Raw genomic sequence first — 69,014 nt, forward strand, 5'->3', positions numbered from 1 at the left:
AAGGATGGGGCTGATAAAGGAGATGTTAAAAGGGCCCTGCACTACTCCTTGTCCAATGTCCATGGGCCCCCGAGACTCTTGCCGCGCCACTGGCTGTGCGAGATGAAGCTAGAGTGCAACCGGCTTCGACTGGGCGCGACCTGGACGGACCTAATAGTATGTTCCTTTATTATATTGTTCTTATTCAAGAATCATCACAATAATAAATTTAAAACTTAAACGTCCACTTGGCCAGTTTTCCACAGAAGAACTGACTTACAACTGTTACTTTGATGGCAGACAGAACAGAATTTATATGACTTAATTCCCAAAGAAACTTAAAACCAAAAGTGGGACTTCCACTTTAACTGCAACAACTACATTTAGGATTACTAGGATGCGGACAACTGGTAAGTCCGAGTGTCTGAAACAGTTGACTACACGTGCTCGTACACCTCAACTCGCACTCCAGATCTTCAGACCACAGCCTCACGAATGTGCCTTCCGTAACGATTGGCTCCTTTTTATACGCACGGGAGAGTCCATCTTCCAGCTTGCTAATGATTAAATAGTCTGTGTCCAATGGAAGGAATCGCGGGCACGGGCAAGTTACTCCACGGTACAGCACGGTGCTCCAAAGGGCGTAATCCTCCTGGGGTCCAGGGGTGGTTTCAGCCGCGTTGGTTTTTAGGACATTCTTGATCTTGATGTGAAATGTTGTCGGGTATTTTCGTTGTGCGGTCTTTTCAAAACGACTCAACCTTAAGATTGTGGCTCGAGTAGCTGTAAAAGTCAAGATTGTAGACAGTCAAAAGAGAAGTATATTACGGATGTGCTAACGTTAGATTTCTTACTGTTTACAGAAAGACAGTCAATCTCCAAGCTAGTAAGGATATCAACCTGTCATCAAAACTGACGTCTTAATTGATTGAAATCTTACTTTATTATAAACTTCAAAGATTGAAAAACAAAGAATGGTGATACCTACCATACTGGCCGTAATCGCAGGCGTTAAACAGGTTCATGGTATCAGGACATAATACACAACGATCTGGAACGAAAATAGTAAGGCATCAATTTTAGTTTGGTCCTATAGACCTATCGGTGTCCTGATAAGTACAGATTACTCTTTCTATCATAACGATCGATAATTAATCAATTGTATTGAGCGTAATAAATGAACATTTCATAGTGGTTTAATTTATTAGAAAACGATATATATAGCTCCCATCACAAGTTGTATAAAATACTACCTCGTGCTTGCTGGTCTACTGCAGCGATTTACCTATTTCATGCCCTGCGGGGCTCTTCTAAATCGGAACTATATTAGGCCTAGTTGCAAGTCTTTACTATGGATATCTCTGGCCTCAACCCTGCAGTGTTTACGGCCTTAGTGTTTTATAAACCATGACGGGCTGCATGGGTGACCCCCATATTGCCTATTATGGGTACCGATAACGTTATATAGGACCAAATTGGACTTTGTGCATTAAGTACATAATTATCATAGATAAGTGGAACTTCTCTTAGAACATGAAACCCCTTTATGGTAGTCTCAAGTTTTATACAAACAAATGATCTTTGACTGATGTGGCGTTAAGACCTCTTCAGCATAAATACAATGTCAGTGGCTTACAGACACTATCATTGTGTAATATAAACTGGCCTCAAAAAGAAACTTATAATTTTTCACAAGGTCATATCTTAAAATCCTCTCCATAAAAATGAACAAAAATTTCACAGGATTACTTCAATACTCTACTCTAAACACTGGTCAGTAACCAAACAGTTGTCCAACTGACACAACAGCAAAATGCACTGACATGCAACACCTTCCTGGACCACATTCACAGCGCAACAGATTTCTTTAGCTGGGTTCCAATTATTCGTCTGTACATGAGCAAAAATTACACACAGGATTACTTCAATACTCTACTCTAAACACATGTCAGTAACCAAGCAGTTGTCCAACTGACACAACAGTAAAATGCACTGACACGGAACACCTTCCTGGATCAAATTCACAGGCGAATAATTGGAACCCAGCCAGCGAAATCTGTTGCGCTGTGAATGTGGTCCATGAAGGCGTTGCCTGTCAGTGCATTTTGCTGTTGTGTCAGTTGGACAACTGTTTGGTTACTGACCAGTGTTTAGAGAAGAGTATTGAAGTAATCCTGTGTGAAATATTTGTTCATTTTTATGGAGAGGATTTTAAGATATGACCTTGTAAAAAGTATAAGTTTCTTTTTGAGGCCAGTTTACTTACAGGTGCAAATTCAGGAACTTATAATGCTTATAAATAACAACATTCTTGATATATCACGTGAATAGGTAATATAAGGTAAACCCTGAACAGAGAACGCTAACTTCTTGTTCTAAGCTTTCACTGACAATTATATTTAGCACAGAACCGAAAAACATTAGGAACCAGCGGAAACCGTCAAAAATTTGATTGTTGTTCGAATAATTGTCATAACAAGGTTCACTACGCTCAGACACGTTTGTTTGGGCTATGCACTGAATTTTAATTTTAAAGAACTTAGGTTCAGGCATAAACAAAATTAATCCAGTAGCTTATTCTTCCAATTATAAATCGCTCACTGCCAGCGACTCGAGTATAGATCCATCCATTAAGAAGACCCTACCTGGACACGTCATCAAGCACTCATCCCGAGTTTTGAAGTTGTTCTCGTTTCCCGCGCATCCTCCATAGGTAAATTCCACGCATGTGTGACTGGCGCTGTTTGACGAGGAGGAATCCCAGTACCATCTATTCTCATTCTGGTCACATGGTCCAGAGTCACGTGCAATATTGCAATAATTCACTGAAAAATTACATCAAATGATAATAATTTATAGGCCTAATCTAGTTTAACATTACCGGTACAACATAGCTTCGGTCTATTCCATCCATTGACTCTAATAGAAAAAGGGTTTCAGGCACATTTTGATCTATAGTACAAATTTGATTATGCTTTATCAAATTTTTCCGCCCTTTGTATTTACTAATTCTTTTTGCCGCCCCTTCGTTTTTGCCGCCCCTATTTTTGCCGCCCCTTCATTTTGCCCCAAAGCCCCCCCCCCCCCAAATACGCGCATGAATAGTCCCATTTGTCTTCCTCGAAACAGTAGCGTACACACGTGTGATACACGAGCGATCAAAGGCGGTGCATCTGTAGCGCGCGACGAGGCGAGAAGTGATTGCACCCAATAGATACACCATTGCATTTGATCGTGCGTGTGTCACACGCGGACGCTACTGTCTTGAAGAATGCTTTTAGCTCCAAAAATTTACGTTGCCTTTGCCTGAAAAACAGTTTATATTTTCACTTCACAAGGCGAGTTCCTCCTGTGGATTTATATCGATCACTTGAGGTACCCACATGTTAAATAGATTGTTATAGCCAGATGCAACTGAGGTACATAAGATAACTTTGTGTAGTGTCATGTAAACGAATGCAGAAATGTTATTCTTCCGAAGAGAATAAGATTCCTTTCCCAAGTAAATCTCATTGCCGGGTACGCCATTTCCATGCTCCCAGCTCCCTCATCTTTGAATCTCTGGTCATGTATAGTTCTTTTAAGATGTGACTTTCGTTTGAGACATTGAGCTATTCCAGTTGAAATACATACAAACCCTATGGGAGACATGACATCTTTCACAGAGGGGGTAATCTCATTTGAAATTCACACACCCTGTGTAGAGATTAAGGTCATGTCTTCCGTAGAGGGTGTACGGATTCCAAATGGAATAGCCCATTTGGTTGTCAAATGTGGACAGTCTCACCTCATTGGGTAGAGCCTTTGCTGCAGGACCTGTCATCCACTTGGATACTGTAGTTCTATTTTTATTCAAACCACAGAAATTCGCTTTAATGCAAAAAGTGGACCCAAGTCCTATAAAATTGGACGTATGTCGTGTTTATTTGAACGGATTATCTGGAAAAAGTATGTCCCTTTGTTAATTGTTTATAACTAATTGGGACCTTCTTTGGTACTAATTAAATGAACTGTCTTGTTAATGGGAGGAGGAGCGTCGCACCATCTATACATGCTATACGAAACTATGCGTACCTTCAGTACAATACGAATCGCAGGTTTCCCGTGTTGAGAACCCGGTGTCTTCTTCCATGCAATAGTCTGTGGGTGTGTCCGTACACTTCATTAAGGTAGGATTGTAATAATAAACGTTACGAAGATCGCATCTCTGGGCTTCAGCTGATAGTACGGGTTTTGAAGAACAGAGTCCACCTATAATTTGAAAGAATTATCATGACTGAAGAGGTTCAACAGGTCTGTTGATTAAACAGCTAATAAAGTTTCTTTGTCAAGACCAAAGGAAAAACTTACATTTTTCTGCTGACAGTTTCGCCAGAAACCTCCTGGCTTTCTCAAGGCGATTGATGTTGTTATTGATCCATCTGCTTGGAGCAGGAATCCCGGCCGGATGTAGGCCTACTCCTGTCTCCAACGTTGGTCTTGACAATAACATCCGGTCGGGATTCCCCCTCCAAGTTTTTTCCTTTGGTCTTGACAAAGAAACTATATTAGCTGAGATAATATCATGCATGAATACAATGCTGCAACATGGAGCCGGAGTGGATATGTTAGGAGAAACACTTTAGACTTAGGGATTAAATCAAAACTCGACCGGTGGTTGACCGGCGGTTCCCATTTTTTAGAACAATAGCAACCGGACGGAACCGGCGGTCAACCGCCGGTCGAGTTTTGATTTCATCCCTTAGCGAAGTGTTCCGGCTTTGTCGTGAAATTATTACTAATTTTTACAAGTCCGATTTGATCAAATGAAGAAGTTTCCATCACAGACAGATCTGACATATCTGATGCGGAGTCAGAACGAGACTTTGATTATATTTAGTCAATATTGAATGGAGACGATGGAACTTATCGTCAGCGCTGAGTGAAATAGTAAAAATCGTTACAAAGTCGATCACTAATGAATAATATTAAACGGTTTTAAGCCATAGCCTATCCTCTTGGAAATATGGCGGACACAGTATGATATTATTTTGTATTGAAATGATAAATTGTTTGAAACTTACGTTTAACACACGTCCCATCTGCCACCTTACTGGGATATATACCACCATTCTCATTACATGCATAAACTTCCATCGCACACTGACTATCATAGGTTTGTGCGTCGCTGCCACATACTTTGGTTTGTCCATTGCTGGCACAGTCTTCATTGATGTCCTTACATATGCATTTGGGGTCTTTGTTGGAAGGGTTGATTACACATTTTGCACCCGGTCCACATACAGTATTTTGACATTTATCTGGTATAAAACAAGAAAAACTATGTGATTGGTATTAATAAAGATAAAAATAAAACATTTTCAAGGTCAAAGTTTTAAGGATATAACTATGTATCAAGTTTTCAATAGCATCGGTGAATGGAATCCAATATAAAATGATATCAGTTATAATCCAAGTGTCTCAATGTTTGGTTTGGCAGACTCCTGGAGCATTGAGTTAATATATAAAGGACCTTGGTACAAAACACGATCCAACTCCAGGGTTCCAGTCCAATCGAGGTGCCACCGTCTCATATAAGAATATATATACATTAGACTATCAACTTACGAACACATGAAGGCACTGTCCCATTCCAGGTTCCATTGCTTTGACAACGTAAGACATTTTTGGCGCCAAATTCAAACTCGCTGTCGTCTGCACAAATTACAGTCACTTCTGCGTTGAGATCAAATGCAGGACTAGCGGAAAACCCGCCGTTTGCTGGTGGAAGTAAATCTGGACATTTGGCGACTGGAAAAACATAAAAGTAGCAATATCCTGGCAATAGCATTAATTTGGTAAATCGGCAGGTAGAGGTCATGTTCCAAAATGTGTCTTTTTCATCTTTGGAGAATTACAGGAACATTTCATAACTGCCTTTTTAAAGGAATAAGTCTGTTTATCATAGAAAAGAGGACTACATTCATTAGAAATGGCACCCTTTCATACTTCTGTCACACCGCGTAACAATAAGTGGTGCCAAAGTGCACAAACCAAGCAATGGCTCTAAATGCGCGTTAAGCCGTGTTTTTTGTCCCTCCATTAAAAAAAAAATTCATGCAGTTATAACTTTTGAAGAAAAAACGTCTAGGAAGTTCAGATGTTTCTATACCCTTTCTAATATACAAGAAACATTTCTGGAAGGTTCTGTGATCATTAGAGGGGACGTACCTACCAGAACAGTCAAATTAAAAAAGGCCAAATATGGGTATTTACACATATTTTTCGATTTCAAAAAATAAAAAAGCCCCTCCTCTTTTTTGAAAACCCGGGTATGTTTTTATATTTACTCTACCTATAAATATTGTATATAATTATCTTAAATATTAAAACTGTAATTTCTTCAGAAAATTATGTTTTGGCGATATCAGATCATGGTCTTAGAAGATTGCAGTTTCCGAGGCTACAAATTACTCATTTCTATAACCCTACCAGCTCTCAAAATCATCAATACATACGGCTGCACACTGGTTCGATTCCCGTCCATTCTCCAGAAAGCTGACAGGTTCGATTCAAGTCCCCTCGTGAGATTTGGTATCGCTGATCGCAGGTGTAAGTCACTACAGTACCCTTACGCCAACTCCAACCATTGACACTCCCATGGGATGGATGGCCGAGAGAAAGACACGGAACTGTCGTGGAGTGAAGAGTTAGGGTAATCTTGAGTAGATTTATTCTTGGTGTTAGGTATAGGGTAACATTTTATGATCAATGTTTTTAGGTGTTAGAATGCGGGTTAGAACAAGGGATATGTTAGTAGCTAGATTCTCCAGATCTCGAATACTTACGCACGGCCGCTCCACTGTGCTGTAGCAACGTGAAGGATTGTGGGTAAAAAAGGCGCCGCCATCGCCATTAGAGGCCAGAAGGACTCAGGCTAATATGTTAGTGTTAACATTAGGGTTATATATGGTAAGACTTCGGGCTAAATTGAGTAATAACACAACAAGTCTTACCAATAATTTCCAGATGAACTGTGGTAAAACCAACAAGGGTTCCGCAACCATACGTTCCTGCTTGTTCAGTTGCTGTTTGTCTTAGAAGCATTCTCAATTTGTTGCCATCGGCCATCAATATTTGATCAAAATGGTCGTCGTGTCTGTGTGGTTGGAAGTGTCAGAAACATGTACTTCAGTATATTAAATTGGAATCATAAACTAATCAACTGGACGTATTGTTTTTCTTTCTTGAGAGGCTACGATATCGCACCTTATCCCAGGTGTATCTGCAGGCCGTCTGTTGATCTGGCGGCAGTCATCGACCTGTGACAAGGTGGTGTTGCCAGTTTTTGTGTCTTGAGCGGCTACGGTATCGTACCTTACCCTAGGTCCATCTTCAGGCCGTCTGTTGATCTGGCACCAGTCATCGACCTGTGACAAGGTGGTGTTCCCAGTTTTTGTGTCTTGAGCGGCTACGGTATCGCACCTTATCCCAGGTGCATCTGCAGGCCGTCTGTTGGTCTGAGAACGCAGGGTAGTCAATGAAGCGATTTGGGTAAAGAAAGAGCAACCATCACTACACAGGGGAGGTGGTCTGTGCCATAAATTGGCAGGGGCCTACAATTCTGTAATCAAAAACATTCCTAAGAAGTTTGACTCAAAATCAACAACACCTGGCAACACCACCTTGTCACAGGTCGACTGATGCCAGATCAACAGACGGCCTGATGATGCACCTAGAATAAGGTGCGATACCATAGCCTCTCAAGAGAAAACAACAAAACGTGAATCCATTAGATTAGTTTTATGATTCCAATTTAATTTATAATACCTGGATGAATGAAACCACACGGTAGACTGTAAAATCGCACCAGCCAAATTTGCACGCTACAGAGCCTGAAAAATAGATCCCGCGAACCACAAATTGACACACGTATGGGCGCTGCCATGGGGTGCTAATGGGTGCTGGGGTGCTAATGAACGCGTCGCCAGCACAATCGTCCAACGCGATCAATAACGCGTATAGGGCGCATACAAGTGCGCCTACGCGACCGGTAGTTCCTGGTACGCGATTACAGGGTCAATGGCCGCTTCCACGCAGTAACATACTTCTGAACTGAGTGTCAGGGCCCTGATGAAACCTTTACCAACGTAAGTACTTCAGAAGTACACTTGAATACGGCCAAGATACTCCTGCAACATATAACCGGTCAGTGCTCCTACAAATTTAGGCTCATTTACATCTCGATGATCACGGCATCATATATAATATCATGCTATATGACATGATCAACGGGAATGAGTCTGATGTCGCTAATTATAACTCGGTAATCAGATGTCCGATTTTGATGGAGTTTGCATCAAAATGTAGCATTTGCAATCTGTCAGAAAATGATGCGACTCATTCCATTTGATCATGTCATATATATCATAAACTTTACCTCGTTCCATCGTTATCAATCCGAAACCATCCAATCAACTGTCCTGCAGGATCAAGTTCCCCAAAATTACCCCCAGTTTGGCAATCAAGGATGACGTCAGATCCAACAGTTAACTGCAAATTAGTCTTATTAATTAGCTGTCGATTGCCCCAGTGGATGGCAAAGTTTAAATCTGTGAAGAAAATGGCAGTTGATGGATTATTCGGCATGCCAACAAGGCAATCATAGGCATAACTATGTGAAGTGCATAACAGAAACCTTTAATACCCGGGAACCTTGGGATCTGTTCTGGTTCCCATTAGTGTGCTTATTATTCTAGCAGAAAGTGCATTATCATGCTCGTCGTCGGCGTCATCATCATCATCGTATTTGTTGTCTCTAGTGGCAGCAAGTCAGCATTGTAAAAATGTAACGTACTTTAAGAGCTGGGGTATGGACGTTTGCACAGTATTTATTGTGGGACATGAGAGGACATCAGACATATCGAATTACATTCTGAATACGAAGAAAGACCTTCTGATATCAAATAATATTCGATATCATACAAATTTTATTTTTGACATTTAACAGTCCTCGAAGTAAAATTTAGAAATCTAATGATATTTAAAGTGTATGTGGCTGGGAGGAAAAGCTGACGATCATTTGAAAATTTCCATTAAGGAATTGCCAAAATCAATCAATAAACGCATCTCTTTCCTATCAGATTCTAAAGGAACATTACAGCAAGTCATACCACTAGGCCAAGAATGCCCTCGTGCCCCTCAGAATCCACCGTCCGACAGGAAAAAACAGCAAAGTAGAATCCAAGTATATAATGGCAACGGAAAGAAAAGAAAATTGCATGCGAAATAAGCTCCATATAACCTATCAACCTAGAAATGCAACTTATGCCTCGCAGAGAAATATCACACCAAGAAACTCAACTGTTTGTATGCACAGAAATCGGCACAAACTGGACCAATTCAGCATTACCTAGCAACTTGTCACTTGGCAACACTTCCTGCACAGAACTGATTTGTTTCAATCAATAATTGATTTTATGTATTGTCTCGTTTAACAATAATGTTATTTTGTTGTAAAATGAACTTGTTTTATACCAGTCTGATGATTGTTGCCATCATAATGAATGTGTAGCATGAAACAATCACATTCTTATACAAACATTTGTAGTTCTTTGTAATATAGATTTTCGTTTCTTTATCGACTTATTCATCTTTTTCTGCTTTTGTGTGGTAATTTTTATCCTCGAAACTGTATATTTGTGTGAAAGTTGAGGGCGCTATTTATATATATTCTAAATTTAATTTAGCCAAAAAATATAAGTTATTCCTTACATTTCATAAACAGTTTTTTTTAAATTCCTTCATATTTGTGACTCTTTTTATGTTTTAATGGCATTATACCAGCGTCTACCCCTTGTAAAGATGAAAACACAATTTAAGATAAATAGCGCCATCAGTGTTCACTTTTACTTAAAAATGACGTTTTACATGCTAAACTTTCGACGTAGTTTACCAGAATGCTATATGCTGCATAAGCTGTATTATCGTGATTAATATGGGCTGCATTCCTCATTGTGGCAACTGCTGTTTGAACTATACCATGACGCCTCAAGTCAAGGGAAATGAGATGGTGCACTTTCAAGGGCCTTCAACCTCGCACAGGGTGTCAGACAAGGTAGCGTTGTATCCACCAACTGCTTCAAGAACTTCATCAACGGGCTTCTCAAGACGCTTGAAATCTCCAGAATAGGCACTAAGATTGGTGATATCTATGTTGAAGCACCGACATGTGCGGATGATGTACTTCTCGCAGCAGAGTCCATGACTAATCTTCAATTCATGCTTTAGGTTGCATTAAATTACGCCTCCGAGCACCGATACATTATCCATCCGGAAAAGAGTACTGTCATGATGAACAATTCGCAAACTCTCCTAAATGTTTGACAAGAGTCACAACCTTTCAAGGTGCGTAATGACCCTCTCAATGTCTCCACTGAATGCACACATGTTGCCCTGCTGAAGTACACCACCAAAGATCAGGCTCAGCTTATTGATGCCCGAATGTAGCTGGCAAGACGGATAACATACTCGCTGATGGGTGCAGATCTACACGGCAACAATGGGGTGAATCCTCTCCTCGCTGCTAAGATGCATTCTACCTTCGTCATCCCAAGGTACATTCATGAGCTGGCGACTACTATAATTACACAATCAGACTTAAACAAGCTTGACAAATACCATAAGGGTGTGCTTAAGAAGATTCCGCATCTTCCAGATCGTACTGCTGATGAAGCCGTGTTTCTTCTACTGGGACGGCGCCCCATTGAGGGTGTTATCAGCAAACGTCCATGTTTGGTGCAATTGCTAGAGGCTGCAGTATTGAGAAAGAAATTTCCCAAAGGCAAAAAAAAAAAAAAAAAAAAAAAAAAAGGAAGTACAGTCTTCCAGATGGACACTATCCTAGCCGACCCACCATCGAAAATGAAGTGGAAAGAAATTGTCGACAGTGGAGTCAGCTCCTTCTGGTTTATCAAGCTTCGTGATGGGGCTGCAAGCCGATCTTCCCTCAAGTATATTAACTGAGATGTCTGGTCAACTGCTAGTCCAGATGTCATGGACCTCCAGAGAGCAGCTGTCAAGGCACGTATCCTTATATCGGGACATACACTCTCCAAGAAATGAAGGCAAAATACACGGGAAAATATTATCCTGGCACAGAGGCTACATGTCAGATGTGCAAAACTGAACCTGAATCCATGGGACATTTTCTGCTCTCTTGCGAACGCTTGGAGCAAAGAAGAGATTATCATATGCAGCACCTGCGACAAGCCGTCATAGACGAAGACTCCGGCTCAACATGGAATGACATCAAGAGTGAGGCACCCTGGATGCAACCCATTCTTGACTGTACATGTACCTGTGTTGGAATTTTACCTTACCCTCCAGACAATAAAGAGTCTAGAAACCATAGAAAGTGTAACTAGGAGGCTATGCTTCGCTCTCCACCGTATGTGGAAGTGCATCATAGGTGATTAATTACCCCTTACGTCAGCCTGGAGCTGATCATCCATGTACTTTTCGTCATGAGTGATGGCAGTGGATTTGCTGTGTTGTAGCAGTTAGTTTTTAGCTAGTTGGGTGCTAGCCTCGGTTCGAGGTTCCGGTTCTGGGATGGTGTTTTTTTTTCTATTTTTTCCTTCTTCTTTTTTTTAAAATTTTTTTTTGCTTCTCGATTTATTTTTTATTCATGTGTCTTCACATCATGTCCACCCACCTCTGATCTATACATGATCTATACATGATAATATATGATAATATAAAAAAATAAATCGAGAAGCAAAAAAAAAAAAAAAAAAAAGAGGAAAAATAGAAAAAAAACAACAAAAAAACACCATCCCAGAGCCCAGAAGGCTAGTTGGGTGCATGGCGGTGGAAGAATTAGAGCTGTGTTTTATCTTCTGTGTTTTTATTTTGTTTCGACCCCCTTCTTTCTAATAGCCTGTCTTTCTAATAGGGGTTCACCTACATAAAGGCGGGAGCTACGATCTACTGCTACTACTGTTATATATCGAGTATGTATGAATGGACCATGAGAGCGTTCATTCCTTTGGAAAGGACATTATGTAATCGGTCCCATTAAAGGATAAGCACTCTGGGTACACGGTTGTTGAGCCTATTGTGCCATACATTCATACAAAAACTTAAGGTTGGCAACTATTTTTAACTGTTGCAATTTGGTAGTTCAGAGCATTCTTGCGAATGGTAGTGAGCTTTGGCGAAAATTGCATTGATCGTTTCATAGCGAGTGTGTAGAAGAATTTGAATATCACAGATATGCTTTAGTAGGTCATTTGGTTCTTGAGTTATGTTGTAAAGAAGGCTGAAAGAACAACACTTTTGTAAAACGTACACAATCATTCACAACAATAAAACAAGCAAGTTTCAAAGTATACGATTTGTAGAATAAACTTTTGCAGAACATCAAAGTGTTATTTTTCAATAACATATTACTTTTTAGTATATTTAGATAATAAAAATCGGAATTTTTGGCTGCTTCGACCAACAATACATCGTGTACCCTTAATAGCTTTGACACATTAATTGTATACCTTATTGAATGTTAAACAAAATATTATAAGGAAAAAGTATGCACCTACCAGGAATGCAAACAGGTGGGCCGAAATCTTCCCATGTGCCATTAGACAGACATATCCGCTTTGTTATGCCGTGAAACGTATAGCCTACGTCACAGGACAAAGTTACGACATCGTCTGGAAGGTTGTATTCACCATGCGATGAGGCTGTTATGACTCCGTTTGGAAATGGGGATGGGTCTGGGCAAACGGCTAATAAGGATAAAAGTAATAACAACGCAATGAGAACACTGCAAATACAAAATTACTCAATGTTGAGTAAAAGGGAACAGAGCATCAAAATGAGTGAATAAAACTCAATGTTGATTTTAATTGTACTCAAATTTAGTAAACATTTATTGAGTATTGAGTGTAATTTGACTCATTTGTTTTCTCAGTTCCCTTTGTTCTCAACATAATTTTTACTATTTTTTGCACATTTCGACAAAAATTGGATTTAATTCCTTTTGGAAAGATTAACACTTACTGTTAATTTCTAACCATACAGTCTCCTTGTACACTCTTGATACCCCAGTTGTGCTTTGATATACGCATGCGTATTCTCCACTGTTAACAAATTTACTGTCTTTAATAATGAGCCACGACCAAGTGCTATTTGTAATGGTATGAACACGAGATGATAGGTCTGTGGACACGTCTACCAACTGAAAAAATAAAAAGACGGTATTCATTTCGGTTTTAAAGATTACACCTGGTGAAATGTTCTTTGTAAGCTTGTTATGTTTTAAAGTGATCTAAATATATCAAATAGAATTGTCATATCATATCATAACTTGGGTAAAAATATAATAAATACGTCGGGCATATCTAGGCATTAACAGCTGAAATCTAGGAGATAACGCTGATGAAACTTCGGCCAGGCACAAGTGACCTGGTGAACGAAGGGGGTTGCCGTAGATAGCTGGTCGGGGTATTTTTACAGGACAGGCAAGTGTAGCCGACAATCGGGCGTTATCCTGATCGGAACCGCCTGTAAACGAGGTCTTTATCATGGATCATCTGCCCCGCCATTACCAGATGAACCACAGGGAGAGCGGAGATTTTTTGTTTTGTCCTGCGGGGAATTAAACCCGGGACCTCTCGCACCAAAGGCAAAGACCTTAACCAGTGTGCCACGCTGCTCCTACGCTGCTGTTTCACATTAGCTTCCATTTAGTTGCTGTTCCTTTTTATTCAAAATTGAGTAATTTTCACCATTTTTATTTACAGTAAACAAAAGAATAAACAATTGACCTTTTCGGTAAATCCCATTAGCCTTTGCGAGTACACCTGAGAACTCGTCATTTGACGTCACGCCGATCTGCGCCGATGCGCACATCGTTTGTCGAACATCGTTACTGCGCTTTACAAGTCGGCGTGATGTAAAATGACGAGTTCTCAGGTGTAGCCTACTCGCAAAGGCTTATGGAATTTACCGAAAAGAAAGGTGAATTGAGATCCATAAAACATGTATAAAGATATACGAGAAAAAATCTACATACCTCCGCCATTTTGTTTTTCACCTTCCATTTAATTTGGTACGATGGATCGATGCGTATCAAATGACAGGCAATCGCTAAATAGGTTTCTGTATAAAGGGTGTACTTCCGGTTCGCAGCTGGTGCTGGGTCTAGTTTAACTTTACGATCTTCTACAGAAGGAATGAAAATAAAAGTCGCTTCTTGTCTGATCAATAATATAGTATTTCACCGTACTCCCTCACGGTATCACCTCGATACTATATGCTCACAATTTATTTGGCGCCTGAGTTTTAAAAAAAAAGACTAGTTTGCGTCATCTGGTGACTTCCTTGGAGAAAATGAATCGCAGAAAATGGCGAAAAATTACAGTACTTGTTTACATCATAAACAAATCGTTTTATTAACATTTGACGTCATACATAAACTAGGAATTTTAATTCAGTCTTCTAGTCAGTGCATTAAACGTAACTTCTGGTCCATGGGGCCAAAGGTGAAATTTAGATCAAGATAAAATAATGGAGTAAAAAACACAATAGAATACATAAATCAGACATGACAAAACTTCAGGACTTTAGAAAAGAGTATGCTAGACCTTTGGTGTTTTCAGTATGTGATAACTGATAAGCCAATGGTTGTGTAATGTAATAATCATAGTAACGCAATGTTCATAAATGTCTCTTTATGCCCCCAAATGTGTTGATACATCACAGTCTTGACTTTAAGGGACCACACTCTACATCAGTAACTCTGTTAGCTTAGAAAGACGGATACGAAGCCAGTATAACTTAACCCTAGAACTACATAGGGGGGTTGTACCAGCCCACCTAAATGTTTTATCAGTCATAAAAAAACCGCACGCATTTACGCCCAAACGACCTAAGCTAATCGTAGATCCATCCTTTGCGCTCATTTTAGTAATACAATTTTTACCCAACACCTTACCCGAGGGTAGGACCGGCCATCAAAGATGACCATAGATGAGGGGTTGGTGAGGCCCCAATGATTTTCATTTAGCTCTTGTGAAATTATTCCAAGAGCTACTAATTTGTTACTCGTTTGTTAGGTGAAAATAGTAATTTCCTTTCATATTTAGGATTAAATTCGGTAAAAATCGCTTTTTTGTAGAATTCCCCAAATTTGCATGGGAGCTCTCACAATATGACGTCATACCGACATTAAATTTTGGTATCACTGGATAGAGGGGCCCCATAGCTATACATCTGTATCAAATATAACGGTATATGACGCTCAGTAGTTCTAAGAGTTAGCTGAAGTCCCACACAACCCATTCAGTGATCCCAGCGCAAGAGTAAAAAAAAATAAAAAGGTTTGTAAATTGAAGTGAAGGATAAGTCATTCAAATTGTCTTTTGGTATTTATGAAATGGAAAAACAAATTACAAAACACGAAGAAAACAGCAGTATTGACAAAGTTGAAGTCCTATTCAAATACAAGGTGTCCCAGAATGATTTATACCGTGTTTGAACAAAATATCAAAAATATATAGTCAACAGTGTATCAAATTTTAATAAGTGCAATACAATGCCACACATGTCTCCTACTTATTCTGTGACTTTCATGGAAATAGCTTGATTCGTTTTCGCGTGACATTGCTATTACTGAAAATGGATGAAAACGGCATGCGTGTCATTTACAGTGCAAAGGCATCGTAACACATGGATCCTTTATCACCATCGTCCAGCCACACAGTGCAATATATTGGAGAAATCCTACATTCTTTTATAGGAAATACACCAAATTTGTGTAGATGTAGAGCTTACAATGCTAAATAATAATTCTTGATATGGGATTAAATGAAACATTTCAATATAACATCAAATATTTAGGATGAAAAACATACTTTTTATGTGATTTTTAACCCAAATTTTTACCCAAAAATGTCATTATTACAGAGGATATAACTTCCTCAAGCATCCTCTGCAGTAAATTTTAATCGTCTTCGTCACGTAGCTGTGGGTTTGCCAATATACTGTGGACATAAAAGCATGCTGTGACACTAAGGATGAACCTTCTCTATACTTTTATGAAACATCCATCTCTGCCGGCATTTCAAATGATGGAACTCACACACCGCAATAATTGCCTTCAAATCTGCCGCCAAAGAAAGAATAGTTTAAGGTCACTCAAGCGTAGCAAATCCTTTATTCCATACAAGGATTGCTTCGTAACATCTTAAATAAACGATAGATATCGGCTATTTAGTAGAAGTAACAGGACAACAATATACTGCATAACATTTTCCATATAACTTTGTGCTGAACGGTTAGTGATTTTACAGATTATCAAAATAGGTTGCTTTGTCAAAACTTGGAATTCAACATTTTTACGCAATCCTCTCTAACTTCTACTAGAAACATCCAATTTTTAAAATCTAAAAAATCTGAGAAAGCTAAATACATGTAAAACTGAAAATGCAAAACAATATGACCAACAGAAATGCAGTTCATACCTAAAAAATTCCATCTTTCCCGGTATAAATCATTCTGGGACACCCTGTATATGTCGCTAATACTGTCAGTATATAAATGACAGATTCTTACATTTCCTTTTGGGAGCCGGATGATGGTATCGATCTATATCGATCTTTTAGCAATTTGGCGCGAAGCTCAAATTGGTCTAGCTGGGCGTTGGTCTAGTCAGTGATCGTTGCCAGCTCGGCCAGTGCGGACAGTAAATTTATGTTTTAACGTTTTAAGGTTTTATCTTTATATATGTAGATATAACAGTGTCAAGTCTGCAAAAAAGGGCTTGTGATGAAGAGGAAGGGTCATGTCAAGTTTCAAGAGTCAAGCATGACATCCTTTATTTGTTTCTAGCAGGCAGGACATATTGTAGTATTTTTTTAAAAGAAAGCTTAAGGGCTGGGGTATGAACGTTTGGACAGTATTTATTTTGGGACATTAGAGCACATCAGACATATCGAATTGCATTCTGAATATGAAGAATGTCATTCTGATATCAAATAATTTTGATTTTTGAAATTCGCAATTTAATACACATTTTATGGCAAATCATTAAAATTGATATTTTTGATATTTAACAGTACTTGAAGTAAACTTTATAAATCTGATGATTTATACTTAAAGTGTATGTAGGTGGGATGAAAAGCCGACGATCAATTAAAAATTTTGACCTTTCGTATTGAAGATATGGATTTTTTTCCCCAAAACACACAAAAAAAATTAGGTCTTTTTGGGAAAAAAATCCATATCTTCAATATGAAAGGTCAAAATTTTCAATTGACCGTCGGCTTTTCCTCCCTGCTACATACATTTTAAGAATATATCATTAGATTTATATAATTTACTTCGAGGACTGTTATATATCAAAAATTTGAAAAATATCAAATTTTTATAATTTGTCATAAAATTTGTATTATATTGTGATTTTTAAAAATGAAAATTATTTGATATCAGAAAGACATGCTTCGTATTCAGAATGCAATTCGATAGGTCTGAGGTGCTCTCATGTCCCACAAAAAATACTGTCGAAACTCAATAAACGCTCATTTTGGATCCCTTAAGGTAAGATAATATATTTTATTATTTCCACTGAAGTCAATAGACTTTCATTTGAGGTTTGCAATACTTTTGAGGTATGTGCCTACGTAAGTAGATATGTATGTTTGTGGTTCAATTTTTAAGAATTTATGGGCCTCTCGGGCCTACACGCTTCTTTTATCATTAGTTAGTCTATTTGCCCTTAGTAGGGCGGAGTGTCCGTCCGTACTCACAGCTGACGAGCGATATTCCCCTGTTTGAGAAACTGTTTGTCATGTTTGTCAAAAACCAGAAGCAGGCGCAATAGGAAATTGTTTATTTCCGATTGAGCTTGCGAATTAGGAAATAAATGTAAATGCCTATTATTGTCTTAAATACACGGCTTTTGGCTGAACCACTTTGACAATGACAAAATCTGAATTTTGACGATTTTAAACGATCGTCCAGATGAGCAAATCACTGAATGAGCTTTTAAATAGCATCGAGAGTTAGTTTACAATAAGCATGCGCGTATTGGGTGGAGGCTTTGGGGCGCGAGCAGGGGCCGGTAAAAAGGAAGGCGCAGTGGAAGATGAAGGGGAGACAAGAAGAATTATTAATGAAAAAGGGCGGAAAATTACAAAGTCTAATGTAACAAAACCTTTTTGGTCGCCAGCAGGGTTGGGGGTGTAACACATCTAATTCTTTGATATTAAATTTTTTTTTAAATTAGATTCTTACATAAAGATAAAAAAATGATTAGATTCTTGAGCGCCATCCTGGCTGGAATAAAACCTGGTCAACCTTTTCGCGCTGTTGCTGCACGGGGCGACCACGATACGCCACTGATAAGCCACTTACATCATTCTGCGCATTTGGATATACAGTTTTACTGCAAAGAAGAACATAATTATTTGTATTATAATTACCGGTATATATAAGTTTGATTGTATTTGCGCTACTGGTGGTGAACCGACACCTTAAGTACCACACCGAAGGACGGTACACTGCATTGCATACTACTTACTTTCAATACATGAGATGTGCGTGCCTTCAATGTCCCATTGTGGCTCACTCTCATTTCTACACCTCGCAGTATTAGAATCAGGAGGTTCCAAGGTATAGCCAATATTACAATAGAATGATTGGGTGGCTTCATCAAGCTCTGCATTTGTTACGTAACTTTTGTAACTAAATCCATTACCGCCGTTCCAACCGGGAAATGTTTTACCATAACAAGTTTCTGAAAATATGAATTATAATTATATAAATTACCTAACAAAGACAATATACAGAATTCATTTTCAAGATAACACCATATAGATATCAGTATACCTATGCCAAATACCGCCATACCGTAAAAACTCGATAGTTAGCATATGTGCTTACTAACCCAAAATTGCACAAATGAACAAATATCATGATACGTCACTATGTGATGAACCCGACGACATGTGCTCAGTTTTTGTTTTCATTGTTGCTGCATCAGAGTGTCATAATTATTTAGAACAAAGAAAGAACCCTTACTTTCAATTTTTTTGCAGACTGGCAAAGGTGTGGTCCACTCGTAATTGAATGACTTGGAGCATTTCGATTTGGTACTACCAATCAGCTTATATCCCTCGTTGCAACTGAAGGTGAAAAAATAAGGTGCCATAGAGGGCATGGCAGGTGGATCTCGGGCGCCGTTCACTGGTGTACCGGGGTCGGAACATTCCACATTACCTATTTGATTTAAAGACAGGGGAGAAAATAAATGTTCATGTTGGTGACTGATCTTGTATAGACCTTTCAATACAAGCGGCTAGGGGACGCAGGGGTAACCTTGTCAATCAATGGTTATTCTATTGTCCGCCAAAGTTTAAAGCCAGTGACATCACCGATACGTTTATCCATGAGCAATCCAATCCCTAGGCAATTATCCAAATCGACTGCATGGTGAGAGCTCCACTGTGCGAAATTGACCAAGTTTAACTCGTGCGCATAAACTTGCATGGAATATCGTCGTCGTCGTCGTCGTCGTCGTCGTCGTCGTCGTCGTCGTCGTCGTCGTCGTCGTCGTCGTCGTCGTCGTCGTCGTCGTCGTCGTCGTCGTCGTCGTCGTCGTCGTCGTCGTCGTCGTCGTCGTCGTCGTCGTCGTCGTCGTCGTCGTCGTCGTCGTCGTCGTCGTCGTCGTCGTCGTCGTCGTCGTCGTCGTCGTCGTCGTCGTCGTCGTCGTCGTCGTCGTCGTCGTCGTCGTCGTCGTCGTCGTCGTCGTCGTCGTCGTCGTCGTCGTCGTCGTCGTCGTCGTCGTGTCGTCGTCGTCGTCGTCGTCATCTTTGATATGATTTGATTTGTTCATCATCATCATCATCATCATCATCATCATCATCGATCATCATCATCATCATCATTACTAGCCGCTTGTCTTTCAATAATATCATGGTATTATAGTGAATACATTCATTCACGTAACCTTAGGTACGCATAAGTAAACTCAGCACTGTAAATGTTAGAACTATGCTTCTTCATAGACGATTGTAAACTTCGTACAAAGGCCAGCATAGCACTAATCAGGTTTGGCAGTAGCCACTATATATAACCTAGTGGACACTTCAAGAAAATGTAACAATTACACTATTCTGTGATGATCATCCTTTACAAAATTAACTTACGCATCGAAGATTCTTCAGATGATCAGTTTCATAAATTCCGAAACATCCTAAAATAACCAGGTAGGCCTAATTACAAGTAATCACAAGTTTTTAAAAGATAATACGTATTCATGTACAAGTACCATTCGGTCGATTTCAATCCTTCGCAGGTGAAGGAGCGTTACGATTTCAATGCGATTCATAATACGATGCGCCTCCAGCGTTTGCTGTGGAAGAGGTCAACGTACATGTATACGCATTGGAAAAAAAACCCGGAAAACCCGGAAAATATCGACATCCAAATCCCGCGCAATACGAATACAAAGCAGGAATATAATGTCATTGTGTGTTTAAATGTCAATATAACGATGGTACACGCGAATGTGCAGCAAAACAGAAATTTACAATCATAGTAGATCCATCTTCTATCTATTCGTCTCACGGAATCCTTCGTGGAGCTGTTTTCAACATCATTATTATCACGCTCGCGTGAAAATTCAATAGTGGTTAGAACAGTGATGTCGACCCTGAAGGTCAAAAATTGGGACTGGCAAGAACAACCGCTGGTGGCGCATCGTATTTTGAATCGCCAGAACTATTAGCATGGAGGTATATATATTTATATACCTCCATGCTATTAGCATGCAATTTTTGATTTCATTCGGCTTTTTTTTAAATACAGAGCCACAACAGATACCACAAAAGTGAAATCCAATTTCTGAATTTTATATCTTAAAACGTTAATTCGAAACGTTTTAATAACATTTAAAGTCGGGTTATGAAAGATCATGAATACGTTTTTAAAACGTTATTGTAAAATATTTTGGGCAAGCATTTTGTGCCAAATATTTTGTCTCGTATGAATGTTTTTGCATCGCGTTTTCAAAAACGTTTTATGAAGGTTATTAAAACGTTTTTATACCCTTTGTATAACCCAACATTTAAGCGTTTTCGGGTTTTTTTTTAAATTTTGCGAACATGGTGAAATTATTATCCCATCCTCGTCGCCAATATAATGTATGAAATGGCGACTTACCATGCATAGGCATAATGTCCAGTCCTGGATCAGTAGGTAGCAACGTCTTGGGCTATATGTGATACGTATTTTGTATCTTGTAGGGATGGGCAATATACTATTCCCGATATATCACACAATTGATTGTCCTTCAAATATCGATAAAACAAGCGATTTATAACCTACCTATTTTTATTTTCACCGAGCTCATTGTTTCTTCGCTGCCGATATTGATACATGAATATTTGCCATTGTCATTCTCAGTGACACCAGACAATATTAGCCGATACCAGCCGGGGTCATCTGCATGGATATGAACAGATGCATATCAATAATGTATGATTTTATAACACGAAAATGTGTTTGTTTGTTTTTCAAACCTGATTTGGGCAACGTTTACACTACTTGTCCTAACTTACACTTAATGGAATTATGTTGTGCTTGTAGAATCAACAGAGCCACTTTGACAAAGTGTCATAAAGAAATGACATTGCAAGTCCCCCATAGAACACCCACTTTACCTTGTTATTTTGGCTTAAAATCATATATTTAATATACAGAAGCCCTTCATATTATTTTAGCATTTGAGGTAAAGAAAAAACATAATTAAAATTTGACGGAAATCGTATTGACACCATAGAGGACTTTAAATTAACATTATTTTTTAATTTATATATCTTGAATCATCAGATACAACACAAGTTTATGCAAATGTATGCAAATTATATTTAAATTAACATAATTAATACTCACCGTTGTTACGCACTAAAAAGGTGTTGACCTTTGACATTCTAGAGTTGAGTATGACAGTCGGTGTATTGGGGTTATTAGAGAGGTATACCCAAACGGGATTCCAGTATGCAGCTGTTAAATGCCGCTTGCAGTCAATGTATACGTCACTGCCTATCTTAGCCTGGATACAATTTAGTGAGCAAAATACACTAAACCAAAAAAGAAACTTATAATTTTTCACAAGGTCATATCTTAAAATCCTGTCCATCAAAATTAACCAAAATTACACACAGGATTGCCTCAATACTCTACTCTAAACAAATATCAGTAACCAAGCAGTTGTCTAACTGACACAACAGCAAAATAGACTAATATGGAAAAGCTTCCTGGACCACATCCACAGCCCAATAATTGGCACCCAGCACAAGAAATCGGCGAGAATGGTTGAACAGATAAGATTTTACAAAACTGTGATGCTTTCTGCTTTTCATGCACTTTCTTAAAAGAAACAGTATTGTTTCACAATATTCCACTTACTCTTTGGGAATTATCATTTGTACAAGGACCTTGTTCACATTCTCACAGACTTCTTGTGCTGGGTGCCAATTAATGGACTGCGAGTGTGATCCAGGAAGCTGTTCCATGTCAGTGCATTTTGCTGTTGTGTCAGTTGGACAACTGCTTGGTTACTGACATGAGTATATTGAAGTAATCCTGTGTGTAATTATGGTTCATTTTGATGGGACTGAATTTTAAGATATGACCTTGTGTATAATAAAAAAAAATATTCGAACAACTTTTGACGCAAGTAAATGGTAAATTTTGAATGCACAAAGAAACTCTTTAAAAAAGCACAGGAGATATATATAACACGATAACAGATCAAGAGTGAAAAGGCGGAGATAGCTCATTCCACCAAGTAGTGCCCCCAGCATATCCGACTAGCAATAATTATGTGCAAGTTCCTCAATATGAAGAGAATGATAAAAGGTCCATTACATCTAACGGGACATCTAATGGCTTTGGAATTTATCGGTGCCCGATGATTGGACTTAAGACGAAGAACAATAACTTTTCTCACCGCCTTCTAGAGCGAAAGAGGCGGTGATAACGCATTTCACCAAGTAGTGCCTCTAGCATATACTATGAAAACTTGCTTGATTTGTTGTTGATAGCGAGTTATGTACGTTGTTGTTTCAGCCCCGGGTTTCAGCCGTCTTTGACATAACTCGAGAACCACAGGACCTATAAAAGTTTATCTGTGATATTTGAATTCTTCTACACACTCGCTATGAAAAGCTGGACTAAAAAAAGGCCAACAACTATTTTTTTCCATCTCTATCATTCTGTAATATTTTAACTTCAGTTTAAGACTATAGAAACTTACGGCGGCTCGAGATATACAAAGAAAAGCTAAAAACAAGCAGGAAACGCAGACCCCTTCAGTGTCAGAAGAATCTTACCATACACATTGATTGGACTGAGCTATGTAGTACTATACGTTGCTTTACTACTGTGGTCAAACTGGCGCTTAAATTTCCCAAACAAGACTAACTAGAAGAACGCGGTTCGTTATTAAGGTGGTCCCCAGACAAAGGTGTGTCAATAACAAAGGTTTGTTTACAAATACAAATAATATGCAATGTGCACATAAGCTCATTAATATTCATAAATATGCAAATAACATGACACAATTATACAGCACATCCAGTCACTATATCCAATCATCATACCAAGTTTGAAGTTGATCGGTAATTGCGTTGGAGCTGCCGAGTGCCGAGTGAACTAATTAATTTGTTTCCGCCCGGACAGATAACCAGGCAGCCAACCAAGCAAGCGGCCAACCATCTGCATGATAACATAAGTCCCACATATATGTGGGTGTGTGTGTGGGGGGTCAGCCAAAATGGTCACACTAATGCACTACTTTATACAAACCGTAAGATGGTACTCGTTGTCTTTTCCTATCGCATACTGCAATGGCGTTCGGATGCTGTAAGAAAAATACCTGGCGTCACTTGGTTCGGTTGCAATACAATATGGATTAGCACTGTCTAGTAGAAGATGACGTGATTGGGGCTCCCATGTGCCATCAAAACATTCAAATCTATTGGCTCCTCGCAAGAAGTACCCGTATTCTCTGCAGTAAAATAGAACCACTGTGCCGTGGGCTGTAGTAGTACCTGGTATCACAGTCGAGTAGATTACAGTATATGTGTCCGGGTTGGCCACAGGTAGGAGTTCATCACAAGATTCTAAATTGATAATAATTGATGTTATATAATTAGAGCGAGTTTAACTTTTGGCGACCCAATTCAATGAGTCGGCAGGTATTCCATGATGAAAGGTCTGATACACCATGGTGACGTCACCAACAAAAGCCTCATACTCCACAACTTGAGGTCATATTTGAAGCTAGGTGGTTTAATGAGGGATATTGAATATACGCTACACAATTCCAACTGTAGTTAAAGTAACATCATTCCCCATCGCACCAGTTCTTTAGCCCAATATGTCTGTGTAATAATTGAATGACCTTTGAATGTGTTAGGGGTGTTAGGTACAAAAACTCATATTCCAACGATATTACTGTCTGTTCAATTAGCTTAGATTCTTGTTTTTTTAAGATATTTGAAAAAATAAAACATTGTGGTCAAAGTCATCAAAGAAAAGTGTTAGCACAGCCTTAGACCCAACGTGATTTATACTTTTCAAATTCTAAAGTTCAATTTGAAACCCCATTTCTTTTCAATTTTGGTCTTTTCCCGCGATATTTTTATAAAGAGCCGTAGAACATCGGGTACCATAAACTTTTTTATTTAATCTATTTAGTGCAATGGGGACGAAAGTCATAATAATTAGATGCGCTGAGATAGTATTTATTCGACCATCCGCATCAGGAAGTATTGTCCAGCTAAATAGCTATATTTGTCAGTAGGCCTAATTTGTGTTTAAACCCCACTGTTGAAACATTACGTTATTATAAAAATGTGAAGATGAACTAAGGGTTTCGGAATAGGCCCAGCTTATATAAATACATTCCTTACTGTTTATTTATTTATTTATTTATTTATTTATTTATTTATTTATTTATTTATTTATTTATTTATTTATTTATTTATTTATTTATTTATTTATTTATTTATTTATTTATTTATTTATTTATTTATTTATTTATTTATTTATTTATTTATTTATTGTGTGAATGGGTCTGTGAAGGTGTAGGCCTAGGCCTATTATAAAACTACAATTTATTTTTTTTATTTCGTTTTGTTTGTTGAATACAAACTATGTGAAGGACATTTGGAAACAAAAGAACTGTTGTACAAGAAAATATTATTTAAAACAATGAGGTTACAGAAAGTCACTGTATATGAAAATGTCAAGCGAATGCTGATATTCTTGGAAAGGAATGATGGTATTAAACATGTAAAACAAAACTCAATTTACATTGTAAACCAGTTGAAATAAGAACGAAATCCATAATTTTAATGTCATTATTTTAGGAAAAAAATAATGCTCAGCATAATGTTATGCATAAAACGTAATCGCGCATATAATTTCGTGCAACAAAACCGGTGAACCATTGTCACCTATAGATCCTACCCAATAACCGGAACGGTATTACAATTGAAATGACAGGACAGATTGGTAGACAGATTGTTTTGCTAAATTGGATAGGGTCTATGCCCTAAGTTGAGAATGGACCGTCCCACTCGATTTGTGAAAAGGTCGCGAACCCTTTTGGTGGACCCAAGTAACTGCCTAAAATGAGGCAAAATTGAAAAGAAATGGGGTTTTAAATTGAACTTTGGAATTTGAAAAGTTAAAATCACATTGGGTCTAAGGCTGTGCTAACACTTTTCTTTGATGACTTTGACCAAAATTCTTTATTTTCTCAAATATCTTAAAAATACGAGAATCTAAGCTAATTGAACAGACAGTAGTTCATGTAGCTTTACCGAGATGGTGTCACTGTTCCAATGAAGTAACCGTCTCTGTCAAAACATATTAGGATGGTATTGTTTCAGTGCGAGAAAGGGGAGATATCTGAACAGAATGATCAAAACATAAGGGGCTGTACAATAATTATGAGCCCCCGGGGTAAAATGTCCAAACGGCTCGCCAGAAATAGCTTGCCCCCTTCTCTAAGCCCGCCAAAAATCGCTTGCTCCCCCTCTCTCGGCCAAAAAAAATCTTTCCTGGGTAACCTCGTGTATCACAAAAACCTGAACTAGACCAATTTTGTGAATTGTGTATTTCTTACCATGACAAGATGGTTCGAATCCACTGAAAGACGAATTCTTCAGGCACGTTCGATATTCATTGCCAAGCAGTAATTTTCTGACATCACGACATTCGTATTTGATGACACCGGTGACCTCTATGGTCATTGATGAATGTAATATCTGCAGGTTGGTAGCTCTCTTTATGACAATATCAGGAGATGAGGTCGGCACATTACAGAGTATTTCTGTTTTAAATATTAATTAAGCATTTAGTACGCTCAGAAAGTGCGATTTGCAGATACTGAATTGTTACCTATTTATTCATTAAAAAGAATAATTAGGCAACGTGACCTTGTGTCGATTTCACTAACATTTTGAGACCTGCTCCCACGAAATGAGGTAAAGTCGCAAGTTGGGAGTTTCGAGACCTTCCAATGTTGAGTTGATGTTCTTTGTTTGAAGACACATGTATAGTCAGTGATATGTCCTTTGTGAATTATGGACATAATGTGGTGTACTCTGTATTTAATTCTGTCCCCATTCACAAAGGACATATCACTGACTATACAGGTGTCTTCAAACAAAGAACAGCAACTCAACAGTTCGAACGTCTCGAAACTCCCGAATCTTCCTGGGGAAATACACGAATCATTATGCCCTATACCTATATGAAGCCGGTTTCCAAAAGGCGCCAAATCCAATAGCTTTTAAATGACATTTAACGCTTGGAATTAACATGTTTGTAACTCTAGCTTATTTTCTTACTATTTTCAACACATTTTGTCCCCTAAAAATTCTCCAATACAAAGTTCAAAAATGGATGTCACTGGATTTAGCTCCTTTTGGAACAATAACACCTTTTATATTTATTATTTTCTTCTTAGTATGTGGGAGGTTTTTAAGTATTTTTTAAAAGATATCCAAAATATTGTTATATCTTTTAGTTTAATTTAGCCCGCTTTGTTGTAGAACCCAACTCTTCATGTAAATACATGTACATTGAAAGGTTAATTGCTATCTGAATAGCAAATTTGACGAACTAAAAGACTTCGCGGTAGGACAGGTATATAAGAGATACGAAACTCGTTCAAGGTCCTGTCGTGTTAGGTTTAGGGTTTAGGTTTAAATAACAAGAACCTGGGCCAGAAACAACTAGAAGCAAGCTAGAATCTTCCAAGAGACGGATTTCAGCCTCTTACACACGATTGCAATTTCGCTCCTATACCTTTGCATTGGGAAGAACCTGATAGGACCAGGGTCCGATGAAGGATACTCGTTCAATTATAGTTGGGTAGGATGCGAACAGAACAACGTGTGACTTTTCGTTTGGTTTTAATAGTCCGGGTCTATAGTTCCGTATGCTGATTGACCATGGTGACCACTGAATATGCAATCGAGTCAAATTCTTAAAAACATGTTAGTGCTACTTACTTTCACATGTTGGAACATCACCCGACCATTCCCTACTTGCCAGACACGTGATGCTAGTCTTCCCTACCAGTCGGTAGCCACCATCACATTCAAATCTTGCCACAGTTCCAATTAAAGTATTAGGAACGAGGGCCTGTAATGGTGACGTCACACTGAGTGTACTGCATGACATGGCTATATGAAAAAAACATCAATAGTGTCAATTATTATTTATATCAGGCTTTTGAGCGATACAATAAAACTGTATATTGCACAATATTTGCAAAATACCCGGATGCAATACAATATTTTTTTTAATATTGTACGCGTATCGCGTTAGCGTTGCGCGTTACCATGGTGACAGCACCAACACGCGTCATGATACAACAGCACAACAATACAGACACCGTAACGGCTCACAGGAGATTTCGTACTGTAACTGTATAAACAAGTAAAATCACAAACTTAATTCGCAGCAATTCTGGATGATGATAACCTTAGGAAATATAATCCACATCTACAAATAAACCTACATAAATTATAATTATTCCGAAATTGTCTTTAGAGAGTAAAGAGCAGAAAACAAGGAGGTCAAAAGGTAAGCTTACATTGCAATACACATTGGTTAAACCCGGCGGTGGCTAGGTAAGCTTAAATTTTCAGTTTACCGCATAGCAAAAGCCTGATATAAATAATAATAATATTGAATGCCTTAATTTCGTGTGATACAAGAATATATTGCACTCAATAGAAAAATATTCTTGTATCACACTCAAAGCCATTCAATATTATATAAATATTATGCTCCATTTGAGTTAATATATCTTTTTTTTTAATTTCAAAACAATGAAGATGCTTTGTCAACAAAGTAAAAAAAATGTTCAAAATACTCACAGTATGCTTCGACTATATTTATAAATACGTATTTATAAATACGCATGTGGTAACCTCCGCGCTGCCATAACACCTTGTAGACAGGAAGTTTGGACACAGCGGGTGGTCGTCCCGTACATTTGAAGGTGGTAAACAACATCAGACTGAAGCAACATTGTCTATTTTGTTCAACTTTGTGAAATTATTGCAAACGATTCCTTCGATAAATATTTTTTGTCCGTCGGCAAATACTTCCAAAAATGTTGTTATTGATAACATATTACATTGGAATCCCACATGTGTAATAATTTTGCAATTCAATTAATACATTAATTTGGTGATATTTATCTAAATAGTTCAAATCCTTTTCTGTGTAGCGTTAAATGACATGAGAATTTTATCACGGTTGCTGGTCTTGGTATGTCGTGGGTCACGTGCGTATTTATACATACGTATTTATAAATATAGTCGAAGGTAGCTGACTAACGTTGACATGAAGGTGCAGTGTTACTCCAATTTGCTTTCGGCAATTTTCTATCATAAGAACAAGTCCGCGAGTTGTCGCCTATGAGTTCATAACCTTTCTGACACCTGAAGGTCACTGTCGATCCAACCCGGAAGTTATAAGAAGAAATGAACCCATGCTCAGGAATACCCGGATTACCACACGTGGCAGCTAAAGGAGTAAATGAGAGGAAAATTTAATCGCATTTTATAGACAATAACAAATTAAACTGATATTATTATTATACATAACGCGTATCAAAATACCAACAATTTGAAAAATGCTATTAGATTAAAAAAATATGAGATATTTGGTAAAAATGCTCTAGATGATAGCGGAACCAACATCTTGACCTCCCATAACTGCCTGGGCATAACTGTAAAATCACCAACTTGTGACCATTAATAAGGATTTAGTGGCTATTTTTGCGACCCGAGTAAAATGCAATATATAATCGTCCCATACGCGTTCGACTAATATTTCCATTGTTATAATTAAACGAAATCTCGGATTTTGACAAAACTACAGTACCCAGAGTCTTGAATTTTGCAAGGTATGTTAGTTTAATAAAGTACAATATAATCCTGTAAAAAAAATTGAAAAATATTGAAGGCGTTCTCCTAATGTTACAATGTGGCTTTAAGTCTTTGAGCTGTGAAATGGGCCCCTTCCTATTTCAAACATAAGCAATTATGTACTATTAAACATAGAACTACTGCTAAGGAGTACTGCTTACGTGTGCATTCCATTTGAATAGGACTCCAGATTCCATCCGGTAAGCAGGTTACGTAATATTTGGTTCCAAGAGGTACATATCCTGACATACAGGTGTATGTGACCGTATCTCCGGCTGACACAGCATCTCCCGCGCTTGTCTCTGCATTAGCAACATCGATTAACACATCTGTACCACATGTCTCGGATGATCCTAAGGAAACAAAAAAAAATTGAGGGGTTTTTTTCACCGAAGAGTTTCATTTGTAGCATTGTTTTTTGTTAGCCAAATACAATAATTTTACTAACGTTTGACGTTATGGTTATGACATCTTGTACTCGTGTGGTAAGTTAATATTAAATTCCTCAGTCAAAAGGCCGTCTAGAAATCTGATTGCCTTCATGATCTTCTCTGGAATGCCACAATGTCTCAAAATAGCGAACGTCATATCTTGTGATCTAGGGAGTTAATTAATATCTGGCCTTTGCTGAGTCTCTCTCCGCAGAATTTCAGTTTTCTCACTAACCCATGATGAAAACCTGTTTCTTCTTGTTTGTTTGTTTGTTTGTTTAACCAGGTTGGTCCGTGAGGGACACATGCTAATCCATGGGAAATCCATGGACCGTTCCAAGCTCATAAAAAAGCACAAGCCCGGTCTTCTGTGTTAACTCGGCAGTTTTATTAACATCATAAACAAGGATGTTGTTTTATAAGCAAGGATGTTTATTTTTGGTCTGGATTGTGACATCTTCGACGCAGTCGGACAGTGCCTCAAAGTTGTTCTTAAGTTAGAATCGTTTATCATTAATTGAAATGTGCATTCCTTTCATTCAAGAAAATAAGTATTGTTATTGACACATTATAATCAAATCATCTTCAATCGTATATTTCATATTCAAATAATGTATTTTCCTTACTAGTTTCGTCTGTATTTCCGATACAGTGGTGCTCCGTCGTGCTCCAATTCCCATTGGCCATACAGATAATGGCAGAGTCCCCCTCCAAACGGTAGCCAAGCCAACACTGGACTGACGCACGGCGTCCGAAAGGCACGGGCATAGATTGTATAATCCGATTCAATGACGTCACTCCTGTGTTCGGCGGATTGGGCTGGTCAGGTATCTTGCAACCAACTGTGTTTTCTGCATAGTAAATAAAATTCACTTCATTGTTGTTCATCATATTACTCCATATTCTAGAAAAATGAAGAACTTATTTCCAAGCCGTGTTAAGTCCACAAACACATGTGTCTGATTTACCTGTGCGATATTGCTATGGGTTGTGATGCTGTAGGTATTATAATTTCAGTTGGATGCACCATTACAAAGCAAACAGTGGATGGACGTACAGTAACAATACTGTGTGAGGCCTTTGATCCCCAAATGAGAACAATAGTCTGCATATTGTTAACCAGCTATGCTGTATTAAGCAATAGCTTGTTGATTGTACAACTCATTGTTGCTAATGTCAAACTTGTCAAAGCATAAATTGTATCACACAAGTAAATGAGAAACTTGTGGTTGTGGACTTAACACGGTTTGGAAATAAGCTCTTCAAATACAGCACTATCTTTTTGTTAAATTTAAAAAAAATATTATCTTGTTTTCCTAGATGAAACATACTAGTAGATTGAATAACGAATGCTTGTTGTAACGAAAATTCCTCGTCGAATAATTGTGGTGTGATCACAGAGGTCGGTATATACACAAGAGTCACGTAACCTCCTTCAACTCATTTGCATAGAATTGGATACCAAGCTCGTATTCTGATTCGTCGTGCCTTCTAACCTGTTCTAATTAGCATACTTTTGGATACCTCCATATTTGGTATTACCTAATTAATTATTTATACCTCTATGTTGTTTACATAGTGACGTCATTAGAGCTGGTCACCTCGTCAAACATCCGACGAACGAACGGTTGCAGTTTTCTTTTTATTACTGTTATATCGTGAAATACCATATAGCTGACGTGTTAGTCCAATATGATAGGAAAATATTTCTGGTGATGACCCCATGTTCACATTGGCTAAATAAGCTGTATTTTCGCTGGAAAGGGGCCGGGACTTGTCGGCCATTTTGTTTGCAAAAGGCATGTTCTTCTCCCGCGTTACCCGGAAGTGGCAGCACCAGAACAAATGACGTCATTTCTGGATTTCAGCCGGAACGGTTACGTTCACTGCCGTGCATCAGTATACGCATTGGCGTATCTAGGTTTTACTAAAGTAAAACATCTTTGGGTGTGATCAAGCAATATCAGTCTGAAGTCGGGCATATTCAATTTTCAGTTTTTTATATGATTGTATAAAACATTTGCAAAGCTACATTTTGCAGAATACCCCATTGAAATTGGACATTTAGTTCCAAAGAATATGAACAGTTGAAGTGTTTCCAAAACAATAGGCAACAAAAGAAATTATCGTGTTTTTTGGCTATATCTGAAAATCAGTATATCCGACTTCCGACTGATTTTGTTTGATCACATCATGACCCTTAATACCTAAGGTACAGATGATTGACTGATGTATTGAATCCGTAGAAAAGATTCAAAAATAACTATTGTTATATTTCAAGCACGAAGCAGTCAATTATCAAAATTCAAAATTATGATAACTGTCTCATTCTACATAAATTGCATAAATTATCCAATCTTGTTCGATTAAGGAATTAAAATATTTAAAAAAAATCATGGTACCGTTCTTTCAGAGACCCCCTGTATACCTATAACCAGTGGTACAGGCTGATTAAATCTGTCTATCTAAACTAATCTGTAGATACATTAATAAACGGAATGACTAAGGGACCAATACGCTCGCATTGCGCCGCCAGCTGAAATCCAATCACCCCTTATGGAAGACACGACCTTAATCTCTCACACAAAGGGTACAAATTTCAAATTAAAATATTAAAGAAATCACGGTACCGTTCTTTCAGAGACACCCTGTATACCAGTGGCACAGGCTGATTAAATCTGTCTATCTAAATTAATCTGTAGATGCATATAATAAACGGAATGACTAAGGGACGCTCGTATTGGGCTGTTCAAGTTGAAATCCACACACCCCCTATGGAAGACATGACCTTAATCTCCCACACAGGGAGTGTAAATTTCAAATGGAGTTACCCATTCAGGAAACCCATTTGGAATTCACACTCCTTGTATGGAATATTAAGGTCATGTCTTCCATAGGGGGTGTGTGGAGTTCAACCGGAATAGCCCACTATTATCCCGCATTCTAGTTGAACGCTAAATTGATTAATTAACCCAGATAATATAATGCTTGCATATTATATTAGGACGTATACGTTATTAATAAAGGTCTTTACCTGATAACGCACCGTATAATAGACAGTTAGTTTTGGAATCAACTAAAATGATGACTATGATATTCAGTCAAAATTCAGATGCATTTTTCGTCACGTATTGAAGAATATATATTCGAGGCAAGATACCAATGAAACAACATAAGGCTAAGAGAAAGAGTGAGTGTTCTGAATCTTTATTTATTTAATACTAAAAAATGTGTAAAAATCCGTACTGTGTGTTTCGATTAGGTTTGGAATGCGTGGTAATAATTATTGGTCGGTAATAGATTTGTGCTTCAGGCAATGTCAGGTGAAATAGCTTTTTAAAAATTCTATTTGCGATGTTATTTATTTAAATTCAAACCGATCTTTAATGATCAAATGCGGGATTATCGGGGAAACAAAGTGATTTCAAAAACCCTTGATATTTGTTCTGGAGTGCAGGAGAGCATTTGTGATTCTTATTGAAGATACGAGTAAACAGTCATGTGATTTTTGGAACAGTCATGTGATTTTTGTTTGATTTTGAATTCATGAAATAATGTTGTGATTCAATCTGATCCACTCAGACTAAAGTTGGACATTTTGAATTGTACCTATAATTACTGATGTTGAATCCCAGGTCTCTTGAATACTTTTATAAGTCCATTGTCTGTTTTTTCTATTGTTTTTCTCCTCACCTTTTGCTTAATGTCTCAGATCTGGTTACATTTGTTCGACAAGTTACCCTGAACAAATATCTCTTTCAAATTTTGATAAGTTCTTAGTGGTTTTATGGGAATGGTTCATGTTGTATACAAATTGCACATAATGGTTAGAGTTTGACCCATTCATCAGGTGGTTGATGTTAAATGTATGCAATAGCTGGTGCTTTTACGGCGTAATTGAGGCACTTGCACAACGTGCATGTAGTAGCCATTTATCCATGAATTAATAATGGCGTATATCAATACATGCAATTTATGGCAATTAATCTAAAACGCGCGCACTACTGCAACACATTCAAAACGCTGCAGCATTTTAATGGGCCAAAAACTATAATTGTTGGATAAAGCAACTCAGTTCTCAGAATAACTATAATTAAAGACAGAGATAAAAGCAATTTATCGCGTCTGTCACTGTCAATTACGATCCTCGATTGGTTTACACAGGTTAATCAGCGCGTAAAAGGAAGACCGATCTATCTGGTGCTGATCGGAGAAAAGGAATAGCAGCAAATGGCGAAAAAGTTCGTACTTTTACAAGGCAAAAAGCAGCTTTTATAGGCATTGTGGACATGGTGCCTTCACCAAAGAAAGTTTCCCACTATAAAGACCTAACTTTTGAGATGGTTTGCATGTCGAAAGGTGCAAAACTAACAATAAGGCGCCCGGTTATAAATCCGCGTTCAGCAAGTCATCATCACGACACTTGTAAACAAACCGTGCTCGAGTTTGATTGACAGGTGACGTCAGACGCGATAAATTGTCTTTATCTTTGTCTTTCATTATAAATGAAAAATTTTCCGACATCATATGGCTTTAAACAATAAATATTGATTAAAAAGGTAGATTTGGTCATAATTTAACGAACATAACAACACATGTTAAATGTTGCTACCGAATGTAAAAGGTAAACAAATATTTTGTTAAATAATAACAATTCCAAAGTTAAGGTTAGCAACTATTTTAAACTGTTGTGATTTGGAAGTTCACGTCATCTTGCAAATGGTAGTGAGCTTTGGCAAAATTGCACTGATCATTTCATAGCGAGCGTGTAGAAGAATTCAAATATCACAGACATACTTTTATAGGTCCTGTGGTTCTTGAGTTATGATGTAAAGAGGGCTGAAACAACAACACTTTTGTAAAACGTACATGACTCATTAACAACAATAAATCAAGCAAGTTTTCAAAGTATATGATTTGTAGAATGACCTTTTGCAAAACATCAGAAGTGTTATTTTTCAATAATATAATATATTGATTTAGACAATGAAAATCGATTTTTGGCTGCTTCGACCAATAATACGGTACCTCATATACCTTTATTTAAGCAATGTCGGTTATAATGTCAGCATAGATATTTTGGGTAAAATGTTCTTACCAACAGACTATCAGACTTTAGGCCAATTACAATTGATCCTTAGTTTCCTGTTTCCCTCGCGCCTCCAAAATCAAGAATGGACAAATATTTAATTATTTTATTTTTATTTAGGTATTTTCATCTTTTAATTGACACGGTAATTACTTTTATTTGCTAATATCTGTTTTTGATCATCTCAACTTTGATTATGAATATAAAACAAGAACATTGTAGGTAAAATAATTAAATCCGTAGTCTTGGTCAAAATGACCAAATGGACTGTTGATAATAGTCACGACCACATTTTCAAAATAAAGAAAGTAATAGATAATTAATAATTAATAATTAAAAGTCGCCTCGTCCTTTATTTTCAAACTTGAAACAGGAAACTAAGAATTAATTGTGAAAGGCCTTAATCAGTGTTAATCCTCTCCACACGCAGGTGTCGACTGCATACGACAAGCTTCATTTTTTTTTAATTCAAAAATTTCAGAATAATACATTTGATTGACCATATTTTAAATCAGCATGAAAATGCATTATAATGAGTGCAAACAAGCCTGGTTCTGTGGTTCTTGAGGTAGCTCTTGATATTTTGCGAAAATATCTCATATAACTTTTGACTACCGTTACTTTGAGTCGATAAAAATCAAGCACTATTTTGCTTTACTACCGCCTTTGGCGTATTTTATTCTCTCCAACACCAGAACAAAGAAGAAACGCAAAACGAATATAGAAGACTTCATATAATTATGGTAACGTTTATACCACCACTGGGCACTGGCTAACATAAGTTTCACAAAGTTCCCTCTTAGAACTTCATACCGCTGCTCTAGTTGTTTACGATCCACGCCTTATAAACTACAACACATTACATCATTGCTAAATATAGTCATTACATCACCACAAGCCAATCAGAATCATTAATTTGTATGATATAGCTATATGATTACTGTAATAGTGCCACCGATTAAATGGCAATCACGATCATTATAGTGGTCTCCACTGTTAATTAGCATTTTTCATTGAGTATCCAGAATATTCTATGTACAAACCAATAAATAACAGAGCAAGTGAAAAGTTTGTCTTATGACAAAATACGTAACTTTTAATAAATTATTATTATGGATTATTGGGAGGGGGACATAACACCTAACAGTTCGAAACAGTTATATATATTTGTATTTATTTCACAGACCACAAGGCGCCTGAGGATGAAGAGAAACGGACGAAAAAAGCCTTTCCAATTCGCCAATTCTATTGCTTGTCCGGATTCATCGTTTTGGAGGTGATAGTGTTAATCATAGTACTTATAGTGGGAGCCTACCGCATATTTTTTGTTTCAAAGACACGTAATAGCCATCATAGCAATACATGACGTACTCAGAATATTTGCGAAATCTTGCGGTTCTAAACTGTAATTCTGTTGTTTAATTGTATATATCATCAATCAAATCATGGTTATGTACTTCGGCAAGGCTCTGCATAATCTCTAGAGTGGCGGCGCCAGTGGGTGAGGTGGACAATGAGGCATTTGCTCACTCCAAAGTATGGCGTACACAATGAGGGGTAGTTTTTAATCTGCAAATTCAAGACTTCACGCACTTCGGGCAGCGTCCTCCTATTCTTGTGTCCGCTCTCTACCTCTAGAAAAGGATACACTAATTGTGTGCTATAACTGAACGATATCTCCAAATTGGAAATATCTTTAATGTATACAAATATAACGGTATTGAGTTATGCAAGGTGAAAAAGTAGCAGTTGATTTCTGAGAAACTGAGTTTTCAATACCGTAAAACCTCTTCTACAAGCATATAGAGTGTTTTTGATGAAAGTTAAATTAATATGATACAGCCCGCGCAAATAATGCCCTTAATGTAGTCTTACATTAATGCTTATTTGTATATGCTTGTATCAGTCATTTATTTGCTAAAACGCCATAATGATATAATTTTGTCGATGAAGGGCGCCTGGATTATTGGGCTTTCATCAAAAGCACTCTATATGGTTGTAAATGAGGTTTTACGGTATTAAAACGGGCAAGGTCGCCACGCAAATGGACACGGGTGAACCAGTCATGGCAATTAATGTATTAAAAAAGACAACCGGATTGAAAATGCTTTGTATAGTGTTTAAAATAGTAGGGAATTGTCTTTGTTGTAAGAAATTACCGATTAGACCCTCCCTCTGGTCCGTTGATATCACACGGACCCTTCGACTCTGTAGACATTACCCCTTCGAAATCAAAACTCGACCGGCGGTTGGAGCCGGTTTCTATTGTTCTAAACAATGGAACGCGGTTCAACAGCGGTCCGCAGGTCAACCGCCGGTCGAGTTTTGGTTTCATCCCTATCAAAAGGGCATTTCGTGATCCACAGCATCATCCCCCCACTTTTCTCAAAAAAATGTTTATGTACAACATATTTCTTGCAGATTAATTCGTTTAGCAAAGATATCGTGAAATTTGAATTTCGTTCTGGTATACCAGAACGAAATTACAACACATTGTCTATGGAGCAGTGTAATACACATAACTCGCAAACGCAAAATCGGAATCAACTGAAATTTTAGGAATCAAGTTTTTTTCGTGGATATCTACTGAAAAGTGTCATAAAAAAAGGATGATAGGATCACGAAATACTCCTTTTAAGTTAATGAGAAGTTCTCTTTTACCGATCCTGGGTCAGACGAGTTTTTTTAATTTATATCACTGCCTTGCCGTTTGTGTAAGCGGCAACTTAGCGAGGCGTTGTGGAGTGTTGAAGGCAGTGCCGCCGCCGAGAGGCATTACGGGCCCGGAGGTAAAATGAGCGCACCGGCCATTTTTTATGGGCCACCTGCGGTCTCTTTTCTTTGCTTTTATAGGCCCATTAAAGGTATGCTTTCATATTTTTTACGGGCCCCCAAGGTCCCCGGGGTAACGCACCCCCTTAGTTAACCCCCTCAGTTAGTTAACCCCCTGGATGAAGGTGAAGGTCTTTTAGCTCAAAACATTTAACCAGAGATGGAATTGAGACTGTGGGACAGTCTAATTACTGATTGGATGTTTACATTAATGAGATGTAAAGTTATTAGGGAACAAACCAAAAGATCGATGACGTCCTATAAACGAAACTAGATGAAATATCGGTCTGCAGAATGTGTCATCATTATTATTAATATGTCAAATTTTCAACATTTCTTTATTACGTTTCTGGCAGGGAGGGAGGGGGTCGGCCGAGAAACGAAACTTGTTACGTTTATAGGACGTCATTGATCTTTCGTTTTATTCCCTTATTAATATTGGGCGATGTATAATACATTGATGCGTGTACCAAGCTATTTCTCGTCACTTGCTGCCTCTCTACTTTGCTGCCAGTAAAACAAAGGATTATTTATATAAGATTATTATGTATTGCAACAGCAAATGATCTTCCCGTTGACATCATGTAATCGTCGTCTGTGTCTATATTCAAATAATACCTGAAAACACACCTGTTCCATGCAGAGTTAATTTTCTGCATTATTTTTCTGTATTATTTTCCCTTGTTTATTGATTTGTTTTGATGCTTTTATTTATTGTCGGTTTAGTGCCGAGTGTTAAGAGTATTTCCCTCGTTGATAATCTACACAGGATTTAACTCTCTCTAAAACGCCTTAAAAAAATCAAAATTCAAAAATTTTGGAATCAGCATGAAAAATGCTGTAAAATAAGTACAAACAAGCCCAGTGTTGGATTAGTGGATCTTGAAATAGCTCTTGATATTTTATGTTGCATCTTATGGCTAGCAAGCAGAGCATTAAACACCGACTGTTTGTGACGTGAGTACTCACACTTTCAATTACTACGGCCCTATATTTTTTTCCAATTATTATATTATATCAAAATTGCCCAGAAAACAATGAATGTATCCCGGGAGAGCGTATTTGATTTTCTATAATGTTCCCGGTGTAGTTGTGCTTAACATTTACCTAAGTTAATGCAGCTAAGGCCACAACGACCATCACACAGACAACGTTCTCCCTCGTCTCCTACACAGTCCTCGTCCGCAACGCATGGCCTGTTGCAATTATGATGTTTGGCGTAGAAGCCATCTCTGGGTAAGCAATCTGTTGACAAACACAAAGATTAGAAATAGTGTTAAATACACTAACGAAACAATGTGTTCTGTATGCCTTAAAAACTAACGATTTTAAGTGGGCTCCAGAAATTTAACGAGGTTTATGACAGATAATTATTCGGACCAGTACACTCTAAATCATATCTATTCAAAAATGAATAGAATCTATTCAAATTTGAATAGGTAAACATGTACGCACTTAAGAGAATCTATTCAAAGGCACTTAAGAGAATCTATTCAAAATGAATAGAACATTCTATTGCAATAAATGATCCCAAATTCTATTCAAAAATGAAGAGGTCACTTGTCAGAAAATGAATAGTTTACTAGTTACAGTTGATTAGAATCTATTCAAATTATTTGACTCTAGTCAAAAGTGAACGAATTTGGGGAAATGTGTATGAAGATGCATCATCTTTTGTCTGTTTCGCGCTAAGAGAGGAACACTACGACTCATCACCGTGGTGTTGAAAATAGCCATCAAGTGTGTTTGATAACATAATATTACGGTCTTCAAAGGGGATAGCAGAAAAGGTATTTGCTTGAAAATATATAATCTATGGTGTTAAATAGCGTTTGCCCTGTTTTCTTCATCCGTGGTTTTGTTTCCCATTATTTCAACTGAGTATAATATTTAGGATTTAAAGAAGATCCTCCAAACACTAGCACTCCTCACAATAGTGATTTGTTACCAAATTGTTACCCAATTTGTTACCGAAATTGGTGTGAAAAACTCACACCAAATTATGCATACTCGACTTGGAATTGACTAAAATTTCTTGACTAGAATTTATGACCCGGCGTAAATAACTAGATATGTGTTGACCAGGCATAAATGACTAGATCCGCGTTGAAATGATTAGAAAATCTCCTCAAAATGACCAGAATCTCGTCAAATTATTTTGACTAGGATTTCTAGTCGAAAAAACGACTAGGTATTTTTAAGAGTGTAGAACGGGAAAAGATGCAGTTTTTTTCCTTATTGTGGTAATTACATAATGGTTTAGCATTAGTTTGATTTTTTTCATCAGTGAACAGCAGTTTGGAATTCTGCCAAATGTTCTGTTTTGACCCATAATTCGCTGCCGTAGTGCACGTGAGTCTGGGACCCCCATTTAGACCCCATGAAATGCCCAAATGTTACTGGATTTAAGGATACGATACATGATTTACCGACAAGTGACTCATTTCGGAATGCGATCATGAATTTTGAAGAAAAAAAAAGTTTCCACAGGCTTCGTTGGGATTCGAACCAGCGATTCTTAACTTCCTTTGTTTACGCGTATAGCGCTTTACCGCTCGGCCACGGTGGCAGTTGAGTGGAGGAGTGTAATGATAAATGATAAATCTCATAATGCCATCTTTAGCCTTGTTTACTAAAAAAAGACGCGTTTTGTACAGATAGATTAGCCGTTTTATGCATAAAGAGCACGAACGTTTGGGAAAGGTCTCAAACAAATAATAAAGACACTGATGTGATGATGAAATTGCGTAAGTCGGGAAACATCTGCGTCGCAATGTTTTGTTTTGGTTTTAGGAATTTGACCTGAAAATTTACGACTTCATGACATTATCATTCGAAATCAACAAAAGATATTTCAACAGTATATGGCCTCATTCTTTCTCTAGACTGTTTTGTACATGTATGTGAAATAGCTTCAACAATGGTTCGCTGCATAATGGTAAAAACAGCCTTGACCTCAAAAAGGGCGAGAGGTACCATATTTACCGATTCAGGCTAAATTTAAATTTGATATAAAACGTTTGTTTTTTGATCGATTACAAAAATAAATTTGTGTCATAGAGAAATTGTGTCAGGCGTGAATTACACTAGTTTTTTATTCTTAGGGCTCTTTAACTTCTTCAAATAATTTTTTAAATGATAGAGTGAATCCCCTGGCGCTCTATAATTACGCACAAAAGATCGAGTCCCCTTAAAGCCATATTATAACATTTTCATACAAAATAGATTAGCATTTCTTTGCCATAAAATGTTAGTTTTTACTGTCAGATATATCCCCTTTTATTTTTGAGCCGAACAACTACGGCAGAGCAAAGAAAATTGGAATTTACTACCAGCGCATATGTCGCCAATACGTACCACTCCTTCGGTCATGTTATGGTACGGTCCTTTGTTGTGTAGATCACCGTCGCGCACGCCATGTACGTACTGTGTGTTATGAACATCGTGTATGCGTTCGACTAATAATTCCATCGTAATATTAAAACGCTGATTCAGGCGTTGTATTCAAAATCTCGGATTTTGACAAAACTACAACACCTAGAGTCTTGATTTTTTCAGGGTATATTGGTTTAATAAAGTACAATATAATCGTGTAAAAAAATTAATTTTAAAAAATCAGTGAGGGCGTCCTCCTCAGCAAATGTTATAATATGGCTTTAAGTTGAAAGCACTTTCAACAGTAATTTTTGTTTGGTTCTTTATTCATTAATCATTATCAACGCCATTGTACCAGCAAGTATGTCATTAGTGGTGACATCAACTCGAAAGACTATTTCGTTGCTGTTGAATATCAAGGACTTCGTCACCATTCACAGCAGCAATAAATTTCATTTGAGTTTTCACTCCATCATGACACCATCATGTTTTCAGTACCCTGTTTTCCATGGGTGACTGTAGGAACCCATGGATTCGATCCATGTACATGACACGATCATGTCAGTAAATTAATATTTTGTTCTAGGACTGATTATTCGGACTACATCAGGACTAAATTCCACGATGACTCTGGGTTCACTTCTGGTAGAACCTGTGAATTCAATGACGTAGGCTTCCTCTGCAGGTTACTCGAGAACTCTAGCTTCGAATTTGCACACGATAGTTTGGATGAAAGTTATTTTGATGAGTCAACTGTATTGATTTTCCTATTTTGGACAGTCTAAAATTTTGCTGAAGTGTAAACATTTTTGATGCAATCGCATGTCGTGATCGGCTGTGTTTACCCCGGGGGGGGGGGGCACTCCCTATCTGAAATGGCAGGGATGTGCCTCGGCCATGTTAAAAGTAGGGGGCATTCAGGTCAAATGTACAATACAAAAATATGGGGTCATTCAGTACACAACCTGAATAAAAATGGGGTCATTCGGTATGAAACTTAGAAAAAAGGATGGTCATTGGGGTAACAAAAAGTAAAATGGGAGTCATTGAGTACAGGATTGCCAAAAGAGTATCATTAAGTACACATAAATAAGTGCCAAACTGCGTAAAAACAACTTGGCCACCTTGGAAATGTGAAAAATCTCATTATTTCTGGAGGAGAACACAAATACCACCTAAATTTGGGAATTAAAAGGGGGTCATTGGGTATAGCAGGAAATAGAAAAAGGGGGTCATTGAGTACATGGATTTTTTAAAGGGGGTCATTGGGTAATAGGTAGGACCATAACACAAAAAAGGGGGTCATTGGGTACAAGCCGGTTTGAAAAAGGGGTCATTCCTGAGGCACATGATGCGTATCCACTATGGAAGTGCCCCCCGGGGTGCTTACTTCTGAACTTCCATTGCTTTACACGGTGTCATGCTTCATCGAATCCGACTAGATTTTGAATGCAATGATCTCTACATGTAGCCTAGAATTATTACGCTGACTTTCCTATTCGGGGAGGATGACAATTTCGACCTCCTCGTCTGTTTACAAACAGAGAGGTAGACAAAAGACCGTTCCGCTTGTCCAAACACTCAAGTATCAGAAGGATGGTCCACAATAGAATGATTCACGTAACATGAATAGGGATTTAAAAGCTGTCAAGTCGAACCATGTTTTTCTTTTGTCCAATTTGCCATCAAGATTTCATATGGAAACAGTTCAGACCCAGAACACGATCATGTCAGTAATTAATAATTTGTTCTGGGACTGATTATTCGGACTAGCCTAGAATGTGAAGCTATCGGTGAGCAAATTCTTGGCTAGACTTCTCGAGCACTATGCAAAAATCGACTATTTTTGCAGTAATTTTTGCAGCATTACCCACTACCCAGCGACATGTAACATAGCCTACCTTGTTTCTACGAACTTATTGATCGCCCCTTGTAGCGTTGGTTTGAAGAATCCACAGTAAACGTATTTGTGCTCAGTGAATAAGTTAACAATTACCTTGTTCTTCGGCAAAGACGGTGATGATTTGAAAACCAACGCTAATGAATATTCCCAACACATGGAAACGCATCTTCAAGTACATTCCTAATACTCTTATTGGATTGTGCAGGTTTAATTAATTAATTAATTAATATACGACTATCAGGAGAACTTGAAACTATTCCATGAATGTAATCACACAACCAGAGATTTGATATTCGACATGACGCACACAATCAGTTTAAAACTCGCGCTCTTGTCAACAACTGCATGCCGAGTAAACATTGCCGCGGTGGTTCAGTTTCCGATGTAGAAAAGGGCGCCCAATATCTATAACAACTAGTTCTACGTGCACGGATGTCATGTTCTCGCCACAGGAAACAATATGGGCAATAGTCTCCCAATTGGGCGTAAAAACAAATCACCGGCAATAAATTCCAAAGAAGTAAACAATAAGATGAATACTTCGTACAGCAGGTGCAAATACAATACCTACTTACATCGGCAATTGTTGATTCTCGTTCGACACAAACATGACAAACATGGAAAAGTTACTGGAGGATATGGGATCCCTTATTTGCACGTGTCCTATTGCTATACTGCGAGCAAAACGTGTCAGCACATTTAAAACAAAAGCAATTTCTCAAAGACACAGAACTAAATTGCAAAATAAGGTACTTGACAGACGAAGAATTTTGCGTATAGGGCTTAGTTTGATACCTCGTTCGGCACGACGCGACTTTATTCCACAAAGCAATAACGCATTTGAATGTCAAGAATTTCAAAAGTGACAAATTTGGATCCTCAAATTTGTCACTCTTTACGCTGCCTTTTGTTACGGGCTCTGAACGCTCACTCCACTGTGTTCATAATCGCGTGCTTCGAGGGAAAAGTCAATGTAAATTTTGTCACTTTTGAACAGCTTTCTTTTTCATTCAAATTACTATAAGTTAGGGAGATAAAGTCGCATCGTGCCGAATGAGGTATCAAAATACGCAGAATCATAGACTACTTTATTTTGTAATTTATATTTTAAAATGTTTAAAGACCAGTGCTCAGTGGTCAAATGTTTTAATTACTTGAAATACAAGCTGAAAATCGTATTAAATATTATGGTGCTTTGCTTTAAAACCAATAATTCTTGCCGGTAGCCAGGCACCAATAGTTTATGCCTGATTTGTTTAGATTTTATAAATTGCGCACAAAAAGTATCCGAACACTTGTAAGGCCCATTCAATGATTCAGTGTAAAAATATTTAAATAGTGTATAAATTGCCCATAAGTGAAGGACAAGTTATTAAGATTGTCATCGGGTATTTTAAAAAGAAAAATTTGACAAAAAAAAAAAAAAAAGAAAAGGGAAAAGAAAACAACAATAATGACCAAGTTGAAGCCTCATTCAAATACATGTAACTAATTAAATATAGGAATAAATTGAGACATCTTTAGTTTAAATCGGAGCATTTTTACGATGTTGAACCCTGTGATGGTCACACTTTGAGCTTTTTGCGTATAACTCAAGAACCATAGGTCACAGGTAGGTCAAACTATACTTTGTATGAATCCGTATGACCAGAGGAATACTTAGGTGAGGTTTAAAACAAGATTCGAGCAATTTTGAAATTAGTAGAGGATTGATTTAGTAGGCCACTCAGACGTTATTGCCCATGACCCATAGAAAACACCTACAGTAAACCAAAAAATTAAGGTACCAGTTACGTTCACCACTGTATATCCTAAACAAAGGCTGATATGTTATCATTGGAACCAATAGCTAATAGCTGCATCTTTTATCTCAAATTTAAGACCTCATTCGTTGAAATTGTTCAAGAAATAAAGACACAACGATCCAAAAACCCAAGGAAGATGCAAATTAAAAAGTTACAGTTTACCACATTGCATGCCCTATTGATTTGTACACAAAGCGTTCGCGAACAAGATTACTAGCGCTGTACTTTCATTGATTAGCACGAAAAACTATAGCGTCGTGCTTTCACTGACTAGAACACAAAAGCAGTGCAACTTTTTATTTCGTATTTTCATCAGGTTTTGGACTACCATTTAATTCTCAACCAATTTCAACAAATAAGGTCTTAAATCAGACCTAAAGAGTACAGGCATTGGCTGCTTGTTTTAATTTCGACACATTTGTCTTTATTTATGATATACAGGGTGAAACACAACTGTTACCTTAATTCTTTGGCTTACTGTATATAGGCCAACTTTTTATAACTCAACATGTCACTTGCCGGGGTCACTTGCTACCAAAATATGGGATTTGGCTCCCAAAGTGTACCTTCTAAAACAACCGAATTTGTCATAGGTTTGAATTAGTAGAAAAGCGTAAATTTAGTGGCAAGTTATAGTTGCTTTGGAAGAAGGGCTATGAATGCACCCACGGAATCAACGTCTAATCGACGTTTCTAGATTACAAATAATGGGTAGAAAACGATAAACATGTTTAAAAAAATCATAAAATGTCCCAAGGGGTCAACAGGGGTCAAATTTCATATTACAGGGTTCAATTTTCAAAATTGCTCAGATTTTGTCAAAACCAAAAAAACAACAAAGTAGGCTTATTCTTCTGGTTATAACGATTCGGAAAAAGTATAGTTCGACCTATCTGCGGCCCACCGTTCTTGAGTTATAAGCGAAAAGTTCAAAGTTGGAGGTGGTCAGTTTTTTTACCACACATGAGTCAAAAAGTAAAAGTGTTCCGATTTCAATAAAAAAAAATGGTCTGAAATTATTCGTCAGTAAAAATTAAGTCAAATAAGGAATATTTTGTACCGTCTAGAATGCTTTATTATTGCCAATTTCCGACAATAAAAGTCAACCCCCATTGTAGCCTATGACCTATTTTGCGATTTTTCCTGGTAAAGAAACCTCCTAGATGGTGAGAACTGTTCCTTATTTGACTTCATTTTACATGACGAACTATTTTAGACAATTTTGTATTGAAATCGGAGTACTATTAGTTTTAGACCCATGTGTGGTCAAAAAAACTGACCACCTCCAATCTGGATTTTTTTTGCATGTTAGATCAAACTATATTTTTTCTGAATCGTTATGACCAGAGGAATACCTTGGCGTGATTTTTGACAACCACCCTACGAGGCCCAACATGTTCAAGGTCAATTTGCATGTCGTACAGAGGTGAAAAATTACAAATACTCGAATTTTGTAAAATGGATGCAAATTGTCAAGTTCAAGGGATTCAGGAAAAGAATGGTTTTTATTATCTGCGATGTAAAGTTCAAACGATAGATGACAAATAAATACAACCGTGAATCCTGTGGGATCCTACATATCTTATAACTCTTTGCTGTGTAACATGCTAAATAAACTAGACATCACAGATAGTGCAAACTATTCTTTTTTTGAAACCTCTAAACTAGGCGAACACTTTGTTTCAACTTTTACGAAAATTGGAGCAACTTTGACTTTTTGACCCATACACAACAAGCAAATCGACGTAATACGTGGATTTAGGGTTTCTCTACCGGAAGTCAATTTGTGCCGAAATTCCTTCCCACAATGCAATACGCTTATTGCATAACAAAGGAGATGGATTAACTTCAAAATGGGATCTTTTTATTTTGAAAAGTCAACTTGAATACGGATTACAAGGAACGAGACAATAACTTTTTAAAACTGATTTTATTGCAAAATTATACTCAAGCTACAATATTATTCCAAGTATTTCCGGGGTCAATCGAATATAAAAAGTGCTACGCATCCATGTTTATATAATCGGCGAAAAAGGGTATTGACATTCGGTGTCGTCGACGAAATTAATGCCAGTCCATTTGCTATATCGACATTGAGCATCGGTTTCGTTTTGACCATCATTGATTACGCCGTTTGGAGGAGATTACTACGCGGTTTTAGGGTATACATGTTTCCATATGTAGCAAATTTGCTACCATCAGTTTTTGGGTATGTTTTGCGGGTTGATTTATACGAGCATGGATAGCACTTTTGTAATATTCGAGTGGCCCTCCCGGGTGTAAAAACTACTGGACGTCCAAAGAAGAAAGATCGTTCCTTTTTCAAATTGTTGGAACTCTACCCAAAATTGCAATGATAAAATGCGAATTCCATGTTTGTATTACATTTGTTTTTACCCCTATTTACGATTCCCAGTTTCGAGGCGCGCACACCATTTGATTTTCAGGGGGTGTAGTTTGGGTCGGGCATGATATTTTTTGATATTTTCTTATTTTCAATTTGAATGGATACTTTTAGAGGTTCATTTTTTTCACTCATCGGTTTTTTTTCCGTTTTACTAGTGGGCGATTTTTTTTACATAAAACTCCTATTCCCCCGGAAATCAATTGGTGTACCCCTTACATAGATAGAATTCGTATGCGTATTGTTTTTACACTGATGATAAAGAATAATACCACATTTTTGGTGGTGTTATATACCATTTTAGATCTATAGTGTTGCCAAATTCTGCCAATTATTTACAGTATAGCTCGTTTGCAATTTGCACCTTGAATAAATATACCACATTATTATAGTGAATTTCTGATGCATACTGGGTAACATTAGTAATATGGCACCCGACAGTAATTGCATATACCAGAACAAAACTATATGCCATTAGACATTGAAAAATAATTTGTTTGCTTTTTATTCCATTAAAAAATTAAATTTTGTCCTCCAGCCTATTTTTTTTTAAATATACCAGTTCGATTATGCATATTGTGTGTATTTTTCCGCATTTCTATAATATAGAATATAGACAATTTTATTTACATTACTGTTGTGTGTATTTGTTGCCTTAAATATGGAAATTTTAAAAAAAATCCCAAAAACCAGAAACAAACAAACAAACAACAACAACAACAACAACAACAACAACAACAACAACAACAACAATAACAACAATTGTTTTTAAATCCAAAAAACCCAGGAACAAACAAACAACAACAACAACAACATCAAAAACAAACAAACAAATAAATAAACGAAAATAGACCCCCTTTTTCTAAAGCTTATACCCAATGCCATTATAATAGGCCCCTACATCCAATGCCCCCCCCCCCCTTTTTTTTTCAATATACCTGAAAAATTATTATTTCAGCAAAGCCTCAACTCAGGAATCAACTCAGTCCCCAGATTCCATTTTAAAGTGAATTTTTATTCAGTTTAGATAACTTTCAGGGCTGTAATACTAATTTGAATTGAATCTTTATTGTCAATGTTTGCCACCCAACGACTCCCATTTTTAGCAGTCCACACCGAATGATAAAAATAGTGTTGTGTGTATATCGATTGTATTTATCAGGAATGAGCCTTTTATTTTCACAAGGCTTATGATTACTCAAATTCACCTATTTTTTCGTTCACCCAATCAACAAGGAGGGAACATGAGAATAGAACCCATACTGTCCCCTCTGTCCACACCCAACACCCCAACTAACAATTCCAATTTGATACCACGTCGTATCTCCGTCGATGGTTCTCTCTCGAACCATAGGTCCTCCGGAGTCCCCTTCACACGAATCGTACTCTCCAGTAAATTCGACTCTTTCTCCCGACGCGGTATCTTCGCCTCTCTTGTAGCCAGCGCAGAACATACGTTCTGTGAAATGATCATCTGGAGTAACCTCGCGTCCCTGAGCATCGCGTATGCCTTCCAAGCTGCCCCTACATGCCCGTTTCCTTTCAGTGGGATGGCCAATTGCTGAATAACATCTGGGTGCTTTATTTGGTTTGGGTCGTTTATTACTCGTGCCTCAATTGATCCCCAGCCAGTTACATACGGGAAAGGTGCCCTTTTCAAACCTTCGCCTCTCTTTAACAAGTCTGCATCTAAAATAAAATTAATACTATTGATATCAAATCAAAAGGTGGTTTGTTTCTTAAATCTATTTTTAGAAAGTAAATATTAAGAGTAAAAATAAAGGGAGTAATAATTTATTTTCATCCATTTAACTGGTGGGGCAAATCGGTGGCGTATACTAGGCATTTTTTAGAGCGAATGTAAGGTCTTCCTGCTTCAAACAAACCAAAAACAATCATATTTTGAATGTTTCCGTTCTGCTTTCCCAATCCTTTTTAGAGCGTTTTATTTAAAAGATGTCCCATTTGCGTGCCAAAAATTTCTTGCCCTTCCTCTTTAGACCTTCCAAAATCTCTTGTCTCCTCTCGACTTGCCAAAATTGCCCGCCCCATCCAGCTCTCTTATGGGCAGGTCATTATTGCACAGCCCCGAATGAATAATGGCTTCCTGAAACAGCATTATTTGGCAATAGGACGGTTGTTTCCCCCCGCTCACTCCACTGTGTTCATAATCGCGTGCTTCGAGGGAAAAGTCAATGTAAATTTTGTCACTTTTGAACAGCTTTCTTTTTCATTCAAATTACTATAAGTTAGGGAGATAAAGTCGCATCGTGCCGAATGAGGTATCAAAATACGCAGAATCATAGACTACTTTATTTTGTAATTTATATTTTAAAATGTTTAAAGACCAGTGCTCAGTGGTCAAATGTTTTTAATTACTTGAAATACAAGCTGAAAATCGTATTAAATATTATGGTGCTTTGCTTTAAAACCAATAATTCTTGCCGGTAGCCAGGCACCAATAGTTTATGCCTGATTTGTTTAGATTTTATAAATTGCGCACAAAAAGTATCCGAACACTTGTAAGGCCCATTCAATGATTCAGTGTAAAAATATTTAAATAGTGTATAAATTGCCCATAAGTGAAGGACAAGTTATTAAGATTGTCATCGGGTATTTTTAAAAAGAAAAATTCGACAAAAAAAAAAAAAAAAAAGGAAAAGGAAAAGAAAACAACAATAATGACCAAGTTGAAGCCTCATTCAAATACATGTAACTAATTAAATATAGGAATAAATTGAGACATCTTTAGTTTAAATCGGACATTTTTACGATGTTGAACCCTGTGATGGTCACACTTTGAGCTTTTTGCGTATAACTCAAGAACCATAGGTCACAGGTAGGTCAAACTATACTTTGTATGAATCCGTATGACCAGAGGAATACTTAGGTGAGGTTTAAAACAAGATTCGAGCAATTTTGAAATTAGTAGAGGATTGATTTAGTAGGCCACTCAGACGTTATTGCCCATGACCCATAGAAAACACCTACAGTAAACCAAAAATTAAGGTACCAGTTACGTTCACCACTGTATATCCTAAACAAAGGCTGATATGTTATCATTGGAACCAATAGCTAATAGCTGCATCTTTTATCTCAAATTTAAGACCTCATTCCTTGAAATTGTTCAAGAAATAAAGACACAACGATCCAAAAACCCAAGGAAGATGCAAATTAAAAAGTTACAGTTTACCACATTGCATGCCCTATTGATTTGTACACAAAGCGTTCGCGAACAAGATTACTAGCGCTGTACTTTCATTGATTAGCACGAAAAACTATAGCGTCGTGCTTTCACTGACTAGAACACAAAAGCAGTGCAACTTTTTATTTCGTATTTTCATCAGGTTTTGGACTACCATTTAATTCTCAACCAATTTCAACAAATAAGGTCTTAAATCAGACCTAAAGAGTACAGGCATTGGCTGCTTGTTTTAATTTCGACACATTTGTCTTTATTTATGATATACAGGGTGAAACACAACTGTTACCTTAATTCTTTGGCTTACTGTATATAGGCCAACTTTTATAACTCAACATGTCACTTGCCGGGGTCACTTGCTACCAAAATATGGGATTTGGCTCCCAAAGTGTACCTTCTAAAACAACCGAATTTGTCATAGGTTTGAATTAGTAGAAAAGCGTAAATTTAGTGGCAAGTTATAGTTGCTTTGGAAGAAGGGCTATGAATGCACCCACGGAATCAACGTCTAATCGACGTTTCTAGATTACAAATAATGGGTAGAAAACGATAAACATGTTTAAAAAAATCATAAAATGTCCCAAGGGGTCAACAGGGGTCAAATTTCATATTACAGGGTTCAATTTTCAAAATTGCTCAGATTTTGTCAAAACCAAAAAAACAACAAAGTAGGCTTATTCTTCTGGTTATAACGATTCGGAAAAAGTATAGTTCGACCTATCTGCGGCCCACCGTTCTTGAGTTATAAGCGAAAAGTTCAAAGTTGGAGGTGGTCAGTTTTTTTTACCACACATGAGTCAAAAAGTAAAAGTGTTCCGATTTCAATAAAAAAAAATGGTCTGAAATTATTCGTCAGTAAAAATTAAGTCAAATAAGGAATATTTTGTACCGTCTAGAATGCTTTATTATTGCCAATTTCCGACAATAAAAGTCAACCCCCATTGTAGCCTATGACCTATTTTGCGATTTTTCCTGGTAAAGAAACCTCCTAGATGGTGAGAACTGTTCCTTATTTGACTTCATTTTACATGACGAACTATTTTAGACAATTTTGTATTGAAATCGGAGTACTATTAGTTTTAGACCCATGTGTGGTCAAAAAAACTGACCACCTCCAATCTGGATTTTTTTTGCATGTTAGATCAAACTATATTTTTTCTGAATCGTTATGACCAGAGGAATACCTTGGCGTGATTTTTGACAACCACCCTACGAGGCCCAACATGTTCAAGGTCAATTTGCATGTCGTACAGAGGTGAAAAATTACAAATACTCCGAATTTTGTAAAATGGATGCAAATTGTCAAGTTCAAGGGATTCAGGAAAAGAATGGTTTTTATTATCTGCGATGTAAAGTTCAAACGATAGATGACAAATAAATACAACCGTGAATCCTGTGGGATCCTACATATCTTATAACTCTTTGCTGTGTAACATGCTAAATAAACTAGACATCACAGATAGTGCAAACTATTCTTTTTTTGAAACCTCTAAACTAGGCGAACACTTTGTTTCAACTTTTACGAAAATTGGAGCAACTTTGACTTTTTTGACCCATACACAACAAGCAAATCGACGTAATACGTGGATTTAGGGTTTCTCTACCGGAAGTCAATTTGTGCCGAAATTCCTTCCCACAATGCAATAGGCGTATTGCATAACAAAGGAGATGGATTAACTTCAAAATGGGATCTTTTTATTTTGAAAAGTCAACTTGAATACGGATTACAAGGAACGAGACAATAACTTTTTAAAACTGATTTTATTGCAAAATTATACTCAAGCTACAATATTATTCCAAGTATTTCCGGGGTCAATCGAATATAAAAGTGCTACGCATCCATGTTTATATAATCGGCGAAAAAGGGTATTGACATTCGGTGTCGTCGACGAAATTAATGCCAGTCCATTTGCTATATCGACATTGAGCATCGGTTTCGTTTTGACCATCATTGACGTTACGCCGTTTGGAGGGAGATTACTACGCGGTTTTAGGGTATACATGTTTCCATATGTAGCAAATTTGCTACCATCAGTTTTTGGGTATGTTTTGCGGGTTGATTTATACGAGCATGGATAGCACTTTTGTAATATTCGAGTGGCCCTCCCCCGGGTGTAAAAACTACTGGACGTCCAAAGAAGAAAGATCGTTCCTTTTTCAAATTGTTGGAACTCTACCCAAAATTGCAATGATAAAATGCGAATTCCATGTTTGTATTACATTTGTTTTTACCCCTATTTACGATTCCCAGTTTCGAGGCGCGCACACCATTTGATTTTCAGGGGGTGTAGTTTGGGTCGGGCATGATATTTTTTGATATTTTCTTATTTTCAATTTGAATGGATACTTTTAGAGGTTCATTTTTTTCACTCATCGGTTTTTTTTCCGTTTTACTAGTGGGCGATTTTTTTTACATAAAACTCCTATTCCCCCGGAAATCAATTGGTGTACCCCTTACATAGATAGAATTCGTATGCGTATTGTTTTTACACTGATGATAAAGAATAATACCACATTTTTGGTGGTGTTATATACCATTTAGATCTATAGTGTTGCCAAATTCTGCCAATTATTTACAGTATAGCTCGTTTGCAATTTGCACCTTGAATAAATATACCACATTATTATAGTGAATTTCTGATGCATACTGGGTAACATTAGTAATATGGCACCCGACAGTAATTGCATATACCAGAACAAAACTATATGCCATTAGACATTGAAAAATAATTTGTTTGCTTTTTATTCCATTAAAAAATTAAATTTTGTCCTCCAGCCTATTTTTTTTTAAATATACCAGTTCGATTATGCATATTGTGTGTATTTTTCCGCATTTCTATAATATAGAATATAGACAATTTTTATTTACATTACTGTTGTGTGTATTTGTTGCCTTAAATATGGAAATTTTAAAAAAAATCCCAAAAACCAGAAACAAACAAACAAACAACAACAACAACAACAACAACAACAACAACAACAACAACAACAATTGTTTTTTAAATCCAAAAAACCCAGGAACAAACAAACAACAACAACAACAACATCAAAAACAAACAAACAAATAAATAAACGAAAATAGACCCCCTTTTTCTAAAGCTTATACCCAATGCCATTATAATAGGCCCCTACATCCAATGACCCCCCCCTTTTTTTTTTCAATATACCTGAAAAATTATTATTTCAGCAAAGCCTCAACTCAGGAATCAACTCAGTCCCCAGATTCCATTTTAAAGTGAATTTTTATTCAGTTTAGATAACTTTCAGGGCTGTAATACTAATTTGAATTGAATCTTTATTGTCAATGTTTGCCACCCAACGACTCCCATTTTAGCAGTCCACACCGAATGATAAAAATAGTGTTGTGTGTATATCGATTGTATTTATCAGGAATGAGCCTTTTATTTTCACAAGGCTTATGATTACTCAAATTCACCTATTTTTTCGTTCACCCAATCAACAAGGAGGGGAACATGAGAATAGAACCCATACTGTCCCCTCTGTCCACACCCAACACCCCAACTAACAATTCCAATTTGATACCACGTCGTATCTCCGTCGATGGTTCTCTCTCGAACCATAGGTCCTCCGGAGTCCCCTTCACACGAATCGTACTCTCCAGTAAATTCGACTCTTTCTCCCGACGCGGTATCTTCGCCTCTCTTGTAGCCAGCGCAGAACATACGTTCTGTGAAATGATCATCTGGAGTAACCTCGCGTCCCTGAGCATCGCGTATGCCTTCCAAGCTGCCCCTACATGCACCGTTTCCTTTCAGTGGGATGGCCAATTGCTGAATAACATCTGGGTGCTTTATTTGGTTTGGGTCGTTTATTACTCGTGCCTCAATTGATCCCCAGCCAGTTACATACGGGAAAGGTGCCCTTTTCAAACCTTCGCCTCTCTTTAACAAGTCTGCATCTAAAATAAAATTAATACTATTGATATCAAATCAAAAGGTGGTTTGTTTCTTAAATCTATTTTTAGAAAGTAAATATTAAGAGTAAAAATAAAGGGAGTAATAATTTATTTTCATCCATTTAACTGGTGGGGCAAATCGGTGGCGTATACTAGGTATTTTTTAGAGCGAATGTAAGGTCTTCCTGCTTCAAACAAACCAAAAACAATCATATTTTGAATGTTTCCGTTCTGCTTTCCCAATCCTTTTTAGAGCGTTTTATTTAAAAGATGTCCCATTTGCGTGCCAAAAATTTCTTGCCCTTCCTCTTTAGACCTTCCAAAAATCTCTTGTCTCCTCTCGACTTGCCAAAATTGCCCGCCCCATCCAGCTCTCTTATGGGCAGGTCATTATTGCACAGCCCCGAATGAATAATGGCTTCCTGAAACAGCATTATTTGGCAATAGGACGGTTACCCCCCCCCCCTCCTTTGTGGTGTTGACGTTGTACGGGGATGTGCCACGGTTGACTTTGTGGTACCTAGCTTACTTTCAGCGTTTTTGGAATATCGATGGGCGGGTTTCAGTGGAGACCAATGCGCCCAGTTGGACGTATTTGGGCAAAAGTTCCCTTAAAATTTTGTGAAAAATGGTAACTTGACTTTTCAAAAAACCACCGGGGTGGGGGTCAACCATTACATTTAACATATACTTATTACTTACTCGCTGCTAATCCAGGTTCTGGGAGACAAATAGTGCCAACTTTACTACCCAACTTAGGAATTGTTGATAATCTCAGCAATGCGATGTCATAATCATAATTCACACCGACATCGAACAGTTCGTGTGATATGATGCCATTAGCTGCAATTGTCAATATCTGCAGGTCTTCCACAAGTTGTTTCCCCGTCACTTGATCAACACTGGTTATTCGTTCGTTGGATCCTAAAATGGACAAATGAATAGAAAACCATGAAAGTATGACGGAAAACTAGACAAGCGAGTCATATAGGCCTACACTCATAGAAATGACTTGTTCGCCTTGTTGGCGCAATTCAAAAGGAGTAAGTTTGGACAACTCAAAAATAGTGCAAAAGTTGCCAAAACAAAATTCATTTTAGTTATCCGAACTTAAAAAATGCTGAAAAAGCTCAAAAAGTTCCGTCAACTAATCAACTTTGTTGGCATTACTTAAAAAGTTGATGTAATTTGTTGCGTCAACTTTTTAAGTAATGCCAACTTCTGAATTCAAGTTCAGGGAACTTAGAAAAATAAACAAAGTTCAAAGAACCAATTAGTTGAGTTATTGTAACTCAACATGTAAGTTGATGTAACTCGTTCATATTAAGTTACTGGTACTTATTGTTTTGAGTTATTCCAATTTGGTACTTTGTTACTTAATTCACGTATTTTGGATCATTTTCTGCACAATTAGCAGTATTTATTTTTGTAATCAGTGCACAATTTTGTATACTATAGCACACCTCTAGAAAATTATGATAGGCTAGTTTCATTTTCTGAGTTGTAATAACTCAATAAAGTAAGTGCAAATGAGTGCGACCAACATAATGATATCGAGTCAGCGTTACTCAAAATTGTACGCGTTGGCATTACTCGGAAAGTTGACGCAACGACTTACATCAGCTTACTGAGTAATGCCAACGAACAATAATATTTCTATGAGTGTAGATATGCCTTACAGGCGAGTCGGATGGCAGGAGCCATATTAGCTAACACTGCAGTGCAATTCTTAACATAAATACTTTCATTATAGTCTTATTGGAAATGGATCAAGGAAGCCAGAAATCGCATATATATTTCCATACTTCTTGTGGTTTTTGAGTTAAAGCAAAAGTCTGCACAAAAAGTAACGCAGCTGTTTTTTAACATTAACATTAACGACACAGTAGTGTTTTCAAAGAAAAATACTCGAATTTAAAAGTTGCAGTTCATAGCGATCAATAGCATATTACGCAGGCATTGTTGCATGCAAAACCTGCCATTATCTTCGCGCTGAATTCAAATCAATACAAATAACTGCAACTTTTAAATTCGGGTTTTTTTGTTAAAAATGCTGCTGTGTTGTTAATATTGAACGACATTGGACAAATGGGATATCAAAATGCGCGTAAATAAACCACCCTCCTTTCTATGTTAGAATATTGTGAATACGATTAATAGTTCTGAAGCTACATGCATATTTATAACGGGTGCGTTACATTTTGTGAAGGCTTTATATCAAAACTGCACGTTTGCCCCTCCCGAGAAATAATCATCCACATGGGGCGGAAGTGGCATTTCTTATATCAAGCCTTGCATCTCTTTCATCACTTTTGATAGAACCCACACCTTTCGTCTTGAGTATTGTGATGTGCCCTGAGTAATTTAATTTGATTATCATCTTTCTTTACAATTGATATAATTTAGGGATTCCCCTCTCAGCAAATTGAATCATTTCTACTTTTGGATGGCTGGGAATCCCCCTTTTCAGTGTGTTGCACAATTGGGAAAGTCCCTGAGATTGTAAAGTGAAAGTGACATCATGTTGGGGGGAAACCCCTAGGAAGTGATGAGAAAGGTTAATGTTATAATTAAGGCTGGAGAATTTCTAAGATCACATCATGTGTTGTAAAATAGCAATTGGCTATTGAAATGATGGGATTTTCCCGTGCTTGGTATATAAGAAAATGTAAACATAATTCTTCACAGTTTTAGTGTTGATCTGGGCTAGCTAATGTGCTTACAGTCCAATTCCTTCAAAGAAAGGATATTGCGAACCAGAAATATTTTATGTAGTCAATGTACTCCTGCCAGTAGTGTTGGAGAAGATCTAGAATACGTCAAAGAGCGTACTTCTCCCAAGAAAGGAATATATATATTCTTCTGTCGACTTGCTGAAGTCTGGTTTATGAAACAACACATCTGTCAGTATAAGTGGAAACAGGGGAACAACTGCAACGCAGTCCTGTTTCTTGAAGAAATTGTGTGAAATGTGAAAATAGCACCATTTTGGAGATAGAGAACAGCGCAGGGAGTTAAGTGTTTGGAGAACTGCGCAAGGAGTTAAGTGTGGAGGATTTTACGCTGAGGATTATAAATGCAAGTGTACAGTGGACTTCGCTGAACAGTGATTTTCGCAGGACACTGAATCAGGATATACATCAAGAACATTGAGAACCTGAACTTTACAATCAAGAATCAACACGAAGAAGATGGCTGCTGGATAAGTAAAATTATTTAAACAGTATATTTGATTGTATTGATGTATTTGTGTTCACTCACGGTATTTAGTTGTCAAATCACAATGTACTTTTGATTAAAGACTTAGATATTGTTAACTTAATTAATCAGTGTGTTTTGTTGTGCATTCTGAAGTGAATTTTGGAAAAGGTGTTTTGGCCTTGAGTCATCAGATTAAACGACTCGTAACAGTATCATCTTTAGGAGATTTTTGCATGTTTGTCCCCCTCAAATATAGATCATGAAACCCTACAACCCGTTTGTAATGTAGTCTTGTTGCGCATGCGATGCGTATTATACTCACCTACAGCAATTATGACGTCATTGGCCTCTTTATCGCCGTCTGCGAAGCAATGTGCCGCTGTCAGAACCCATCCCGTAGAAATTAGACTTCCGCCACAGAAAAACGTAGGCTATACATAAATTTAAAATCATATTAACAACATTAATATTTCGGCAGAGGTATTTATACGAATGCAATCTATAGACTTATTTGAAAATGGGTGAAAGCTGACCAACGAACTAATTTAAGAGGCAAAAAGATTGTAAAGATTGTGGTTTATTTTTAAGATGGATAACGCTTTGAAATTGTTAGTCTCCACGGCAGCCAGTTTGGTTCCGCTCCCTCCACACAAACAGTCTGCCAATGATGACGAACTGGTCCTTTTTGATTGGCTAACGGTTTTCTGACGACGTCATCCAGCTTGACGTCAAACAAAGCTTTCAATTGGTCGATCGGCTAGACGGCTACTTAATTATTCATGAGCAATATTGACCCGCCATCTCGCCAGCTGATTGAGGTCAATCAAGTTCCCGTATGTACAGCTCTACAGCTACATACGTGATTACGTGAAGCCAATCAGAAACGGCGTTATAAGTAGCCATTGGCAGACTGTTTGTGTGGAGGGAGCGTAACCAAACTGGCTGCAAAGGAGACTATGAAATTGTATGGCCTAAGACTATTAAAACCTTAATAAATCCATATAGGTCTTGCACCTATGTCGCTACACAAACCATAACTACACTATGCCACCAGGGCGATGTTCATATTAAAGAACTAAACATTACAAGTCGAAATGAAATGGTTGTTTCTGAAGGTAAAATAAAACATTTAACACATCGACTTTCTGAATATAGCCTATTTCTGTAACATCTTAGGCATTACTGCATAATTTCACCACTGACTTCAGTGGCCTCCGCTAAGCCTTCGAATTGCTTGGCTACACTAAAAAAAAAAAACACTACTACTTCAATGGTCACTATAGCTTAGTTTTTGGTTTCATACAATTAGTCGTGAGGCCGGCCGCTAATGAGCTCGCATTGTAGACAACGGACACAATCAACGCTTGTCATTGGCTGATACGTCATGCCGCCTGCAGCGGCAAGCGGCATGGAAATATGAAATGGGCATCTGGCTTACACGTATTTATGTAAGGAGTGCTATATACACGTAGTTTTAAGGTTAATCTTAAGGAAATAATGAAGTTCATTGGGTAAGTTTAATGAGTAAATTGTTTTCAATTTTAGAATTAGTACCGATCTCGTTTTTATACGGTGCACAACACATGGTTTATATTGTTGAAGATGGGCAACTATTCACCCGGCATTGACGACTGCATAGCCTATCAACCAACCCTCGCCTCCTCCTGAATAACAGGCAGTGGCGGTACCATGGCAAGGAAGAGTGACAGTAGACCCCCCCCCCCACAAATACACACTGTTAGGGAACATTTTTGATTTTTGCTCTCCTAGTGCCACCACATATAGACCCATAAGTACAGCCATACAGTACTGAGAAAATATGGTTTGCCCTCCCTGTTAAACCACGAAGTATTTCTACTTTACCGTAGCTCCTTTGAGTGGCCAATGATACAGTCCCACCATCCATGGCCAGGCACCCTTTGCCGCGTCATTTCCGTTAACTATCCTGCCTAGATTATTATTACCACCAGTAGGCCCACCTCCTTTGCCGCATTTTGCAACTGTGATGAAGAAAATAAGATTGTGTTAAATGACACACTATATAGTTAAATGACACACTATAAAATTTATGACACACTATATAGCCTATCAAACAATTAGGCTTGACTCCATGAAGTTAATTTGGCCAGAAACCTATATACAGTCGTCAACATGGGGGGGTTATATGGATCATTCCCCCTCATTGGAGATATGGTCATTACCCCTGCGGTTTTCAGGTACCGCTTTGGGGGCTGAAGCCACCCGCACTTTGTTAAAAATCATGTAATATCAGCTGTTTTTGGCGATTTTAGACATTAAGCCCCCCGCATAACTCTGAAAGCCCCTCTGATCCCCCGCAGGAACAGATCCTGGACACGTCGCTGCTACAGTTGTCCTTATCAACTTAAAAAATATGACCGAGCGCACTGCAAACCGATATCGCGGTGTAGACATTGTAAAATAATTTACATCTATCTCTATTTTAGCCTCTGATGCAGTGTCAACACCAGGTATTCAATTTACAAGTCCGACTGTAGCCACCAGGATCGGGTCGCAGCCGGCCGCACTTAACAGCGGCCGATTTGTGCTTTTATGCCGAACACAATATCCTTACCATATTCGGTTTTAGTAACAGCCGCGGCCAATTGGTCCACACGGTCGTAATCCTGAAGCAGAAACAGATGTTCACTGTGAGGCAGCGAAGCAATATTTGCAAGTTCATCCTTATCAAATTCACCAACTCCAATGCAATGAATAAACATGTTGTAATCTTCCTTGAGTTGCAGAGCAAGATCCACGGGACTGCCACCTTCGTTGGATTTTCCTATATAATAGAAAATATGAAATTATCATTTAGGCCTACACTCGAAATGTCATTTTTCCGCCATAGCGTTTTAACCCTGAATTGTCTTTAGTCCAATCTCGACCATAGAAAGTTTTCTATATATATCTTAAATGTGATGATTGTTTGTACTATATTTTGGTTTTTTCATCTCATATTTGAAAGAACCAATGTTTAATTGCAACATTTCGAAACCACAAACCAAAACTGGGTGTCACGATGTACGAGATTGGGCTACGAGCATATTTTACCAAGTTCATGAAGTTAGCAATATAAGAATTTGCTTCATTTTGCATAATTTTCTTGTGATGACCTTCAAGATTTTCAGAAAAAGAGATGCTACTTGAAGAATTTATTTGCATAATCATTTCTATTTCTTACCGTCCGTAATAAGAAATACCGCTGACTTTGCCCCATCTCGCTGGGGGGTTCTTGCAATCAGTTCATCCTTCAGTGCTCCAAGTGCTTCGCGCGTACCAGTTCCACCTCCTAGAATGGTATCAGTATAAGTTACTATTGATTAATTAATTAATTATATATAATTAATTGATTTGTAATTTTTCTCCAACCATTTCATAGTCGTATTCTTTGTGTTACTTTACTTAAGCGTTTACCCCCCACCGTCCGACAGAAAATTACACAGCTCAAAAATCTTACCAATTTTTTCCGCATCTCGCTCTCGTAATCCTTCGTCCAGGGCTTGCTTGACATCTTGTTCAGTATTGTATGGGTCTGATAAATGAAAAACGACTGTATGCCGAGAAGCGAAGACTACGGCCCCATATCGCGCACCGGTTGAGCCTATCGCACCAACACCAACCTGTTTGATAGAAGTAGAAAAGTTAAACACTCGCATTAATTTTCATTATAATGTCTTTGTCTTTGTTCAGGTGAAATTGAAAACTCAAACGTTTACAACCAAATTACTTTTTAGACATTCGGAGTTACCGTATCCATAAAACTAAATTGTGGCCAATAGGCCGACGTACCTTTGAAACCAGAGCTTTGGCAAAGTTGATTCCTTTCTCAAAGTTTTGAAGACCAACACTATTGGATGCATCAAAGACGAAGTATATATTCCACCCTCCTTCGTACGTGACGTCGATGGTTCTGCCTATAATCCGATCATAAATAGAAAATATAATTATTAAAATGTGTACCACAGCTTGTTACAACAACTACTTGATACGTGCTGCCGGGACGAGTTGTTAATATTCGCTCAGTATAATAGCCATGTATAGTGTGCGGTAATAAAAACAGCTCTTTTCAGAGCCATCTACACGGCTCTGACGGCTCTTTCCAAAGCCATCTGCACGGCTCTTTCCAGAGCCATCCGCACGGCTCTTTTCAGAGCCATCTGCACGGCTCTTTCCAGAGCCATCTGCACGGCTCTTTTCAGAGCCATATGTGTTGCAAGGTTAGGGATTTCTAGTATCCATACTTAGTGATAGATTATCAATATGCTAATGAACCGGCAACACCAATAATAAGGGCTTTTCCAAGATGGCAGCCCGCATGGTTACATGTGTATCACACAGAACATTTAATAAATGTTTATAGTTACAAGATAACACGAACTTGTAAGATGATGTACAGAAGTGGTAAATGCAGTAAGCATTAAAGAAGAAAGTGAAGGGTGAGTGAGCTCAAAAGAAGAGAATTGGAGCCGTTACAAGAGACTATAAACAGTACTTAGTGAAGTAAGCTTATTAGTTAGCAATGGCAACTAACCTTACCCTCCCACCGCCTGAACCATTAGAGATATACAAAAACGCCCCTGCAAACTGGAAAAAGTTCAAACAGAAATGGACAAATTTTGCAAGAGCTACTGGGGTAAATGAAGAACAAGATGATAAACAGGTCGCTACATTATTAACAATAATTGGAGACGATGCACTTACAGAATATAATAAGTTCAACTGGACAAAAGCGGGAGATGAAAACAAAATTAAGATTGTCATACAAAAATTTGAGGATTTTTGCAAACAAAAGACCAATATAATTTACCAAAGATATATGTTCAACACCAGCACCCAAAGTGAAGGGAAAGTATTGAGCAATATGTCACCAAACTACGCACTCTAGCAGAACATTGTGATTATGGGGATTTGGAAGAGTCGCTAATAAGGGATCGTGTAGTGTTGGGCCTACGTACAGTGAAGCTCAGAGAAAGACTTTTAAAGAAATCAGACCTCACATTGCAAACAGCAATTGAGGAAATCAATGTGTATGAAGCAACAAGAAAACAAATGAAGAAAATTGAAGAAAATAGTGCTGACAAGTCCATACATGCAATGAAGAAATTTGATACTCGCCGCAAGTCACAGACACAGTATGCCAGTACTCGCCGCAAGCCGCAATCCTACGATGCTCGCCGCAAGTTCAAGTCGCAATTCCAGAAAACGGAAGAAGGTTGTTCCAGATGTGGAAGACCGCAACACAAAGAAGGAAACAAATGCCCAGCCATGGGAAAAAGATGTAACAAATGTGGTGGAATGAATCATTTTTACGATCAGTGTAGAACAAAGAAGTCAACTGGAAGAGTTAAACAATTTGAAGAAGTTGATGAGGAAACTGATGAGTATGAAGATGATTATGATGAGATATGTGCTTGTAGAAGTAAGAAAGATGAAAAACAAGTGTATGCTACAATGGAAATTGGAAGTAAAAGAAGAAGAAGAAAGTTTCAAATAGACACTGGAGCAAGTTGCAATGTTATGAGCATCCAAGATTTGGACAATGAATCAAAAAGCATGATTGAACCAAGTAACAAAGATGAGGAACTAAAAATGTATAACCAAAGCAAAATGAGACCATTGGGACACACGAAACTAAAAGTCAGAAATCCAGCCAATGGAAAGAAATACTTGATGACAGTTACAGTCATCAAAGAGCCATACAAACCAATTATTGGCAAGAAAGCAGCCGAATACATGGGATTGGTAGAAATCAAGTATGAGAACATACAACTGGTAGAAGCAGCAAACCAGATACTCGAGGAGTACACAGATGTCTTTGATGGACTTGGACATCTGCCGGGACAGTACAAGATACAAGTTGACAAAACAGTCCCACCAGTCGCGCAACCACCGCGTCGTGTACCAGCGGCATTAAGAAAACCACTAAAAGACAAGTTGGATGAGTTGGAACAAAAGGAATAATAAGTCCAATAAAGAAACACACTCAATGGGTGTCAAGTGTGGTTATAGTGCACAAAAGGACAAAAGGACAAGCTTAGGATATGCCTAGATCCTAAACCACTCAATAAAGCAATCAAGCGACCACACTACCAACTGCCAACAATTGAAGATGTTGCCACACGGTTGACAGATGCCAAAGTATTTTCTGTTCTTGATGCCAAGGATGGATTTTGGCAGGTTGAACTTGATCAAGAATCAGCTGAACTGACAACATTTCATACACCATTTGGAAGGTATTATTGGAATCGACTTCCATTTGGACTTTGCTCCGCTCCCGAAGAATTCCAGAGAAGAATTCATGAAGCATTAGAAGGATTGGAAGGAGTAGAGGTTATCGCTGATGATATACTAGTAATAGGAAGAGGATCTGACATGGACACAGCCATAAAAGATCATGATCAGAACCTGACTAAATTACTAGAGAGAGCTAGAGAGAGACAATTAAAGCTGAACAAAGACAAAGTCAAACTACGATTAACGGAGGTGTCATATATTGGACATCTACTGACAAGCAACGGGTTGAAACCGGACCCAAAGAAGATAGAAGCCATAGTTAATATGCCAACTCCCACAGACCTACCAGCCTTGAAGAGATTCTTGGGAATGGTAAACTATCTCTCCAAATTTCTTCCGAACTTATCGACAACCACTGAGTGTCTAAGAAAGCTGGAGGAGAAGGATGTCGTGTTTGTGTGGGAAGAACAACATGATAAAAGCGATATCAAAGATTAAGTCGCTAATCACAAGCGAACCAGTGCTACGGTACTACAATGTGGCAGAACAGGTTACGCTACAGTGTGATGCGTCCCAAAGCGGACTAGGAGCAACAATCCTACAGAGTGGTCAACCAATAGCATTCGCCTCAAGAGCGCTGACAGAAACAGAACAAAGATATGCGCAAATTGAAAAGGAAATGCTTGCTATAGTATATGGCTGTGAGCGATTTGACCAGTATTTGTATGGACAAACAGTTAAAGTTGAGTCAGACCACAAGCCTTTGGAAACAATAATGAAAAAGCCGTTATACAAAGCACCAAAAAGGCTACAAGGCATGATGATGCGACTCCAGAAGTATAACCTACAAGTTACATACAAACCAGGACGTCACATGTATATCGCAGACACGTTAAGTCGTGCGTATCTGAACACTGATACAGAAGACAGTAACTATGGTGAGGTTAGACAGTTCGAAGAAATGAACATACTGAAATACCTACCAATTTCAGAAGAAAGACTGAAAGAAATCAAAGAGAAGACAAGAGAAGACAAGACACTTCAAAAGTTGCAAAATGTCATCAAGACTGGATGGCCAGAGAAGAACACAGTACCCAATGAGATCAAACCATACTACAACTTCAGAGAAGAAATGGTAGTAGTGGATGACATCATATTCAAAGGAAATAGAGTTGTCATACCTCATGATCTAATACCAGACATGAAAAACAGAATACATGCCAGCCACTTAGGACAAGAAACATGCCTAAGAAAAGCAAGAGAAGCTGTGTATTGGGTGAATATGAACAAAGATATGATAGACTACATATCAAAATGCAGTGTGTGCTCAGCAAAACCAACAGCACAGAGCAAAGAAGAGCTTCAGAGTCATGAAGTACCAGATAGACCTTGGTCGAAAGTGGGCACAGACTTATTTGAAATAGATGGCAGAAAGTATGTCATAATTGTAGACTACTATTCCAACTATTGGGAGGTTGATTACCTTTCTGAAGCAACTGCAGACATCGTAATTGGCAAGATGAAATCTCAGTTTGCAAGACACGGCATACCAGATATAGTCATTAGTGACAACGGACCACCATACTCTTCATCGAAATTTGAAGAATTTGCCAAGAAATGGGAATTCAAACACATAACGTCTTCCCCAGCCTACCCTCAGTCAAATGGTAAGGCTGAATCAGCGGTTAAGACAGCAAAGCACCTGCTGATGAAAGCTAAAGCATCCAAGAGTGATCCGTATTTGGCTATGCTAGACTATCGTAACAGTCCAACACAAGGATCTGAAACAAGCCCAGTACAGAAGTTGATGAGTCGCCGAACAAAGACTCTCTTGCCGACAGCATCAAAGTTGCTTAAACCAAAAGTGACAAAAGCTGTAAACAAAGAAATACAGAACAACCAGCAAAGACAACAAAAGTACTATAATCAAGGAGCAAAGAATTTGAAACCCTTGAATGTTGGTGATAGAGTTAGAGTTCAACCGATTGGACACAACAAAAAGTGGAAACCAGCAACAGTAAAGAAGAAATTGAACTTTAAATCCTATGAAGTACAGACAGATCAAGGACAACTTTTGCGTCGTAACAGAAGACATCTGAAGAAAACACAAGAAAGTCAACAAGACGACGATGATCCAGATTTAGACAGCAGCAGCAGTTTCAAGCCTGACACAGAAAATAACACCGCTCCGCCAATACCAGCAGCTGCAAGACAAGATCAAGATCTGAATTCACCACAACAGAAGAAATTCTCCAGATTTGGCAGAGAAATCAAGACAAGAAAGCCACTGGATTTGTGAATGTGAATCTGTGCATCATAGGGACTTACAGACTCAGTTATTAGAAAGTGTATAAATACATGTATTTTGAGACTGCAATTTAACATGAATTTTTTTATGTTGCATAATAGAAAATATGCTTATAAAAATATATTTTTCAAAGTGAATTTGGTTTGGTAGTGTTTTCATGAGGATCCAAAATTCAAGACAAAATTTTGATCAGCAAAAGTCAGAGTATGACACTGTTTTTTTTCAAAAGTTTGTTTGCTATTCAGCTTCAGAAAAAAAAAATGAAGCAATCAGAAAAAAATGTTTTGAATTGTGCCAGACAAGCAAAGTTATGCCATGTGCATGTAGTTGTCACACATGCAGTGTATAAAGTTAAGTTGCAGTCCAAGTGTTGAAATTGTTGTTGTTATGTTATTTTTTCTTGAAGAGTCAGAATAATACTCTTCTATCTAGGTGTAGAGCAATCGGATGCACATTGCTCAATCTTCAGAACACAGGATGTGGTTGTCCACCCACATCTCTACATAGCACACATGAAAATGTATTGTAACAGACATAAGAACTTCATAATTTTGTTTTGAATACCAAAATTTTGCGCTAATTAAATGCTGTTGAGGCCTATTGGCTACATTTTCTTGCAGCTACAAAAGGTAACCCATGAAAGTTCATAATATTGTCTGAAATCAACAAAGCAATTACATGCAACCAAAATGGTGTGTGAAGAAAGAAGATGTAATCAAGCAGTTAGTCACACCATGTAGATCACAAACAAGCTGTGACAAGGGCAGAATAATCCCTTAGCTGTTTGTGCAGATTAAGGAAAGTCTACTCCTTAGTCTGAGAGTTGTAGTTTAAGTTTAAACTCTAATCAGTTAAGAGTTAATGTGTTGTGAGTTACCAAAGTTGAAAGTTTCCAAATTCCAAATTAATCTTAAAGATTTTGAATCTGAAAAGGATACTTAATTTTGGAAATTGTTTTTAGTAAAATTTCAAAGATCATATAGCTATATAGCATATCTTGTAAAGAACATTCAGAGACACTAAAGACAGAGACTATAAAGGAACTCTTTGTTATTTCAATGATGAATCGTTTATTAATCATTTCAAACAAAGTTATAAAAAGGAAAGGATGTTGCAAGGTTAGGGATTTCTAGTATCCATACTTAGTGATAGATTATCAATATGCTAATGAACCGGCAACACCAATAATAAGGGCTTTTCCAAGATGGCAGCCCGCATGGTTACATGTGTATCACACAGAACATTTAATAAATGTTTATAGTTACAAGATAACACGAACTTGTAAGAATATGCACGGCTCTTTTCAGAGCCACCTGGTTTAAATCGAAATGCATTTCTATTCCCTATACTTTTAGTAATTTGCATAAGTACGTTTATGGGTGACGTCATTACATTTAGTTACCTTAAGGGTGGCTTATTGTACATACCTAATGCAATAAGGGCGTCGTTCTCTGCAGTGTCGTTTGCGATAGCAGCTGTTTTATTGTTCAAATTTGCAATAACCTCATCAATATCGTCAAAGTCATTTGCCGCTAAAACGAAAGAAAATACAAGTGATAAATAAAATGAACGTAATATACATGAAGTGCAAACCTATCCGCACTTTAAATTGTAACATCCACAAAGTATCAGTGCAGCTCCCAAAATTCCATTGTTCCAAAATTTGTGATAACCAAACAACTAATCACCGATTTGGAAAGCAGGAGGAAACCGCTGATCTTGGAGAAAACCTGCGAGAGCGAGCATGGACCGGGATACACCAAGTTCATATACAGTCCTTGGGCACAGCCGGCGCTTGAACCAATGCAAGACGACTAAACAATCGCTGCGCCAACTCGCTTCCCCAATAACAGAGTGCATTAGTATAGGAGAGGGCGTGGTTTGTTGGAATATTGAGATGTTCTAACCTTTACAAGATGGTTGCTCGCCACTCCATCCCCCTAAGGTCCTGTTACATACACGTTCTTTGGATCCAATCAGTGCGTATCTCGCATTACACGTGAATACCACCCTGTCATTCCAATTGTAGCCTGTCCCTGTCTTACGGCCATTGATAGGTATTCCTGGATTTCCACAACCTGTGCTACCTGTTACCAAAACATGTTGAAAAGGAGAATTAGTGTTTGATAATATTTATAGAGGTTATCCACTTTACTTATGTGTGACTTCTAACAAAAGGCGCTGGTTCCCGTAGTATTCCTCATTCAAACCAATTCATTGCACGACCTTGTCGTTACCCGCGTGTCTTTGTCGAGCTATTTTGAAACAGTCATGGTTGCACATGCAGGTACTTCTTTTGAAAGTCTTAAACAAGGTATATAGCAGTCGCTGATTGAATATACAACCTATAGAACACGGATAACCTCTATTAGAGACAAGTCTGCACTCCAAAATTAAAACGATTATCCGTTTTCATGGTTATGCAGACCTTGCCGTTTGAGGTATTTCAATGTTGAAGCCTACGGCCAGGTCACAGATCCCCTCCCTCAAAAAGGCAATCTGCTTTACCCTTAAACAAAGCATTATATCAATATTATATACAGTATGGTTCTTGTACTTAAAACAAAGTGGCGTAGATTTCTGTTTGATATTGGGGGATGGGGTCTGAAAAAAGTTCTTGAAATATAGTGAATCCAGAACTGTTTGGCGACAATAAAGTTTCTGGTACAAATGCGCGCGAAGCGCGTGAAAAATTTGGCTATTTTGAAACTAAACCAATGAAATATGATGCAAAAGTGGAGTAAATGCACGCGAAGCACGCGAAAATTTGCACTTCATGATGCAGTCATGTCTACAGTAGAATTCAT

At 37.8% G+C, this 69,014-nt stretch overlaps 2 protein-coding genes across 3 annotated transcripts in view; both read right to left on the reverse strand.

Moving 5' to 3' along the window:
• Positions 1-302: 302 nt before the first annotated feature.
• Positions 303-43,294, reverse strand: LOC140139193 (sushi, von Willebrand factor type A, EGF and pentraxin domain-containing protein 1-like). Its single transcript, XM_072160974.1, has 25 exons — positions 43,210-43,294; positions 38,946-39,083; positions 30,544-30,768; positions 29,648-29,839; positions 28,894-29,082; positions 27,555-27,728; positions 26,162-26,368; positions 23,833-24,149; positions 21,916-22,075; positions 21,349-21,465; positions 19,042-19,239; positions 18,542-18,757; positions 14,036-14,184; positions 13,021-13,198; positions 12,558-12,746; positions 8,399-8,570; positions 7,228-7,470; positions 6,975-7,117; positions 6,477-6,650; positions 5,587-5,769; positions 5,043-5,279; positions 4,054-4,230; positions 2,625-2,804; positions 968-1,030; positions 303-762 (listed from the first exon to the last, which is right to left on the reverse strand). The coding sequence occupies exons 1-25, from the start codon at positions 43,292-43,294 to the stop codon at positions 344-346; spliced, it is 4,725 nt and encodes a 1,574-aa protein (XP_072017075.1). The 3' UTR covers positions 303-343.
• A 9,995-nt stretch (positions 43,295-53,289) lies between these two features.
• Positions 53,290-69,014, reverse strand: part of LOC140138742 (complement factor B-like) — a 25,057-nt gene continuing 9,332 nt past the window's right edge. The window contains exons 8-17 of one of the 2 annotated variants that reach the window (XM_072160503.1): positions 68,115-68,294; positions 67,635-67,739; positions 61,455-61,579; positions 61,123-61,285; positions 60,847-60,954; positions 60,238-60,447; positions 59,508-59,644; positions 57,967-58,075; positions 55,146-55,367; positions 53,290-54,446 (exon numbers count right to left, since the gene is read on the reverse strand). In XM_072160503.1, the coding sequence (XP_072016604.1) occupies positions 53,950-54,446; positions 55,146-55,367; positions 57,967-58,075; positions 59,508-59,644; positions 60,238-60,447; positions 60,847-60,954; positions 61,123-61,285; positions 61,455-61,579; positions 67,635-67,739; positions 68,115-68,294 (1,856 nt within the window). In that variant the 3' untranslated portion in view covers positions 53,290-53,949. Of the gene's footprint in view, positions 54,447-55,145; positions 55,368-57,966; positions 58,076-59,507; positions 59,645-60,237; positions 60,448-60,846; positions 60,955-61,122; positions 61,286-61,454; positions 61,580-67,630; positions 67,740-68,114; positions 68,295-69,014 lie in introns of both variants that reach the window. The other variant, XM_072160502.1, reaches the window with a different exon arrangement.

Source organism: Amphiura filiformis, chromosome 18 (genome assembly GCF_039555335.1).
Source record: "Amphiura filiformis chromosome 18, Afil_fr2py, whole genome shotgun sequence".
Classification (NCBI taxonomy): domain Eukaryota; kingdom Metazoa; phylum Echinodermata; class Ophiuroidea; order Amphilepidida; family Amphiuridae; genus Amphiura; species Amphiura filiformis.

Coding starts and splice junctions, on each gene's coding strand:
- LOC140139193 (XM_072160974.1), bottom strand. CDS start 43,294: ATGTACTTGAAGATGCGTTTCCATGTGTTGGGAATATTCATTAGCGTT. Junction 26,369..27,554: donor TGATGTTCCAACATGTGAAA/GTAAGTAGCACT, acceptor TATTTAAAACAG/AAATACTCTGTAATGTGCCG. Junction 2,805..4,053: donor CGATTCGTATTGTACTGAAG/GTACGCATAGTT, acceptor GTAATTTTTCAG/TGAATTATTGCAATATTGCA.